The sequence below is a fragment of the Capricornis sumatraensis genome, chromosome 2 (assembly GCF_032405125.1).
Source record: "Capricornis sumatraensis isolate serow.1 chromosome 2, serow.2, whole genome shotgun sequence".
In the NCBI taxonomy this organism is placed as follows: domain Eukaryota; kingdom Metazoa; phylum Chordata; class Mammalia; order Artiodactyla; family Bovidae; genus Capricornis; species Capricornis sumatraensis.
Genome location: NC_091070.1, coordinates 142631763 through 142703851, shown reverse-complemented (window position 1 = coordinate 142703851; position 72089 = coordinate 142631763). Strand labels below are relative to the sequence as shown.

The following is a 72089-nucleotide window of genomic DNA, read 5'->3' as shown; positions in this document are numbered from 1 at the left end:
TTGCTTTTATATTTTTATACTGACCTGGTGTCCCATGATCATGTTAAATTTAAAATTAATTGCAGTAATTTTATAGATTTATTAGGACTTTCTACATAACAATCATAGTATCTTGGAATAAGGGCAGTTTTACTTTAGAAAATCATCAGGCATATTTCTTTTTATTGCCTTCTTGCATTGCTATGACCTCCATTACAATGTTAAAAAAAAAAATAAAATAAAGAGCAAAAAAGAAAAAAAAAAGAAAAAAATTTACAAAGTAAAAAAAAATGTTAAAAAGAAAAAGTGAAAGCTGACATTCTTAATTCATTGATGTCTCATTACAGAACTTAGCTAAAAGTTTTGCATAAACATCCTTTATCAAATTGAGACATTTCCCTCTGTTCCTAATTTGCTGAGATTTTTATTGTGCTTGCTGAATTTTATTGGTTAGCTTTTTTGGTAATTATTGAAAGGATCATGAACGTTTTCTCTTTAATGCTGCCAATAACGTGAGTTGCATTGCTTAATTTTCAAATATTTATCAAATCTTTTATCCCTGGCATAAAGTTCTCCAGTTTTTGGGAGATGATCTTGTAGACAACTGACAATTAAACTGAGGAAGGAAAGATATATTTAAACTTTTTTTTCAGGAAAAGTGACATCTAGGCTTGTGAACTCTTTGGAAGATAAGAGCTGTCCATAGGCTGGAGAACTGGATTTAGCAAAGTGTAGGCAAGTCTGGAAATGATCTAGACTTGGAGTATTGACTTGGGAAACAGTGGCTAACCAAGTGCTTGTGATCTAAGAGAATGTAAACTTTGAGCACATGATACCAATGGGAAAATGGTCCTCAAAGGATTCTCCAAAAAACTGAACAAAAATCTGTTAAATTGTGCCATGAAAGTGCTAAAAATTGACAGGAGAAGGCAAGGATAGTTGTAGCTCGTTCATATTTCAGTTCAATTTTATATATATATGTCTTTAGTAGAGATGGTTTCTCTTGGACTTTTAAAACCCTGGGATTCTTCTTCAGCTCCTGGAAATTCTCAAGAGGGAAACTGCACTTCCTGCAAAGGGGTAAGTGGAATAATCTAGTAGTCATGACAAAGACTCAGAAGTAGACCTTCTGGGTTCAAATCCTCAGTCTACTGCTCATTAGCCATCTCTTCTTGATGTGTTTCTAAAATTCTCTGTGGACAAACTTATGGTTGCCGGGGAGAAAAATGAGGGGAAGGGATAGTTAGGGAGTTTTAGATCAACATGTACACACTGCTTTGTTTAAAATGGATAGCCAGCAAGGTCCTACTATATACCTTTGAGCAGGGAACTGGTTAGTGTTACGTGGCAGCCTGGATAGTAGGGGAGTTTGGGGGATAATGGATACATGCATATGTATGGCTGAGTCCCTTTGCTGCTCACCTGAAGCTATCATAACATTGTTACTGGGTTATACTCCAATACAAAATAAAAGTTTTAATAATTTAAAAGAATTCTCTATGGCTCAGTCCTTGATGATGATGATAATGATGGCAATGACATCACTGCCTACAAATAGGACCTACTCCATGGAGTTGTTTTGAGGACACATTTAATATGATGATGAGTGCTCAGCATTAGAAGTATTCAATGAATATTTTCTACAATTAAGAAATGATGTGACCACAAAGTGAGCACAACAAGAGCAGGGACTTTTTTATGTTTGTTTACTGACTAATCTACAGTACCTAGAATAGTGCTTGGGACGTGGAAGTGCCCCATGAAAATACATTGATTGAATTAATCTGACATTTTTGCATGTAGAACTGATGAATTATATGTTACTGCTAAGAATGAATCCCATAATCTAACAATTTAATGGATTGGGCCTTGCTGATGTAATAGCCTACTGGACTAGACAGATGGTTGGGGTGAATGCCAGTACTTGCTATCCTGTAGGCATTTTCTGACCTACAAATCTCATGCTTTGGTACAAGGTGATTCTGCATAGAGAAAAAATATAGTTGTAATAAAAACAGAACACTTTTGAGAATGAAAGGGATGCTACTAATGATACCAGGAAAACAGGTATAAAACAGGACTATCTGGGACAAACAGCTACCCTAATTTAGTACCCTCACTACCACTGAATATATTAAGGATTGGTGGAATTCCCCAAAGCTGTAGTGTTCTGAGTGGACAGCAGGCCTGAAGGGGAATTCAGTGCATTAGATGTAGACTGTCTAAAACAATAACATTCTTTCACTTGAGCATTGTTAATGCAAAATAAGCATGAGTCAAGCAGTGATAAGAGAAGTTTCAAGAGGCAATGTAGAGAATAGCTGAGTCACCTAAAAGCAGAGCACTGCTGCAGAGGGCATAAAGCCAACCAGACCTCTGCAGCTGCTGCTCGGCCTGGAGACTCAGTGGTGCTGATTGTTCCATTCTCAGGTTCACTTCAGACTTCTTTTATAACTTCAACTCTCTGATGATTGGGACTTTTTTCCTTTCTTTCTTACTTCCCTGACAATCCATATAATGACTTTTCATTATTTGAGTGGAACCAGATATATCTTTTTTCCTTATAATCTGAAAAGCCTAACTCACATATACAAAACATCAGTTATGTGTTTTTTCTCTAGCAGGACTTGCTTTTCATTAATGCTTGATTTTCCTCTGTTGTCAGCCCATCACCTCCTGGAGCCCAGAATACTGAGATGCTGTCTAACTCCTGTCCACCTTGAAATCCATATAGGCTGGTGGATTAATTGAGAAATAATTCATTAATATTATCTGTGTTACATTTAACTATGGGTTAAATGAGCTTTGGGACTTGCCTGGGAGTCTTACCAGCATTTATAATATTATTTCCGTGAGAAAAAGGCATTTTGAATTCCAACCAAGAGTGCCAAAGCATTATTTTAGAAACTGAAATTCAGGACAGATGGTTTGATAAGTATGAGTGCATTTATGAGGACAATAGGGCAGAATATTTGAAACTGGGACTCTCTGGGAGAAGCAGAGCTAAATGGGAACCATAAATATCAGAGGCACAGGGCTGTGTTCCAAGTCATCATAATAGGGGTATTATGGTAGAAAATATAATTAAAGACTAACTAAATTAAACTAATGTCAAATGGACCAGAAAAGAAAATATGCATGTGTAGACAATAAGGGGTGGTTAGAGGAGAGCAGAACTCTCCAGAAAGGGGTGGAGAGTTCTGAAAGTCTGGACGGAAGGGAGGACTGCAGGTCTCAGGAAATTGGTAGTGGAGAATCATAGCATCTTGTACCACAGGATGGGTTTTTAGCAGTAATAGCCAGGTTTGTTACTTGTTCCAGGGCATCAGGAGTCCATGTATTCCAAGGATATCCCTTCTTACTCCATTCTTCCTATACTTATCACAGAAGGGTTAAATTAGATTTAGTAGTTGCTGAAGCCTGAAATTACCTCAATAGGAGAAAAATATAAATATTCTGATATAAAATGCAAACATCTATATATATATCAGTTACATTCTCTTTTGAAATAAAAAGCAGCTGATTTCATATCAGCAAATGTGAGCCATTAATAAGAAAGACTTCCCTGTTTTATAAAGTGAGATGCAGACAGATCAGATCAAGGTCACTGAGAGGCAAAGGACAAGGTAGATTGGTATCCAAGTTTAATAGGGCTCTGAAAAGGGCTCTCTGTAAAGAGAAAAGTTTCAAACTTCACAGCATAATGCCCTGTCCTTCACCATTTGGTGTACCAATAAAATGTGCACTGAGAGGAATTTTAGTCTAATTCTGCAATATATGTATGCATATGACTAAGAAGTGTGCTGATGGAACATATGATGCTGTCAACATCATCTCATGTGGTATAATAATTTTCCTTTTAAAACTCAATTACCTTTTTTATATAGGAGGGTCATTTTGGAAGTTTCAGTGATCTATTCTGCTTATATCTTTTACACTTTTTTTCTAAGGAAAAATAACTAAAGTAAAATAAAAAAAATCGAACTTCTACTTTGAGATCTTCTTTGAAGTTCCGACTAAAACCACATCTATTAGTCCTAAAGCCATTGTAACTAATCTATCATTATTCACATGCTTATTGAAGATGAGAAAAGGTCATTTACTCTTTGAAATTTTTGAATCTATTTTAAAGATTCATATCTAATCCATCCCAATCATTTGAATAGATGAATAACTACTAAATATTTGAAAAGTTTATTTTTCTCAATAGCTTTAAAAAAATCGTTGACAGTCCAGTAAAGGTCAAATGCAGCAAAATGTGCAATCTTAAAGTTAGAAGGCAGTAATTAGAAAAATTACACTCATTACAGTAATAATGAGGCTTCCCAGGTGGTGCCAGTGGTAAAAAACCCACCTGCCCATGTAGGATAGACCTAAATGACGCAGGTTCAATCCCTGGGTTGGGAAGATGCCCTGGAGAACATGGCAACCCACTCCAGTTTTCTTGCCTGGAGAATCCCAGGACAGAGGAACCTTGGTGGGCTACAGTTCATGGGTTGCACAGAGTTAGACATGACTGAAGTGACTTAGCATGCATGCACAATAATAATGAACTGAGAGCATTTTAGAATCCTGTAAGTCTGCTTATCATTTAAACAGAGAATACCACATGATATCCTTACATATTTCTTTGATTCTTTAGTTGCTTTTCAATTTTCTTCTGTGATAGGAAAGAACAGAATCTGACTCCATGTTGGATCTGTTTCTTTTACTTTAATCTTTGCTTTTCATTGCTTTTGTTACTATAATCACTAAAAGGATGCTATCTATAGCTATAAGTATACATAATGGCTTGCGGCAAGGAACCCTGCCCCTCTGCCTGAATGTTAAAGTGCCTTTATTAGGTTCACAGGGAGACATTCTGACCTTGCCCACCTGTGAATGGTTGCCGAGAAAAAAGAAATGAACATATCTCTTCCCCAGTACTGGCCAAGAGAGATGTTTCCGAAATTGATTAAAGGGTGGTTGCCAAAAGAATTAATTTGTTGTTAATGAATTAATTAACAAATAAAAACCAAATAAGTCTTACTGAGGTCATCTATATTCACGTAGGTGACAGGAGTCTAGTTTTTAAAATTTTAATAGCTAGGTCAATATTGACTAAAATCTGTGTGGTGTTTGAAAACAAATGACAATGTCTAATGTCTGGGCAAGTATAAGTGACATCTGAATGAGTTCACATATCTTGAGGTGTCAATTTGAAAAGACCCTGATGCTGAGAAAGATTGAGGGCAGGAGGAGAAGGGGACGACAGAGGATGAGATGGTTGGATGGCATCCCTGACTCAATGGACATGAGTTTGGGTAGGCTCCAGGAGTTGGTGATGGACAGGGAGGCCTGGAGTGCTGTAGTCCATGGGGTCGCAAAGAGTCAGACATGACTGAGGGACTGAACTGAACTGAACTGAACTGAGGTGTCAATAATTCTTCAATTTAGGAATCCAATCCAATAATTTACATTATCCCTCCATTCATGGTCTCATACTGGGTTATGTATGGAAATAATGTGGTGAAACTTATGAGCTGATGATACCACCTAGCAAGAGAGTGAAGGTGAGAACCCTGGGAATCACCAACACAGCATGAGAAAGCAGCGAATATACTATTCAATATAGTATGTGAGCTTCTCTGGTGGCTCAGATGGTAATGCTTCTGCCTCCAATGCGGGTGACCTGGGTTCGATCCCTGGGTCAGGAAGATCTCCTGGAGAGGAAAATGGCAACCCACTCCAGTACTGTTGACTGGAAAATTTCATGGATAGAGGAGCCTGGTAGGCTATCGTTTCAAAGAGTCAGACACAACTAAGTGACTCACTTTCACTTATAGTATATGAGCAAGGAATGGCCTAAGAAATAGAAGAAACCCCAGTCTGCATCTGGAGAAGATGTAGAGTGTAAGTCAAGCCCTGGCACAAAGAAGGCCTGAGGACCACTTGAGAGGAAAACTTGTTTTTCGTACCTGGTGTTTCCTTCCATGGCAGAAGACATCAAATATTGCGACACCCCTGGCCTGTCTCTGTCGTTTTAAAAGATTCATGCCTTCAGAGAAGAGGGGATTTGGTAGGAGACCCTTGTCCTTAGATCTTTCTTCCTCTCTACTCTCCTCTTCTTCTTTTCCATCCCTTTCCTCTTTCTCTACTTCACACTGTTTCTACTGCCTTTTCTATGCTGTTTTTTTTTTTTTTTAATTTGTTTACATTTGGCTGCACTAAGTCTTTGTTGCTATGCCTAGGCTTTCTCTAGTTTTTGTGAGTGGGGGCTCTTCTCTAATTGTGGTGAGTGGGCTTCTCATTGCAGTGGCTTCTCTTGTTACAGCACAGGTTTTAGGTGTGTGGACCTTAGTAGTTGTGGCACAATGCTTAGTTGCTCTGTGGCATGTGAAATCTTCCCAGACCAGGGATCAAACCTATGTTCCCTGCATTTGTAGGTGGATTCTTAACCATTGGACCACTGGGGAAGTCCTATACTATGAGTTTTATAGGCAGGTAGTTTGTGGAATGATGGGAGCTACCTTGATCCAGCTTCAACTGGCAAGTAACAGTATTTCTATGAGAATTTATAATTTTAGCATGTCGCACACATTTTTTAGTTTGTCTACTGAGAATAATGAGTGAAGTGAAAGTTGTACAGTCATGTCTGACTCCTTGTGACCTCATGGACTATACAGTCCATGGAATTCTCCAGGTCAGAATAGTGAAGTGGGTAGCCTTTCCCTTCTCCAGGGGATCTTCCCAACCCAGGGATCAAGCCCACGTCTTCTGCATTGCAGGTGGATTCTTTACCAGTTGAGCCATAAAAATAAATGACTTTTGTAAAAAGTTGAACAAGATTTCCAATACTCAAAATTTTCAAGAATGCCTTTTTGAAAGAGCATTATGGTTAAGCCTGAATTTTGAAGCTTAACTAATGAGAATATTTGGAGTGTCTAATTTTTTCTTATATTCACATGACTGACTTTCTTTATTATGCACAGTTTAAAGAATTTATTATTCTTACACCTATGCATGATTGTAGAGGATTTTTTCCTTCAAGAAAAATTTGAGGGGACAAGCAGATAATCCACTTTGAATTTTCCTTGAAAGATATGTTAGGTAGTTAGAATAGGAAAAAGGAGTCCAAAATGGCTGTGGTTAAAAGACAAAGCAGGGAAAAGCCCACGAAAATAGAATAAAGGAATATCTGAGGACCGGAGTGAGGGCCTCAAGTAAAACAAACAGCCCTTCTGGCTAGCTCAATTTACATAGGACAGGCCCACTGGGAGGAGAAAAAAACATAAAAAGAGGAGCCAAAATTGAGTTGGGGGCTCCTCTTCTCTTTGTGTCTTTTGGTTTGGCCTGCCTTCATGCCTTGAAGATGTATTTTCCTTTGCTTGCCAAAAAAACTGAGTTGTAACACTGGTCCGTCCATCACTTTAAATTTTTGCTGCAACATGACAGAACTGAGGAAATTACCCACTCCCCCAACAGATATATACAAATTTTTAATAAGACTTTTATTTGAAGTTCTTAGAATATAAATTGAATTAAACTAAATATCAAATTCAGTTTTATGTTATTTATGTTAAAAGTACTATCACAACAAAGTTTATAAATACTAGGATTAAATGTAGTGTAAGTTTCATTTTTCTGCTTTGCATTATCTAAATTTTTATACATATTTTTAGGTTCAAAAGAATATAATAATCTTTAAAGCTGTCTAGCTAGCTAATTCCATATTTGCGTTAACTGTCAATCTTTTTCACAATTTAACTATTGTTTTGCATGTAAAATTAACAGCTTTCATAGCCAATTAATTATTGGAGCAGTTCTCTTATCCAAACATAAATATTGTTATATTTCAACTTACTGACAGAATTTCAAAAATTTGAGGCTTTAAGGAAACTTTTTACTTCAAGTTACATCCAGAATGCTTCTTATTGAAAAATGAATGTGAAAATATGATGGAAAAGTCCAAATAACATGGGTACTTTATATTAGAAAAGTTATCTTGTTAGTTATCATGGAAATCTTTGAGATCCCTAATCATGCATAAACATGATTTGCATTCTTTTTTATTCCTAATTACATGAGGTGGGGGAGTATCAATTTTGTTGGTGTTATCAAAGAATAAGGTCTTGGCTATGCTAATTTTCTCTATTGTTTGCCTGTTTCTGGGTTCATTGGTTTCTGCTTACTTTGGGTTTTCTTTGCCCTTCTTCTTCCAGCTTTTTAAGGTCACTGATTTTAACACCTTTTACTTCTTTTCTATTATAAGTATTAAAAACTACATTTCTTTACAAGTACTACTCTAGCTCTATATTTAAGTCTTAATATTAAATAAATATTAATATTACAGTTATATTGTTTTCTTTTTAAATGATATTTTTTCCTAGATGTTATTTATTCCCAATTTGATTCTATTTTGGTCAGAGAACAATGCTACACAATTTTGGTTCTTTTAAGCTTTTTGACACTTGTTTTTGTCCCAGAAAATTTTGTATATTGTTGAAAGTGCTATGCACACTTGAAAAGGAAATGTATTCTGTAGTTGTAGGTTGTAATGCTTTATAAAAGTCAGTTAGATTAAGATGGTTGATAGTGTTGTACAGAACTTCTACATCTTTGCTGATTTAACATTGGTTCTATCAATTGGTGAGAAAAGGGCATGAAAACTGCTGGCTATGTAGCCTTTTCTGTTTTAAATTCTGTCTATTTTTGCTTCATGTGTCTTGAAACTCTCTTATGAGTGTATGCGCACATTTACAGTTTTTATGGTTTTGATATGAATGACCTTTTTTCATTATTATATCACTATGAACATCTTATTTCTTTGGGTGCTCTTGGTCTTAAGGGTTACTGTTTCTGATATTAATGTTTTATATCATGTATAAAGTTCATATATAGCATTATTATACATTAATTTTATAATTAATATAATACATTATGAATATGTAATAGAGAAAAAACAGAACAAAATAAATTAAAAACATAACTGAAAGAAATTAGAGTCAATGTTTAGGCATCGGTGTTGCTTTCAGTTTGCTACATGGTATTCCTTTTGCACTGATATTACAATGAAAGAGTTGAAAACATTGGACTTGAATATGGGAAAATCAGCAAGAAAAGATGGCAAATAAAGAATGTGAAATGAGTAGAAATTTTACCTATTTTATTGCTATCCCAAGGTAAAGAACAGTCTTTTTTAAATCTTTTTACTGTTCATTGTAGAATTTACTTTTAAGTGAGCTCTTTAACTGGAAGGAGGAAGGGACTGGGACAAAAGCAGGTAAAGAAAAGACTTGGTTTAATGGCAAAGTTCACAAGTGGAACAGAAATCCTGAAGCATAACATTTAATAGGTTCTGCTCACATAAGATGCAGAGAGAAAGCCTAGGGATATCTAAAATAATAATTAGTCTTCAGAAAAGACCACAGAGTGGCAAGATGCACTTCTTGAGGCAGCTGGCCTGCAGTTTCTCAGTTCCCACTCTGACGGCAGTACTGTGAAAGAATCAAAAGCAGTCATCCCCAACATCCTTCAGTCTGCAAATCACTTAAAACCCCCAAGGCAAAGATAGATAATAGTGAAATATACTTAGTGCTTGGAACCAGGCACAAATCAAGCTCTTGGCATAGGCATAGCATGAAGTAAGTTTAAGAAATACTATATTACTTTATAGCTCCTTGTTGACCTGTATAGTGGTATTTCCTTCAAAATTTTTGCTCATTAATATTGTTTGTTTTTGTGTTTGTAGTAGCTTGGCATGATGAGAGCCCATATCTGGTCCGGGGAACAATTTTGCTTTATGATTTTTCTGGATTCAAAAAATAGAGAACAGAGTCAACTGGCCATAAAGTGAGTGAAGTCGCTCAGTCATATCCAACTCTTTGCGACCCCACGGACTGCAGGCTACCAGGCTTCTCTGTCCATGGGATTTTCCAGGTAAGAGTACCAGAGTGGGTTGCCATTTCCTTCTCCCAGGGATCTTTCTGACCCAGGGATCTATCCCAGGTCTCCCGCACTGCAGGCAGACGCTTTACTGTCTGAGCTACTAGGGAAGCCAACTGGCCATAGTTTAGGACAAAATAAAATACTTCCCTGAAATATATATGCTGTGCTGTTGTGCCGTGTTTAGTCACTCAGTCATGTCTGATTCTTTGTGAGCCCAGGGACTGTAGCCTGCCAGGCATCTCTGTCCATGGAGATTCTCCAGGCAATAATGCTGGAGTGGGTTGCCATGCCCTCCTCCAGAGGATCTTCCCAACTCAGGGACTGAAGCCAGGTCTCTCACATTGTAGGTGGATTCTTTACCATATGAGCCACCAGGGAAATATTTGACTGATGCAGAACATTTTTTTCTTTATCCACCATTTCAGGTTCAATTATAAAGTGAATCACCTGGGTATAGATTACAAACTGCTGGAGAGCTATAGTCACCTAAAATAAGTTCCAAGAACTCAGAGATGTTGCTTGAAGGCTATAGTTTTAAGTGTGACTGCAACTGACCAGGATAGGGGGTGTGTGTGTGTGTGTGTGTGTGTGTGTGTGTGTGAATCTTTCAGTCATGTCTGAATCTTTGCAACCCATGAACTATAGCCCACCAGGCTCTTCTGTCCATGGAATGCTCCAGGCAAGAATACTGGAGTGGGTGGCCATTCTCTTCTCCAGAGGATCTTCCTCACCCAGGGACTGAACCTAGGTCTTCCGCACTGCAGGTAGATTCTTTACCTTCTAAACCATCAGGGAAGCCCCAACAGGATGGGGTAGGAATTGGATTTTCCATTTCCTGAATGCAGAGCTGGCTTTCTATGTAAGAAGAGTAAGCCAACTGCTTTTATATAAGGATTTGATAAGTACTAAATGTTTCCCCATTACTAAAGCTGAAGTACATATTTCATCTATCTGAATATTCACAGTTATAGAAAGAAAGCATCTTAGAAGTTTTGTAATATTACTTTCAGGTTTTAGATGAGAAAACTGAGATCCAAACAAATCAAGTAGTTTATCCAATCTTGATTTTTTTTCCAGAAATTTAAGACATGGCATAAAATAAACATAACAGGGAATCTATAAAACCTGGTGCAAAAAGAAAACCCACAAGAAAAAAGTTAACATGCACATAGTAATTAACTATTTAAGTTTTTCTATGTAACCTAAAATATCTTGGGATTTTTTAACAGCTTATAAAAATGAGAGTAAAGTCACTCAGTCATGTCTGACTCTTTGCAACCCCATGGACTGTAGGCTACCAGCCTCCTCCGTCTATGGGATTTTCCAGGCAAAACACTGGACTGGGTTGCCATTTCCTTCTCCAAGGGATCTTCCTGACCCAGGAATCGAACCCTAGTCTCCCACATTGCAGGCAGATGCTTTACTATCTGAGACACCAGGAAAGCCCTTAATAGCTTATACAAAGAGGAAAATTGAATCAGAGAATAATTTGTATCAATTACAAAAAAAATATTTTGCAAAGGCATAATTAGCAGTCAATTTTAATATTCCAATCAGATAGGAATATCTCCTGGGAACTATTTCATAAAAAGGAATGCTTGTGATATAATAAACTAACTCCTTCATAAATCCTGAAAATATATATAACTATGAATTTCAGAGAACTGTTTCTTATAACCACCTTCAATGTGGATTAATGGCTATTCACCAAAGTACAATTAAGTGAAAGCAATCCTGTTGGGGATCAGGATGATGGTACCCTGCCCTCAACTGGTTTGTCTGGTTTGAGGAAACATAGTAAGATGTGTGTTTAGCACAGCTGAAAATGACTTTCACCAGATCAATAAAATATTAGCAGTAGTTGACATGTTTGACAAGCTGTGACCTTCTCATATCCTGATGCAAGTCAAATACTTTACTGAAAATAGCCAATTTTAAAATCCATTTCTAACAGTTGTATGCATTGTGTACCAAAAAATCATAGGAACTCAACTGCAAAATGAAGATTCAAAATTTTAATTGGCTAAGAACCTAGAGATTAGATTTTATGATGAAACCAGTGAAGAATTAGGCATTGAAAATACAATATGTTCCCACATATGTTCTGAGTTTTATATTTTCATTTAATGCCATCAGAGTGAAGCAGATGAAAACTTCCAGTAAATTTCATGTAGAAGAGTTTGAAAGCTATCACTTAAACAGCTTAGCCTATACTCTGCTCATACAGAAATCTCTAATTATAATTTTTCTTTACGCTTAGAAATACAAAACAAAGCTAGAACTCACACCACCACATTCCTGTCTTACATCCATGGCTGAGCACTTTTTCTTGCTAGAAGTCGATTTTTTCTTATCTTGCTCTAATTAGCTCAGTGACCAGTTCAATGAGTACTTTTAATGGCCCAGAGCAGGTGCTAATGCTGTATGATGCAGTTTCTCTAATACACCATACATAATCCATTAGGAAGTGATTTTGGTGCTGTCTCAAATGACTTTCAAACCTGAGTACTTCTCAACATCTTTACTGCTCTGGTGAAGTCAACATGATCTCTCACTTTACTACATCAGAAAACTCCTAACTGATCTTTCAACTACCATACTTTCCCCCTTCCAAACTCTAAGTTCATTGTCCAATCAGTAGCCATAGGGATTTCCCTAAAATGTTTACCAAATCATATTATTCCATTGTGTAAAACCTTCCTAAGATTTTTTATTGTCGTTGGAATATAATCCCTAATTCTTATCATGTCCCTCAAGGCTCTACACAGTGAAAGAGACATTTCCAACAGGTCTTTGCTTCTCTCGTTCTGTGCCAGCTACACTGTCCATCTCACTGCTCCTGACAGGTCAACCATGTACTTTTGTCAGAGTCTTTGTATTTTAATTATGATTTTTCATGTCTGAAACTTTCTTCTCTCTGATGTGTCAGACTCACTTTCACCATTTAGGTCTCAGTCAAATTGCCAGCTCTTTAGAGAGGCTTCTGAAAACCCTACTTAAAGTATCAGCAGGTTTCAACATTTTCTTATGACCCTATTTTATTTTCCTCTGATGTTCTGTCATTTGTGTAAATATGATTGCTGTCTGCCTCCCCCTTTTAGAATATGAAACTCATGACTGAAGAGACTTTATTTTGCTCACTTCTATATATATCTTAGAAAAGTGTTTTGAATCATTCAGATAATTGTTAAACAAATGCATAAATAAGAAATGAAGTTCTTGTTATATAACCAAAAATAGCTAATTTAGAATTAGCAAGACACATGCAAGATAGAATCACAGGCAACGATCATGACAACTGTAACTTTTGTCTCCATTTTGTGATCACAAAAGGAAAATATTTCATAGTTGTTTGATTAGTGTTTCAGCACAATGTAATCTTGGAAATAAAAAGTAGATTCCTTTAAGCGTTTAGCCTATGGACTTGATATCACATAAGTTATTCTCTGCTCAATGGACAAATCAATGATGAGTGAACCTAAAATTAGCAAATGTGTATCTTTATATTTCTGGCCACATCATCTGGTTATAGAAAAAATTATGCATGAAGAGTAAAAATACAACTTTCTCAACATTGGCTCCTATCAGAGTTCATGACCACCAAGACCTGTGTTTATGAGGACTAAACACTTGCCAAGAATGTAGTTGACTCCTGGTCTCCTTTCTGATGATCTTCACTCCATTTTCTGAGAGAGGTTTTTTGAGTCATAGAATATGTAATATGGCAAGTTTCTGATGTCGATTTACTCCTAGACTTATAAACCACTAAGGAATGCTCGATAAAGGACAGAAATGGTATGGACCTAACAGAAGCAGAAGATATTAAGAAGAGGTGGCAAGAATGCACAGAAGAACTATACAAAAAAGATCTTCATGACCCAGATAATCACAATGGTGTGATCTCTCACCTAGAGCCAGACATCCTGGAATGTGAAGTCAAGTGGGCCTTAGAAAGCATCACTATGAACAAAGCTAGTGGAGGTGATGGAATTGCAGTTGAGCTATTTCAAATCCTGAAAGATGATGCTGTGAAAGTGTTGCTCTCAATATGCCAACAAACTTGGAAAACTCAGCAGTGGCCACAGGACTGGAAAAGGTCAGTTTTCATTCCAATCCCAAAGAAAGGCAATGCCAAAGAATGCTCAAACTACTGCACAATTGCACTCATCTCACATGCTAGTAAAGTAATGCTCAAAATTCTCCAAGCCAGGCTTAAGCAATATGTAAACTGTCAAATTCCAGATGTTCAAGCTGGTTTTAGAAAAGGCAGAGGAACCAGAAATCAAATTGCCAGCATCCACTGGATCATGGAAAAAGCAAGAGAGTTCCAGAAAAACATCTATTTCTGCTTTATTGACTATGCCAAAGCCTTTGACTGTGTGGATCACAATAAATTGTGGAAAATTCTGAAAGAGATGGGAATGCCAGAGCACTTGACTTGCCTCTTAAGAAATCTATATGCAGGGCAGGAAGCAAGAGTTAGAACTGGACATGAACAACAGACTGGTTCCAATTAGGAAAAGGAGTACATCAAGGCTGTATATTGTCACCCTGCTTATTTAACTTATATGCAGAGTACATCATGAGAAACGCTGGACTGGAAGAAACACAAGCTGGAATCAAGATTGCTGGGGGAAATATCAATAACCTCAGATATGCAGATGACACCACCCTTATGGCAGAAAGTGAAGAGGAACTAAAGAGCCTCTTGATGAAAATGAAAGTGGAGAGTGAAAAAGTTGGCTTAAAGCTCAACATTCAGGAAATGAAGATCATAGCATCTGGTCCCATCACTTCATGGGAAATAGATGGGCAAACAGTGGAAACAGTGTCAGACTTTATTTTTGGGGACTCCGAAATCACTGCAGATGGTGACTGCAGCCATGAAATTAAAAGACGCTTACTCCTTGGAAGAAAAGTTATGACCAGCCTAGAAAGCATATTAAAAAGCAGAGACATTACTTTGTCAACAAAGGTCCATCTAGTCAAGGCTATGGTTTTTCTAGTGGTCATGTATGGATGTGAGAGTTGGACTGTGAAGAAAGCTGAGCACCAAAGAATTGATGCTTTTGAAGTGTGGTGTTGGAGAAGACTCTTGAGAGTCCCTTGGACTGCAGGGAGATCCAACCAGTCCATTCTGAAGAAGATCAGCCCTGGAATTTCTTTGGGGGGAATGATGCTGAAGCTGAAACTCCAGTACTTTGGTCACCTCATGTGAACAGTTGACTTATTGGAAAAGACTCTGATGGTGGGAGGGATTGGGGGCAGGAGGAGAAGGGGATGACAGAGGATGAGATGGCTGGATGGCATCACTGACTCGATGGACGTTAGTCTGAGTGAACTCTGGGAGTTGGTGATGGACAGGGAGGCCTGGTGTTCTGTGATTCATGGGGTCGCAAAGAGTTGGACACGACTGAGCAACTGAACTGAACTGAAGGAATGCTATGCTGCTCATTAGAATCCACCTCTAAATAACTCTTGTTTGTTTAAATGAAGAGAAAATACTATTTTTTTTCTCTGCATCGCTTATTGATGCTTCCAAATTCTGGTGTTGGAGATGACTCTTGAGAATCCCTTGGAAGGCCAGGGGATCAAACCAGTCAATCCTAAAGAAAATCAATCTTGAATATTCATTGGAAGGACTAATGCTGAAACTCCAATCCTTTGACTACCTGATGTGAAGAGTTGACTCACTGGAAAAGACTGATGTTGGGTAGGATTGAAGGCAAAAGAAGAAGGGGGCAGCAAAGAATGAGATGGTTAAATAGCATCACCAACTCAATAGACATGAATTTGGGCAAACTCCAGAGATAATGGAGGACAGAGGAACCTGGCATGATACATTCCATGGCGTTGCAAAGAATCGGACAGGACTTAGTGACTGAACAACAATAGCTTATTTCTAACAAAACATTTGTCAACAACCTGGCATTTACCTTAGGAAAAACTGGATATTTGCATAGTACTTAAAATTTACATATGGGAAGATGTCAGGGTATAATAAATGTTCATTAACTCTGACTACAGTGTTTAACGGCAGTAAGAGAAAATTTATTTAAAAAGTATTATGCTGTATTTATTTAGCACTTTCTAAAATGGATTATGTTACAGATGAGTAAATTATCAGTAAAGGATGCTGTTAGTTAGCCTAAAATGCAGTTTTAAATATAACTCTAGCTCAGTGCTGATGGGGAAGAAATCCTGAGGAAGGATCCTTGGTGGTATGTTTTGGACATTCTACTTTCATGAGTAAGTTCCCAAGGAATGAAATAAGTCTACCAGAATGACTCCAAGAAAACTAGAACAGCCCCCTGACAAAACTGAGAAGACACTGTGTATTTACTTGGTATCTCTAGCCTTTTTTACTGTGTCATTTTCTCCCTTCCATGGCATTCACTGTGATATGTTTCAGGAATTTGTGTCTCCTTCCTCTTTCTCCAGTGTATTTCCTCCTGTCCATCAACAAAATCCGAGAAACAACTCTCTGTTCATCTTTGTTCTTTATTTTGTAAAGTAATTAAAAATAGAGATTTGAAACTAAACTGTCTGGATTCAAATCCCAGGTCCACCACTTACCGTGTTGTAATGTTGCGGTTGTGACTTCTACTCTCTATGCCTGTTTCCTCCTGAGTAAAATGAAAAGAATAGTTTCTATCTCAAGTTCGTGCTCTTGTTTAAATGAGTTTAAATATGAAAAGCATGCAAGTCTTTACCACAATACTCAGTTCTCAATAAGCATTAGCTCTTGCAGGGTATTTGGCCTTTATTGTTAATTACAGAAGTAATAATTTTGTTTCTTGTTAAAGAAATCTGGGGGCTTTCCTGGTAGCTCATTGGTAAAGAATGTGCCTGCCAATGCAGGCAACACAGGTTCGATCCTTGGCTCAGGAAGATCCCTTGGGGAAGGAAATAGCAACCCACTCCAATATTCTTGCCTGGGAAATCCCATGGACAGAGGAGTCTGGTGGGCTATAGTCCTTGGGGCTTACAGAAGAGTCAGACACAACTTAGCGATTAACTACTAACAAAAGAAATTTTAGACATCCATAATCAGTGGGGGTCAAGTAGGTAATCTTTTGGACTGAAACTTTTTCATGTTAGTCCTAAAATCATAGGAATTAGTCAGTTCTTAGCCTGGAGGTCAGTCGAGCTTGCTTCAGAATTTCAAGGGTTAACTGACCACTGCAGCCCAAACTGCTGAGACCTCAGTAATTTACAGTATGCACCTGGTATTTTTCATGGGTAATAGTTTAGCAGCTATATATTTCTTATTTTGGCAAGTGGGATGTTACTGAAGTGCCACCAGATTTAAAAGACATCCTCTATAAGATAGTTTAAGAAAAAAGAAGATTGAGCTGAGAGCTTTAAGATTTTTAAAGTCTTTGTAAATTGAGTGGCATATATTGTCAATTTCATTCAACTGGATTTATTAAATGATATTTTATTGTGCAATACCATGCATATTTTTTCTACATGAGATATGGAGAAAAGCAGAAAGTAATGTAACAGCTTAATGCTATATTCATCCATATGTATGGAATTTCTTTACGGAGCACAATCCTATAAGCCAGGCAGCCTTCTAAGCATTTTCAAATTTCCTCATTTTGTCCTCAAAACCAGTATACGGAACAGAATTAATTCTTCCGATTTCACTGTGAAAAACTGTGATGGCAGAGGTTAAAATGTCAGGACCATGCCACTCTGTCTAGCTTCAGAGCCAGGATTCACACCAGGACTCTCCACGTCTAATTAGAATTTGTGCTCTTCATTGCTGCATTTCATCATAGACAAAAACATGTGGCAGTAATGGAAGATTTACTCTGACAGCAAATGCACAGGTTTACCATTCTTGGGGGTTTCCCAAATTTCTGGTGTTGTTTTTATAACTGGTTGAATCAGAACTTCTAGATTAATGTCTGCTCAGTGTTTTTTTTATCCATTCCTCTGTTGATGGACATTTAGGTTATTTCTGTCTTCGGGCCATGTTTTTCTCTGGATATATGCCCAGGAGCGGGATTGCAGGGTCATATGGTAGCTCTATTTTTAGTTTTATTTTAAGGAATTTCCATACTGTGTGAGGTCTTTCCTAACATCCAGTGTTGGTTGTTACATACACAGCACTTTGCCCCTCTTCTAAAGGACTTATAACATTGAACTGAAATTGTTTATTTACAAGTTTTATGCAAATGAGCCCCCAAGCTGTAGGAATTGTGTGTTAGTTTCCTTTGTATTTGCTGTGATCAACCAATTTTGTTGTAGAAAATGCTATGTTGATTGTTGTTATTGTTTAGTCACTAAGTTGTGTCCAACTCCTTGTGACCCCATGGACTAGCCTACCATTTCCCAGGTAAGAATACTGTAGTGGGGTGCCACTCCCTTCTCCAGGGATCTTCCTGACTCAGGGATCAAACCTGCATCTCCTGCATTGTTTATTTTTTTAAACACTGAGCCACCAGGGAAGCTCCACTATGTTGATGCTGCTGCTGCTGCTAAGTCACTTCAGTTGTGTCTGACTCTGTGCGGCCCCATAGATGGCAGCCTACCAGGCTTCCCTGTCCTTGGGATTCTCCAGACAAGAACACTGGAGTGGGTTGCCATTTCCTTCTCCAATGCATGAAAGTGAAAAGTGAAAGTGAAAATGAAGTCGTGTCCAACTCTTAGCGACCCCGTGGACTGCATCCTACCAGGCTCCTCCATCCATGGGATTTTCCAGGCAAGAGTACTGAAGTGGGTTGCCATTGCCTTCTCCACCACTATGTTGATAGATGACACTAATATTCTAGGGTTCACTTTTAGCTGGGCCCTTACGGCAGCTCAGTTCAGTTCAGTTCAGTTCAGTCGCTCAGTCATGTCCGACTCTCTGTGAGCCCATGAATCACAGCACGCCAGGCCTCCCTGTCCATCACCATCTCCCGGAGTTCACTCAAACTCACGTCCATTGAGTCAGTGATGCCATCCAGCCATCTCATCCTCTGTCGTCCCCTTTTCCTCCTGCCCCTAATCCCTCCCAGCTCAGCTGTCCTTTATTCATTCTTATTTATCCTAGGATTTATTGATACTAAGATTCTCGAGTTCCTGAGCCCTTCTGATTTCCTCCTAGCCTCTTCACTCCCAGCTGCTTACTCTTTGCCATCTTTCTAGAAATAATATATAGTGGAATTCATCAAATTCACTTCTTCATTCCTCATTAGAGTGTTCATTCCAGCTTTGTTTATTTGTTCCTTTATGGTGCTTCACTTCAAAACCAAGTCTTTTACTTTGTCTGACATTCTCACAATTCAACCCTCACAGACCACTCAACTATCTTTTTCATCTGTTTTTCTCTTCATTTCCATCTTCAATAATTCTTTCCTCATCTCCCAAACAAAACAAAAACATATCTTCATGATAAAAATGAAGATCAAATGAAAAACCAAACCATTCCTTTAACTGAACATCACCTTCAAAGTTCTTCCCTATATCCTTCCTTCTTTTCAGCACTGTTTCTCCAAAAACATAGCCTGTACCTTTTGTCTTCACTTTGTCAGATTCTCCATTTTCTTCTGAAACTATGGAATCTGACTTCTGTCTCTCCCATTCCCATGAAACTCTCTTGATCAGGTCAACAACAACCTTCCTATATCCAACATTCATCCCAAATAATATTTGATTCTGGTGACCTTGAACTTCTTGCCCTAATTTCTATCAGCACTCATTTCTACTCATCTCTGAATGAATTAGCAGAAAGAGAGACCATTGTCTCTATTTTTGTGTTCTTTGCTTGGTCCCCAAATGTGAAAGAACTGAGGACTCTCTCTGTCTTTCTTACTCTTTGTCTCACCTACTCTTAGGGCTTCAGTTTATCATCTGTCTGATAATGGCTCCCAAACTGGACTCTCTGGCCCAGACTTTTCTTCTTAGTCCTAGATCTACATTTCTGTTACTTAAATTTTATAATCAAAAACATGTCTTATTTTTCTCTAATGAAACTTAATAGCTAGTAGTAGAAAATTTCAGTTTAGTTTTGATTGATTCACAGTCTCCCCCTCTCCTACTTCTCTTTGAGATCACATTTAAGTTTCAGGGCCATAAATAAGCATGGTGGGTTGGAGGAGGTTGTAGAGTGCTATCTGATCTATGCCTGTTCTTATTGATGTCTGCTTTGCAGCCTCACTAATAGAGAAGGAAATGGCAGCCCACTCCAGTGTTCTTGCCTGGAGAATCCCAGGGACGGTGGAGCCTGGTGGGCTGCCATCTATGGGGTCGCACAGAGTCGGACACGACTGAAGCGACTTAGCAGCAGCAGCAGCAATGTTGATTCTGGACTTCCCAGGTGGTGTTAGTGGTAGAGAACCTACCTGCCAATGCAGGAGACATAAGAGATGGGTTTGATCCCTGGGTCAGGACGATCCCCTGGAGGAAGGCATGGAAACTCCCTCCAGTATTCTTGCTTGGAGAATCCCATGGACAGAGGGCCCTGGTGGGCTACAGTCCGTAGGGTCTCAAAGAATCGGACACCACTAAAGTGACTTAGCACAGTACAATGTAGATTCTCCTGGGCACCTACTGAGATGGCTGTATTTCTATCTGGTCTTCAGTACTCATCCAGCAGATCACTCTTTGGTCATATATGTCATGGCCCTTTGTCATTTACCCAAAGTAGGCATGAAAGTTTTCTGATTCTCTTTCATGCCAATATGGGGACATGGGAGATTGATGACTTAATTTGTATTCTGCTAATACTAATCCAAATTTGTATAGGTCTTCAGATTTCACTTCTCTTAAATCCTCAATTTGGGTGATTTATTGTCCTTCACCAGTCTTCCCCCAATGGTTTTAATGTAGGGTAGAGACAGGGGTCTCCTGGGGAAGGAAAAGGTAACTTACTCCAGTATTCTTGCCTGGAGAATTGCATGGACAGAGGAGCCTGGCAGTCCACAGTCAATGGGGTCACTAAGAGTCGGACATGACTGACTATCACTCAGGGACAGGGGTCTACTTCTCAGAGTCCCATCTGGATTTACAAAGATTAATCTTTTCTCTGATTCTTCTTCACAAGCCAAGAAAATTTTACTTCTTCCCCAGTAGATAGAGAAGATAGACTGTCTGAGCTCAGATTTTACTATGCTTATAATTTAAGATTTTAACTTTATGTCCTTCATGCTGCTTTTGATCCTCAGAACTCAGGATTTCACTCTTTAAAAGCTTTTCCATCAACAACTTTATTTGTACTGTGTATTTTAAAGTATATTTCAGAATGAAAAGCTAATCCTTTTTTTTTTCTTTTGCATTTTTGCTATAACCATCCAGCTCTGAGTGGATTAGTATACAATACCCTCACTAGAATCTGAATGCAGGCAAGAAGCATGCTTACTATTTCAAAATATTATCCCACTTCTGAAATTACTGATTGTTTCAGGCTCCTGTGTTGTCAATAAGACCATCACCATTTGTCTTGTTTTATCGTTTCATTGACTCCTCTTTCTTGACTCCTCCATTTTTCCCCCCTGTCTTATTGGAAATGAAATGTGACAATTCTCTATGAAAATTTTGCTCTGGTTGTCCCTTTCCTCCGGATCATTTTCCCACTGGTTCAATAAAGCTCTCAGTATCTCTCACTTGATTACTGCAGCAGAATCTTAATAGGTATGGCATTTACTAATTTCTATTCACTCCAACCCAGCCTCCTGCTTACTGTCAGTGATGTTTCTATAACACAAAATTGACAGTTTCATTTCTGTATAAAAACAATCTGTTTTGGACACACTAGATATTGAAAAAATGCAAGTTTCTTATTTTGGCTTAAACATTCTTTCATAACATACCTTCAGTGCACATATACACACCTACCTTTCTTTGTTCTTCATGTCACAGTTCTCTCACTACTGAACTTCATTCTAGAACATGGGGCTCCTTGATGCCTTCGTGCTGTGGGAAATAGTTATCTCTTTATTAGAAATGTCTTATTTTCTGTCTCTATACTCTGTCCCCTTATTTTTGTGAAAAATTCTCTTAATTCCCCAGAATTCTAATTCATCTAATCTAATTCATCTATCATTGTACTTATACCCTATTTAAATGCCTGATCATTCTACTCTAAATCTGAATAGGCTGTTAAGTTCATCAGGGCAGGTAGTTTTTCTGTCTTTTTGACTATTATGCTTTTAATACTGATTACAGTGTCTGCTCCAAGAGTATGTATTGAATTAATAAACATAAGCCCACCATGGTCTTATATCACTGTTTCTATTTCTCTTTGATCATTGTCTTGTATCACTCTCTCTTTACCAATATGTCCTAATGAGTTTATTATCCTCACCATTTCCATAGCATTTATCCTACTTGGCCACTCATTCTTTTTGAGGCATTCCCTTCCTTTAACTTTCAAACCTCATACTGTTCTCTTTGTTTCCGGCTGCTGCTTATTTGGCTGCTGTGAAGGTTTTTCCCTCTGTAAAAGTTCCCCTCCTCTTCCCCCTCCTTCTAAATTTGAACAGTCAGTGGGCTAAATCCTCTTCCATTGTCCATCTTTCTACATTTTTGGTGAATTCATCTCACTCCTGACTTCATTTCTCAGTGATATATAGATTTATTTACATTAATCATATACATTAATGTAAAGTCCTGGCCAAGACCTTTCCTTTGAACCTTAGATCTATATATCCTGCCTATATATTATTTTCATGTGTTTTCTCACACGTATCCTCAAACATAAACTATTACTGCTTTAACTGTGTCCCCATCAAATTCATATGTTAAAGCCCTAAGCCCCAGTGTTTTAGAAGGTGATTGTATTTGGAGATAGGGTCTTTAAGGAGGCAATTAAGTTAAAATAAGATCGTTAGGGTGGGCCTTAACTCAATATGACTGGTGTCCTTTTAAGAAGAAGAGATTAGAACACAGATGCACAGACTGAGGAAAATCATGTGTAGACACGGTTAGAGGGTGACGATTTGTAAGCCAAGGAAAGAGTCCTCGAAAGAATCCAAAGCTGCCAATATTTCTTCCTTGGAATTCTAGCCTTCAGATCTATAAGAAAACTAACTTCTGTAAGGCATTCAGTTTGTGGTATTTCATTTCACAGCGCTAGCATATTAGTTTGTCATTGTATGGTCGCTAAATCATGTCCAACTCCTTGCAACCCCTTAGACTAGCCCTCCAGGCTTCTCTGTCCATGAGATTTCCCAGGCAAGAATACTGGAGTGGGTTGCCATTTCCTTCTCCAGGGAATCTTCCTGACCCAGGGATCGAACCTGAATCTCCTGCATTGGCAAGCGAGTTCTGTACTTCTGAGCGACCAGGGAAGCCCAGCATACTAATACACATGCCCAAATATTGAATTCATTTATTTTACTCCAAACCAAATCTTCTTATCTTCCTTAATTTCAGTGGATGGCACCATTGGGCACCCAGCTTTAGTAATCTGGTTAAACATAGTAATTAATGTAGATTTACTCATATTCAACTTTTAGTTGTATCTTCATCATAAATATCTCTTTATCTATAACCACCGCATCTCAATTTTAAGCAATTATCATCTGTCACTGATATTGTAGCTATAGCTTCCTAAGTTTTCTTCCACTATTTCGCACTTATAAAACATTCTTTGTATTGGAGATTGTTTCATTTCAAATGAAAATTTAAACATGTTACTCTTCTACTTAAAACTCTTTATAACATCCAGTTAGATTAATAGCTACAACTCTTGAGGGCCTGCCTATCTCTCCAGGTTATTTTTGCATATTTTTCTTTTCAATTCCTTTCATTTCTCAAGTGTATCTTTCTCAGGACTTTTGCACATGAAGGTTTTTTGCTGTATGGAATTATCTTTCCTTCTCTTTCCTTTTCCCACGTGTATGCCACAGCTTTTTGATAAAAGTAATTTAGCTAGTATTTTTATGAGCTTTATTATGTTCCAGGTACTATCCTAAGCACTTTGCAATATAAACTTTTTTATCTCATCATAAACCTACAAAGGATGTTCTATTATTAATCTCAATTTCATCAAATAAGAAATTGGGGTGCAGAGCAGTGAGAGAAGTTAAGTGACTCATTCAGGGTTACAAAGCTAGAAGTAGTGGAGCTTGGATTTAAACTTGGGGGAATATCGTCAAAGGTTAGACCATTATTAGGAAAAAATATTTAATTTTCAAAATTAGGTCAAAGTAGTCAGTATGAGTGCTGTTAAGTCTCATCACAGTTGTAATGGGTTATGAATAAATTGTAAAAATGAATATGTTGTTGAATGCAATCTCTATGAGATCAGGGACAATGTCTACCTTGGTAGCCATTGTATGTTTAAGTACTTTGTATGCTGTTGTGATAAGGATGACCATAAGTATTTTTTTTCTTCTTTTTTTTCTCTCTTTTTCTTCTTCTCTTTCTTCTTTTTTTTCTCTCCTAGTCAAGAATTAAAGATTTTAAAATTAAAAAATAAAAATTAAAAAAAATAAAAATAAAAAGTCATAAGTATTTGTTAATGAAGGAACTGGGAGTGTTCTTAGAATAGAAACACTGACAGTGTAGCTTTGGCTCTTAGCAGAGACCTGGCCTATAGAAGATGTTCAATAAATCCACATTTGATTAATTATCAACTAGCTAGTGGTACAGCTGTGCTAAAATGTAATTCTATGTTATGCTGTCCACACCAAAAAAGTAGGAAAACATTTACTCTGATAAAGGGATAATGAGGCAAGGGGTGTCTATGGGTGAGGCATGGTGAGGTTTTAGAGGGTGACTATCTGAGCTATTTATCCCTTTTTTATTTTCCAAATGAATTCCCCATCTTAATTTGTTATAATGCATTACATTTGAAAATCTTGAGGCATGTATTGAAAACCTCCGTGCTTTTCTGATTCTCTCTCTCATTTATAATAGTCCCTAGTTTGCGTCTCTTTTTTCTAGCTCTTGTTTTCTTCAAGTTCAGTATTTTACATTTTTATGAAGTATAAGTATTATGCGGTCAGGGGCTGTCTTGGAATCTCTTTTACTTGTTATCTCTTCAAAGTTTTGGACTTTCGTCAGGGCTGAGGGCTTTGTAAACCATGGTTGTTTTAGTACACAGCTTAAAGGAATGGCGGTGCTACTTTCCGGTTAATATTTCCTTTCTTTCTCCTGCACCTATCTCATCTTCCCAAAACAATTAAGAAATGGCCCGGACATCCTATTCATAGATCCTCTCCATTCAAATAGGAGAGAGAAATAGCAAGGAATAGCTAGAGTGGTTCCACAACTCTGCGCTTAATGACTGCCTCTAAGAAATATTTAATATGTAAAGACTTTTAAAGTTTTTGGTAGAAAAGTTCAGAATCTTCCTTTAATTAGCACATGTATATTTAGAATAATGCATTTAGAGGATTTTGGCATGGTTAAAGTTTTTATTTCGTAAAGGAGATCGATCATTTTTAGTATGTTATTCAAATCATTTTACCTGTGCTCTGCAATGAGAGAAGCCACTGCAATGAGAAGCCCAAGCACCTTAACTAGAGAGTAGCTCTTGCTCCCCACAACTAGAGAAAAGCTCGCACAGCAACAAAGACCCAGCACAGCCCAGAGTAAATGATAAAATAAATAAAATCGTAAAAAAGTATTTACTGTTTTCTCTCCCCATTGCTAGGTTAATACTAATAATAGAAAAGACCCTTAAGCTATCTTATTAGAAGGATTTAAATAAGACCATTTAAATACTTTCAGTTCTATTCTACCTGTGTAACCTCAGGATTATGATAGCTTCCTTTTTAGTTGGATCATAAGAGAAAGAATGCTGTGGCTATATCTTCCGAAGTTCAGGTTTAGTAGTCATTTTGTTTCTCATAGTCAACTAATAAGCTACATTCTGGTGTCTTAATTCTTTTTAAAATTATTTTTCATTGTAGGATAGTTGCTTTATAATGTTCTATTGGCCTCTGCTGTACAGCAATGTGAATCAGCCATAAGTATACATATATACCCTCCTTCTTGAATCTCCTACCCTACTCCCATCCCACCCCTAAGCCATCACAGACACCAGGCTGAACTCCCTGGGTTATTTAGCAACTTTTCACTAGCTATCTAGTTTACACACAGTAATGTATATGTTTAATGCTACTCTTTCAATTCATCCCACCCTCCCCTTCCCACACCTGTGCCTACAAGCCCATTCTTTATATCTGCCTGTCTATTCCTACCCTGCGAATAGGTTCGTCTTACTTCTTAATCCATTTAATTGGCTTGATAATCCCAGAGACTAACAAAAATTATAGGAATTTTAAAGCAGAGAGCTAGTTTTAGAATTAGACAGCCAAAGTATCGTGCTTCTTGATTTCAATCAGGTTTCTCTTGGCTCTGTCATTTGTTTCATTTTTGTGGTTAAGGTTTTGACTTTGACAATCTGTTGAAGACTATGGGACTTCTCCCTAAGCACACACACACACACAGACGCAACATACTCCTGTATACTCCATTTTGTATACAGTTTCAAAGGGATATTAAGACCTTGAAGCTCATTCACAGATTTGAGAATTAATAACTTCTTTCAGGCAGTGGTTCTTACCTAAACCTCCAAGTGACACTCAAGATTTGATTGGGAATGACCCACCATCCCACAAAAGAGGAGAGGTGTTCATCCTCTTTGGTCTACAGTCCTTGGGGGTGATTTTCCATGGTGATTGAAAGGTTAAGCACAGTTGAGTGGATTAGTTCCCTTAGTCTTTTACTCACATGCAGCTGGAGTAGGAAGAGCATCTCCTGTCTTTCTGTGGTCAGAATTTGTCCCTTTTTAACTGGAGTCTGGGAAAGATAGGGATTGTTCCATTCTCACTGTGAATTTGTCATTGCACATACAGTCTTCAGCTGTCTTTTGTTCTCTTCCTCTGGCTTTTTACTGGTAGGGTTGTTCTATGTGTACTCTTCTAATCTGTTTTTCTACTTTTCCCACACACATTTATAACCACAAATAATACCATCAGATATAGTGCTTCTACTATGACAGTCATTATTCTGGCTGGCAGACACACACACACACACACACACACACACACACACACACACACACACACCACATAATTTGATCTTCTCAACAGCCCTTTGAGGTAGATACTGTCATTGTCTACAAATTACTTGTGTGAAAAAACAAGTAGTTTATTGGGTATAGGTTTTTCCCTACCAGCACTTTAAAGATGTTGCTTCCCTCTCTTCTTACGTGCATTGATTCTGATGAGAACTCTGATGTAATTCTTAGGTCTATTCCTCCATATGTCACGTACCCCTTTTCTCTAGTTTCTTATAAGAATTTCTCTTTATCACCGCTTTTTAGCAATTTGATTATGATATCCCTGGGTGCAATTTTCCTCTGGTTTCTTGTCCTTGTGCTCTGGTTTCTTTCTTGAGCTTCTTGGATGTGTGGGTGAGTATTGTTCTTAAAGTTTGGAAAAATCTTGGCCATTATTTATGCAAATATTATTTTGGTTGTTCTCCTTTCTCTCCTAGTGATGTGAGAGAGACTCCAAGTGATGTTGTCACATAGCTCTCTGGTTCTCTTTTCGTTAAAACAAACAAACAAACAAACAAACAAAAAACACCAAAAACCCACCCCTTTTCTCTTTGTGCTTAATTTTGGATAGTTTCTATTGCTTAACCTTAAAGCTCAGTTATCTTTTCTTCCACTACGTCTAACCTTCCACTAATTCAGGCTAGTATATTTTTCACTTCAGATGGGTGGTTTTCATCTCTAGAAGTTCTATATAGATCTTTTAAAAATATCTTCTGTATCTTTAACTTTTCAAACACATTGAATCTAGTTATAAGCGATGTTTCAATATCCTCATCTGCTAATTCTAGCTTCTGTGTCAATTCTAGATTTGTTATTCTCATTGTGGACTGTGCTTTCCTGTCTCTTAACAGACATGGTATTTTTTTATTAGCTTCCAGACTTTATGGATTTTATCCTTTCTGGTGCTGGATAATTCTGCATTTCTATAAATCTTTTTCAGCTTTGTTTTTAAGTATTTGGGAATAGTTTCTTTTCATTTGGATATGGGAAATTATAAAAATGATTTGTCAGGTAAATCTTATTCTTCACTAACGAGGCAACAACTTCCTGGGTACTCTTTCCACTGTCCTGTCAATTAAGAGATTTTACAGTCTTGCTGATCAGAGCCCACACTGGTCTTAGCCCTATGTGAGTGCTGGGTATATGCCCTCTAATCCTTTCCAACAGTTTTTCCTAGCCATGGATAATTTTCTCACCTATTTGCACTGAACAGTGCTCTGCTGAATGCTTGTGGGGACAGGGTGAGGTGGTAGAATGTGATCCTCTGCAGATCTTCAGGGTCTTCTCCCCGTGCAGCTCTGTCCTCTCCGGGGCATTGTCCTATGAAATCGCTGCCTAATCTCCCAGGAACCTCATCTATGTCTCTTTACCTCATGGAGTCATCTTAGTTCCTCTCTGTTACAGACTGAAATTTCTTTCAAGTCAGTAATCTGTGGCTCACCTCATTTGTGTCTTTTCTTGATTTTTTTTTTTTTTCAAACTGTTTTAAGAGGGTGGGTAAAGGATAAATCTGATCACTGTCACTCCATCTTGGCTGGATGTAAATGAACTGGATGTTATTTTTGCTTTTTAATTAAAAATGTTGCATATATATTTTTCTGCTATGTAGATGCTTTTGAAATTTGCTTTTTCTACTCAATAATATATGTCAAGGTATAACTCTGCTGATTCATGTAGAATTAGCACACTCTTTTTAACAGTTGTTTAGTAAAAATATCACGATAATATTTATTTCCTTATTAGTGATTAGAATCATTTTAGAATCAGTTAGAGATGGCAATGGCACCCCACTCCAGTACTCTTGCCTGGAAAATCCCATGGATGGAGGAGCCTGGAAGGCTGCAGTCCTTGGGGTTGCTGGGGGTCGGGTACGACTGAGCGACTACACTTTCACTTTACTGCACTGGAGAAGGAAATGGCGACCCACTTCAGTGTTCTTGCCTGGAGAATCCCAGGGACGGGGGAGCCTGGTGGGCTGCCGTCTGTGGGGTCGCAGAGTCGGACACGACTGAAATGACTTAGACTTAGCAGCATTAGTATAGTTGGGCAAGTCAAATCTCTAAGTAGTTAGTGTTTCTTACCTCTAAAATGTTGGCAACAATAGCAGGGTTTTTATGAGGATTATATAATATTTGTCATGTTGTTCACATGGAGCAAAAAGTATGCAAATAGGTGCTTAGTAATTCTTAAATTATTTTAAGAGTTCTTTCTCTTCTTTTTCTTATTATGTTTTCATTCCTCTCCTCTTTTTCCTTCTTTACCTTGCCTTTTTGAATTCATTAAGTCAGGTTAACTGATTTGTTTTAAAAATCAAGTAAGTACCAATAAGTCAGGTAGTAGTCATTTTATGAGCATTTTATAAGATAAGCTGGAAAGAAAATCCAAATGAGGATAAATGGTTGGTTTAATTGAACTTTTTAGTTTTTATAAAGTTCTGGCCTTCTAAGACTCAACTTTTGTCCTAGTAGCAGAAAAATGTGAGGAAGACCCAGGGGAAAGGCCACAAATAATAGATCAAAGCAGTTTGGTTCCTTGGGGAGGTGGAAAAGCAGGACTCTAAATCATATTGCCAAGCTGAGCAGAGACTGCCTTTCTCTGCCTAATTTGCTCCTAGAGGAGCTAATTCTTTTTACATGTAGAAACCAAAGCTCCATAGACAAACACTGTGCTCTTTTGCCCCTCCCCTCATTTTTTCTTAGGCTTCATTAAAATTTTCTTATATCAGATCAAAGGGGAAAATGAAGGTATACATTAAATTATGCAGTTGCAATAACTTTCTACATAGTTTCTTTACTGTCTGCATTTTCCTCCTTTTACTCACTCCTCGTTTTGTTGCTAGACTCATCTTCTTTAAGTGAACCTCACAGACACGGATTGAACACAAAAGTCTCAACTGTCTTTTAAGACTCTCTATGATGTGATCTATAAGATTTCTTACCATATTTATGTACTAGTACTATCCTTTCTGTAACCTGCATTTCAACTAAATTAGACTGCTAGTGCATAGCTTCCCAGATGGCTAAGTGGGAAAGAATCCACCTGCAATGCTGGAGGTGCAAGAAATGTGGATTCAATCCTTGGTTTGGGAAGATCCCCTGGAGTAGGAAATGGCAACCCACTCCAGTATTTTTGCCTGAAAAATTCCATGGACATAGGAGCCTGGTGGGCTACAGTCCATGGAGTCACAAAAGAGTTGAACATGACTGAGCACGTTGAACACATGAGCACGTAGCTGTTGCATATCATTGCAAAGTCTATGTGTCCCACAAAAGCATAGGGACAAGCCTACACTCCTGCCTAGCTGAGCAAACGCCCAAGTGGATGTTTCTTTTTCTAATTTGCACAAAAATGAGATAAGCCAGACACACTACACTATTTCCTTTTCCTGTGTCTTTGCTCAAGCTTATTATCTTCTGTAGATCCCTTACCTCTTTTTTTTTGCCCAGTGAATTCCTTTTCATCTATTCCACTGAAACTTTCCAAGCATTAATAGTGAACTCCCACTATTCTTCATGTATTTAATCTTTTCTGTGATAATTTATTTATTGACCTTCCCTTTTAAGTCTCTCTTTATTTGGTTTTATACATTATGTCACTTTATTTTTCTTCCAAAAATCTAGCCTATATCTAGTCTCTCTAGACTAGTCATATTTGGACTTTTTCTGGGTTCTTTCCACCCTACCTTATAGCTTGATTCTTAAATTTATTATTTCTTAGATTCTCAGTCTTTGTCTTTTTCTGCTACTAGTCTAATTGATTCTGCCTGGTTGAGCTCATTTTTCAGCATGGCGTCAACTCTTACATATATATGTCTTGGCTCTAAAATCTAAATGAACAATTCTGACATATAGACTTATGTCTCCTTCTGTTTACTTAGACATCTCTTATCAACAAGCATATCCTAAATCAATAAACCTAAAATAGTAGAATGTTGCTGTTGTTTAGTCACTAAGTCATGTCCAACTCTTGTGACCCAATGGACTGTAACCCTCCACTCTCTGCTGTCTGTGGGATTTCGAGGCAAGAATACTGGAGTGGGTTGCCATTTCCTTCTCCAAGGGATCTTCCTGACCTAGGGATTGAACCCACATCTTTCTCTTCAAATCGTTTCCCATCTATATTCCCTAATTTAGGCCCTGGTAGTATGATAGGCTAAATTCCCTGATTATTAATTGTCAGGTTATCTTGTCCCTCCTCTCTACACCTGACAGCCAACCAAGCATCAAGGCAATTCTACTTCTGAGTGTTTCTCTTAATTCTTCTCTCTTTTCTATTCCAATGGTTATTTCCTTAGTTCTAACATCATCATCTAGACCATTGAAAAACACTTGTAATTATCATACATTTCTTGTGCTGCTTGATACTTCATTCCAGATTCCACATTGCCACACTAGTTGTCTTTCTAGAACATTATTCGATCATATCATCATCCTATATCCTAGCATCTGATCAGGAACAAAAAACACTGACTAGTTGAATGCCCACTCTCCTAAACACAGTGCTAGATATTTCACATATATTTGTTATACCATGTAAAGGGCACAATGATTCTGACAAGAAGATCATTTTATGTTGTAGATCAGGAAAGCGAGGTTCAGGAAGGTTAAATAGTTTTCTCACACAGTTGTCACAAAGTAGTATTTCAAAAACAGGTTACTCATATTACAAAGCCCGTTTCCTCTAAAACTTACTGATACTTAAGAGTTCTGAACATCAATCCTAATATTTCATATTCTGAATGGCCTTGGCAAATCACTTAAGTTATGACAATATAAAACTCAGAGGGATTTTTTTTTCTTGAGGAAAAATGAAACATGCTTGTAAATAAATGCCTCACAGGTGTAAATTATTCTTACAAATCCTTCAAGGCCCTGATTATATCTATTTTCTAAAGTTTTCTTGATTCACTAAATTGAATTCATTCCTATTTCCTCAGTGTATTCATTGCACTTGGTGTGTATCTCAGAGTTTATTGTATTTATTTTTATGTTTTTTCTTCATATACTGACACTGAGTCTTTTGAAGATGAAGTCATTGCAATATATACAGCACTTAACAAAGTGCTTGATACAATAAAATGAACACCATCTGCCCTCTAAATAAATAAATAAAAACCTTGTATTAAAATTAATGCATTGGCATAAAAGATATAAAAATCAGAAAACTATCTTGATTACCTGAAAAACTAGTAAAAGAAAATAACTCAATAAACAGAAGATCATATTTGCAGCTCAAATATAAAGCATTTAAAATGTTTCTATTGCAGACATCTTAAGCTGTTCAATAAGAAATCATTTATTAAGGACAATTAAGAAAAAGGCTCTTCCCTTCTTAATCTAAGCTACAATAGAAATAGAGCTTCCCCAGTGGGGTGTCTCAGTGGTAAAGAATCTGCATGCAAAGAAGGAGATGCAGAAAATGTGGATTCAATCCATGGGTCGGGAAGATCCCCTAGAGGAGGGCATGGCAACCCACCCCAGTATTCTTGCCTGGAAAATCCAGTGGATTTTTGCCAGAACAGCCTGGCATCCATAGAGTTGGGACATGAGTGAAGTGACTTAACACACACAATAGAAATAATGTGCTATTGGTTCTCAGGTCGCTAAAGGTCCATGATTACAAGCATGGAAATCTAGGGTATTTTCAATACTTCAACAATTTTTTGAAACTGTTGAATTCCCTGGGTTAGAATAACTGGCAAATAAAACTCTCCTTTTGTTTTTTGCTCTGGGCCAAAAATAAAGAAGCACATTTTGAAGTTAAGAAGTAATGAATGGCAACATCATGGAAATTGTTGGACCAAGTTAATGTATCAAATACTTTGACTAGACCTACTAGTCAGATGGTCACTATAATGAAATAAACTTGTCCTTTGGATGATCAACTTTGGATAAAATGCTGAGTGATGGTCAAAACTGGTAACCACTAGCACTGAAAAATGCTTATTGTCTGGATTTAATTTAATTATTATTAGTAAAACTTATGCAGTATTGTAAATAATATTATGAACTCAAGAGTATAAGAAAAATTTTGAAAGAGTGTAAGAAAAGTCAAGTGGGCCTTAGGAAGCATCAGTATGAACAAAGTCAGTGGAGGTGATGGAATTCTAGTTGAGCTATTTCAAATACTAAAAGATGATGCTGTGAAAGTGCTGTGCTCAATATGCCAGCAAATTTGGAAAACTCAGCAGTGGCCACAGGACTGGAAAAGGTCAGTTTTCATTCCAATCCCAAAGAAAGGCAATCCCAAAGAATGCTCAAACTACTGCACAGTTACACTTATCTCACACACTAGCAAAGTAATGCTCAAAATTCTCCAAGCCAGGTTTCAACAGTATGCGAACGGTGAACTTCCCAATGTTCAAGCTGGATTTAGAAAAGCCAGAGCAGCCAGAGATCAAATTATCAACATCTGTTAGACTATCGAAAAAGCAAGAGAATTCCAGAAAAACATCTATTTCTGCTTTATTGACTATGCCAAAGCCTTTGACTATGTGGATCATAACAAACTGGTGAAAAATTCTTCAAGAGATGGGAATACCAAACCACTTTACTTGCTTCCTGAGAGATTTGTATGCAGGTCAAGAAGCAACAGTTAGAACTGAACATGGAAGAACAGACTGGTTCCAAATCGGGAAAGGAGTATGTCAAGGCTGTATACTGTCAGCCTGCTTATTTAATTTATATGCAGAGTATATCATGCAGAATGCCAGGCTGGATGAAGCACAAGCTGGAATCAAGATTGCTGGGAGAAATATCAATAACCTCAGATATGCATATGACACCACCCTTATGGTAGAAAGCAAAGAAGAACTAAAGAGCCTCTTGATGAAAATGAAAAAAGAGAGTGAAAAATTTGGCTTAAAACTCAACATTCAGAAAACTAAGATTATGGCATCTGGTCCCATCACTTCATTGCAAATAGATAGGGAAACAATGGAAACAGTGAGAAATGTTATTTTATTGGGCTCCAAAATCACTGCAGATGGTGACTACAGCCATGAAATTTAAAAAAAACAAACAAACAACACTTCTTCCTTGGAAGAAAGGTATGACCAACCTAGACAGCATATTAAGAAGCAGAGACATTAGTTTGCTAACAAAGGTCCATCTAGTTAAAGCTGTGTTTTTTTTCCAGTAGTCATGTATGGATGTGAGAGTTGGACTATAAAGAAAACTGAGCACCAAAGAATTGATGCTCTTGGACTGTGGTGTTGGAGAACACACTTGAGAGTCCCTTGAACTGCAAGGAGATCCAACCAGTCTATTCTAAAGGAAATCAGTCCTGAAATCAGTTCAGGACTGCTGCTGAAGCTGAAACGCCAATACTTCAGCCACCTGTTATGAAGAACTTACTCATTGGAAAAGACTCTGATGCTGGAAAAGACTGAAGGGGACAAGAGAAGATGAGATGGTCAGATGGTATCACTGACTTGAGGGACATGACTCTGAGTAAACTCTGGGAGTTGATGATGGACAGGGAGGCCTGGCATGCTGCAGTCCCTGCAGTTGCAGAGTCGGACACGACTGAGCAACTGAACTGAACTGAACTGATAAGAAAAACAGTGTTAACAGTCAATAAATGTAGTTTTGTTGGTAGACTAATTCCTTTCAGATAATGTTGTCCACAGCTAAAAAGAAATAATGGAAATTTAGTAATGAAAATATTGATAACTTTTCTCTGAAAGTACATAGAGGGCCTAACAAATTCATTTTCACTAAGTGAATACAGTCAAGTGTAAGTATGCAGATGAAGATATTTAACATTGCCAGCGTCTTAGAAACCTCCCTTAATGCACTCATCTACTACTTGTCTATGTACGAGGTCCAGAAGCTGTGTGTTCTATCCCTGGGTCAGGAAGATTCCCTGCAGAAGGGCATGGCAACCCACTCCAGTATTCTTGCCTGGAGAATCCCACGGGCAGAGGAGCCTTGAAGGCTGCAGTCCATAGTGTCGCACAGACTCGGATACAACTGAAGCGACTTAGTAGAGCACAGTATTACTTACCTACTGACCCTGCCTCCACTGCAGCCAAAATGTAACCATTATTCTAATTTTACTCTAATTTTAATACCACAGGTTAGATTTTCCTCTTTGTGCGCTTTATTAAAGCAAGTAATACAGTATGTATTTTTGTGTCTGGCTCTTTACACTCCATTTTATGTTGTGACATTCATCCGCTTGATGGCATATAGTAGTAGTGTGCCCTTAATCATTATTTTATAGTATTTCATTGCTTGAAAATACACTTTAGAAATTTTATTTCATTATTGATGGAATTTGGGCTGCTTCTGTTTCTGTTACTGGCAATGCTTCTAGGAACATTCTCATATGTGTTTGTTATTGCATATTTATACACAGTTTGGCTGAATACAAAATTAACAATGGACTGTTAGGCAATAGGAAGGCATGTGGTCAGAACTGGTAGACTTTGTCACTTTTTAAAGTGGTTTTACCAATTATCACTTCAATTAGCAGAGTGTGTGTTTTAGTTGCTCAGTTGTATCTAACTCTTAGCAACTCCATGGACTATAGACCACCAGGCTCATCTATCAGTAGGATTTTCCAGGCAAAAATACTGAAGTGGGTAGCCATTCCCTTCTCCGGGGGATCTTCCTAACCCAGTGATTGAACCTGGGTCTCCAGAATCACAGGCAGATTCTTTACTGTCTGAGCCACCAGAGAAGCCTAATTAGCAGAGTATAAGAGTTTAAAGTATTCTACATCCTAACACTTGATATTTTCAGATCAATTACTATAATTTCAGCCATCCTGGTGAGTGTATGGTAGAATCTTACTGCTAATTCAGCCACCATTTCTTTACTCACCTCCTCTCAATTCCTTGTGGTTTAGTATTTATAAGAATCTCATGATTCTGTGTCACTGTTTGTTTCTCTCACTTCTACATTTTTTAGCTTAATGCCTGTAACCAAGTATCATGTATTTTTGTTGTTATTCATTAATTGCTTTTTACAATAATTTAAATATCAGCTTTGAATTACTGTGCAATAGTTTGTCCTGCTTTATTTGGTGATATTGATCTGCTAAAAATTTTATAGTCAAGTTTTGTGTTTGTGAAGTATGTGCTAATTTTTAATAAATATTTTCCATGTACCTTTCCAAACTAATTCAGGAATTGTCATTTACTTGCCTCTAGCATTTTCTTCTCTTTCGGAGAAGGCAATGGCAGCCCACTCCAGTACTCTTGCCTGGAGAATCCCATGGATGGAGGAGCCTGGTAGGCTGAAGTTCATGGGGTTGCGGAGTCGGACATGACTGAGTGACTTCACTTTCACTTTTCACTTGCATGCATTGGAGAAGGAAATGGCAACCCACTCCAGTGTTCTTGCCTGGAGAATCCCAGGGATGGGGGATCCTGGTGGACTGCCATCTCTGGGGTCGCACAGAGTCAGACATGACTGAAGCGACACAGCAGCAGCAGCATTTTCTAATGATGTGTGAGACACAGAAAGCTAACCAAACCCTTCGTCCAAGAAGATGCTGCCATTTCTACATACCCCATGAAACATGAGTAGAAAGGTTATGAGTTTTTAAGATGTGGTTTCTTCCCCATTGTGTCTTCCCTTTCCAGTAATATCAAAACTTAACAAGATGACATTAGAAGATGGTGGTGCCATAGATGGTGCAGCTTAGTTCTCTGGAGAAGGAGAGACATCCACAGATCAGGAAAATTCACTCTGAACTTTATAGAAGTGAGTAATAAACTTCTAATGTGATTAGGCCACTTAAAATTTGTGAGTTCTTGCCATATGACCCAGGAATCCCACTGCTGGGGATACACACTGAGGAAACCAGAATTGAAAGAGACACGTGTACCCTAATGTTCATCGCAGCACTGTTTATAATAGCCAGGACATGGAAGCAACCTAGATGTCCATCAGCAGATGAATGGATAAGAAAGCTGTGGTACATATACACAATGGAGTATTACTCAGCCATTAAAAATAATACATTTGAATCAGTTCTAATGAGGTGGATGAAACTGGAGCTGATTATACAGAGTGAAGTAAGCCAGAAAGAAAAACACCAATACGGTATACTAATGCATGCATATGGAATTTAGAAAGATGGTAACGATAACTCTGTATGTGAGACAGCAAGAGACACAGATGTACAGAACAGTCTTTTGGACTCTGTGGGAGAATGCGAGGGTGGGATGATTTGGGAGAAGGCATTGAAATGTGTAAATTATCATATATGAAATGAATCACCAGTCCAGGTTTGATGCATGATACAGGGTTCTCGGGGCTGGTGCACTGGGATGACCCAGAGGGATGGGATGGGGAGGGAGGTGGGCGGGGGGTTCAGGATGGGGAACACATGTACACCCATGGCTGATTCATGTCAATGTATGGCAAAACCAATACAATATTGTAAAGTAAAAAAAAAAAAAACTAAGTAAAAAATAAAAATAGCAACCACCTCCCCCCTGCAAAAAATAGAATTTTTGAGTTCTTGTTACATCAGCTAGCTTGTCTTTAATTAATGTGAAAATTGGACCCTTGAAAATTGCTTCTACAATAATAATTAAAACATGTGTCATTGGCTTAATAATCATGAGATGGTAAGAAAATGTATGTTGGAGGCTGGCAAAATGGAGTGGGAAAACATCTGGTGAAGTTATAACTGCTTAGAAGTCAATCAATCATGGACAAAATCTGAAGCTCTAGAGGTACAGACATCTAATTGTGCTTTGGTTGCATCTTACTGCATTTGGCATTGTATTACAAAGCAACATAAAATAGGAAGAACTGGCAGTTTGAAAGCATAAATAAAAGGAGATAGAAAGATTCCAGAAATCCTGGTGGCTCAGTGGTAAGGAATCCACTTGCCAAGAGGAGATGCAGTTTCAATTCCTGGGTTGGAAAGATTCCCTAGAGAAGGAAATGGCAACTCACTCCAGTATGCCTGGAAAATCCCAAGGATAGTGGAGCCTGGTGGTCCATGAGGTTGCGAAGAGCTGGACACTGCTTAGCGACTTAACGACCAGGAGTTGGAAAAACTGCTGGAAAACTGGAAACACTACTTCTATACCCACAAACAGTAAGAAACGAGACTTTAAAAAGCTTAGGGGAACAAAGAGTTATTAAGATTTTTCAGGTAAACAAGCCTGTGACAAAGATCAGACAATAGAAATTTTCTTCTCAATCAAGTATAATATATCAGATGGCTTCAAGGTAGATACTATTGAGGTGTGAGAAAATGGCATGGGAGTGAGGAAGTAAAGAAATAAGGTAGTCTACAAAATTATACCCAGGAAAATAATTTGGTTACTATCACATGGAACTGTCTGGAAACAGATAAATCAGAATCTGCTAAGATTTTGAGGGATAGATCTGGAGCCAGTAATAAAAGACAGCAATGGGCAAGAAAGTTCCCACTAGACATTATAGTCTAATCTGGGGACATCATCTCTTACCTGAAAAAGGTGTTAATAGTGCCTACTCATCTGCAGCTAATTGTGACTATCTTGTTTTCCACTCTTTTGTCCTATTTAAGATTTTTATTAGTTTTTCTATCCCTGCTCCGCTATTGTCTATTGAGAGAGATGTGGCATGGTAGAAGAGGAGAAAAAGAAGAAAGAGAAGAGACAGAGAGTGAAAGAAAGAATATGGAAGTATGATGACTAGAAGCTATTTTATTAATTTATAGAAGGACTATGAGGAGCCACATTTAGATTTGGTGAAGAATGTTAAAGAATGTTGCATTCCACCAAGATGTTCAGAACTTTGACCGGGGTAATTTCTGAGTGGACTTCAGATGATGTCCCTTAGGGCAAGTTTGATTTGAAGAAAAGATGGCCAGAGGGGTGGACTATTTTAAAGAAAAGTAGTACTCTCTGTCTAAAATTGTACTCCTCATTCCATGGTATGGGGTTGTCGCTGGAATGTGGTTTCACAGCTAGCAAGTACTTCCATCAACTTTTAAAGTTTACTTATAAGTCAGGTTTTCAAAAAACCAGGCATGCTTTCATCACTTGCTTTTTCATCTTCTGCCAACTTGATATAGGGGAATGAGACAAAATTGAAGCCATATATGGAAGATGGCAGGGCTTCCCTGGTGGCTCAGAGGTTAAAGCGTCTGCCTGGAATGCAGGAGACCCAGGTTTGATCCCTGGGTCGGGAAGATCCCCCTGGAGAAGGAAATGGCAACCCACTCCAGTACTCTTGCCTGGAGAATCCCATGGAGGGAGGAGCCTGGTAGGCTACAGTCCATGGGGTCGCAGAGTAGGACACGACTGAGCGACTTCACTTTCACTTACTACTTGGAGGTAAAGTTATGACCAACCTAGATAGCATATTGAAAAGCAGAGATATTACTTTGCCAACATAGGTCCGTCTAGGCAAGGCTATGGTTTTTCCAGTGGTCATGTATGGATGTGAGATTTGGGCTATGAAGAAAGCTGAGTGCCAAAGAATTAATGCTTTTGAACTGTGGTGTTGGAGAAGACTCTTGAGAGTCCCTTGGACCTCTAGGAGACCCAACCAGTCAATCCTAAAGGAGATCAGTCCTGGCTGTTCATTGGAAGGACTGATGCTGAAGCTGAAACTCCAATGCTTTGGCCACCTCATGCGAAAAGGATTAACTCCTTGGAAAAGACTCTGATGTTGGGAGGGATTGGGGGCAGGAGGAGTTGGGGATGACAGAGGATGAGATGGCTGGATGGTATCACTGTCTTGATGGACATGAGTTTGAGTGAACTCTGGGAGTTGGTGATGGATAGGGAGGCCTGGTGTGCTGCGGTTCATGGGGTTGAAAGAGTTAGACACGACTGAGCGACTGAACTGAACTGAACTGATGAAGACAATAAAAAGATCAGTGGTTACCAGACATTAAGGGAGAGGGTGGGATGAACAGGTAGACAGCAGAGGATTTTCAGTTCAGTGAAAGTATTTTGTACAATGATATCAATGTACAATATCATTGTACAATAATACAATGGCAGATACATGTTATTATACATGTGTCAAAACTCATAAAATATACATCAAGAATGAGCTGTCATGTAGACTATAGACTTAGGGTAGCAATGATGCTTTAAGGTGGATTCATCATTGCAACAAATGCAGCACTCTGGTCAATAATGGAGGAGGTGTCAATAATGGAGGAGGCTGTGTGTATGTTGAGAGAGAAGGTATGTGGGAACTCTATGTACTTTCTGCTCGAATTCATGGTGAACCTAAAATCTCTATAATAATCAAGTTTATTAATTTAAAAAATGAAAAAGTACAGAAGAAGAAGATATGTTTCGACTTGATAGCAGTTTGTATAAAATATCCTGAGGTTTCCCCACTGACCACAAATTCAATGTGAACGAAAAACAGTGATGTTATTAAAGGAAAAAACAAGATCCCATTCAGTTCAGTCGCTCAGTCGTGTCCGACTCTTTGCGACTCCATGAATCGCAGCATGCCAGGCCTCCCTGTCCATCACCATCTCCCGGAGTTCACTCAGACTCACGTCCATCGAGTCTGTGATGCCATCCAGCCATCTCATCCTCCTTCTGCCCCCAATCCCTCCCAGCATTAGAGTCTTTTCCAATGAGTCAACTCTTCGCATGAGGTGGCCAAAGTACTGGAGCTTCAGCTTTAGCATCATTCCTTCCAAAGAAATCCCAGGGTTGATCTCCTTCAGAGTGGACTGGTTGGATCTCCTTGCAGTCCAAGGGACTCTCAAGAGTCTTCTCCAACACCACAGTTCAAAAGCATCAATTCTTCGGGGCTCAGCCTTCTTCACAGTCCAACTCTCACATCCATACATGACCACAGGAAAAACCATAGCCTTGACAAGACGGACCTTAGTCAGCAAAGTAATGTCTCTGCTTTTGAATATATTATCTAGGTTGGTCATAACTTTTCTTCCAAGGAGTACACGTCTTTTAATTTCATGGCTTCAATCACCATCTGCAGTGATTTTGGAGCCCCAAAAAATAAAGTCTGACACTGTTTCCACTGTTTCCCCATCTATTTCCCATGAAATGATGGGACTGGATGCCATGATCTTCGTTTTCTGAATGTTGAGCTTTAAGCCCACTTTTTCACTCTCCTCTTTCACTTTCATCAAGAGGCTTTTTCACTCCTCTTCACTTTCTGCCATAAGGGTGGTGTCATCTGCATATCTGAGGTTATTGATATTTCTCCTGGCAATCTTGATTCCAGCTTGTGTTTCTTCCAGTCCAGCATTTCTTATGATGTACTCTGCATAGAAGTTAAATAAGCAGGGTGGCAGTATACAGCCTTGATGTACTCCTTTTCCTATTTGGAACCAGTCTATTATTCCACGTCCAGTTCTAACTGTTGCTTCCTGACCTGCATACAGATTTCTCAAGAGACAGGTTAGGTGGTCTGGTATTCCCATCTCTTTCAGAATTTTCCACAGTTTATTGAGATCCACACAGTCAAAGGCTTTGGCATAGTCAATAAAGCAGAAATAGATGTTTTTCTGGAACTCTCTTGCTTTTTCCATGATCCAGCGGATGTTGGCAATTTGATCTCTGGTTCCTCTGCCTTTCTAAAACCAGCTTGAATATCAGGGAGTTCACAGTTCACGTATTACTGAAGCCTGGCTTGGAGAATTTTGAGCATTACTTTACTGGCATGTGAGATGAGTGCAATTGTGCAGTAGTTTAAGCATTCTTTGGCATTGCCTTTCTTTGGGATTGGAATGAAAACTGACCTTTTCCAGTCCTGTGGCCACTGCTGAGTTTTCCAAATTTGCTGGAAAAAAATGCAAAAAAGATCCCATTGTAGTTTTGATAAATAAAAAATGAGGAAATAATAGACATATTTTAATAATGTTTTTATCCAATTACATTTAGTATTTAGTACTAGACTGTATTTTTAAAAGAAACTTTGTTTTATAAATGATATTGTTGATTGTTTATTGTTTAATTGTGGGAGATTATTCAGCCTTGTCACTTGAGAAATATTTGAGTGAATTGAAAATTTATGTGTTGGAAAATTGATAACACAAAAATATAATATTTGAATTCTAAGATTCAAAATTATCATAGAAACTGTATTCACTGTAGCTTCAAATGTCAGAATTTGCTTCAGTTCATAGACATTAGAATAATTTTTTAAACCTGTCTCTGGAAGGTCTTTCAGGAAGACTTGTTTTACAAAGTATTGAGAAATCAGTCATGGAAAACCCACAAATAGATCTCAAATAATTCTGCACCAGAATGGTTGCAGTGAGCATTTATTTTTGAGTAAGTTAGACTAGGTGAGCTCCAAGGTAGTGGTTCTCAAACTTCACTATATTCATGGCATCTTTAGTACGTCAGGATGAACATTTGTGTCATACAGTGTGATGAACTGGTAAGACAGGTTATGGCTGGAGACAGCTTGCTGGAACTCAGTTCACTATATCCCTGTTGGTGGAGAAACACTGTCTCCACCTTTCTCTAACTGAATGGTGGGCACCATGATGCTGTGGCACATGAGTTGAAAGAAGATTGCTCAAAAATTGTATCCAAGTGTAAGAATGAATGATTCTTCACAAGAAGATGGAAGTATTTGAGAAAACGTTTTGTTTCCTCAGCAAGAAATGACATCCATATCAGAGACTATGTAATAGAAAATAGAACAAATACAGATTAAGCACTTCTTTGTGCTTCCAGTTCTTATATCACTGAGACTCTCCTGCGATCCTTAAATTTGGCATTGAGCAAACTATTCTGTATTCTGGTCATTCTGGGAACTTGCCTTATAAATCAGGGTACTTCATAAAATGTCAGTTGGCTTTTAAAATCTGTGTAAAGAAGTAAACAGAAGCAAATCAGAATATTTGGTCTACAGCAAAGATTTCAGGGCTTTTGCAAATGAAAACATTTTGAACATAATGCCAGAATAAAAGAAAATGATAATATTCTTTCCTGAGGGAGTAAGCTGAGGATCAAGATCTTGGTCTCTGTCCATTTCAGTCTGTCTCTCATTTCAGTCTCTATTTCCATTATGAATTTTTAGCTGCTAAGGTCTAAGTTTTACTTCAGCTAGAAGAGTTATGACTGCTTATGGAGAATCTTTCATTATCACATTATCACAATGTTGCATTGTGATAACTGGTTTGTGGGTACACATCAAGGGAAATTGCATAATACATTCGACTGTGAGCTCAGTATTAATCCACTAAGAAAGTCTTCCTTGTTAAAGGACTTCTTATCTTTTCCAAAAACATAATTTCTTGGATTTCAACGATTTCATGACATCTTTTACAGTGAGCGAAGGAGATGTAGACTCCTGTCAGAAAGAAAAACTCCTATTCCATACCCAATGCAATGTAAAGTTTGTTACATTAAAATTCATTTACTCATTCATTTAGTCATCAGTCATTTATTTAGAACTTATTCTGTGCCCATTTGTGTAAGTTGTTGGGAAGGAGAGGTGAACAAGAAATAATCCTTGCCCTGAAAGAATCTAACTATGCTCTAATTGAGGAGATAGATATGCTATACATTCTGATGTTTTCCATATAATGTAAGAATTATTCTGAATCTGTGTCTTTGAGATTGTGCACATGATGATAAGAGTCCATATGGGGGGAGGATGATTCTGAGGAACACTGTCACAAATCACATTGAGCCTGAGCTATGTGCTAAATTTTATTCAATAACTCATTGAACTATTCTTTCATATCACACTTTCTGATTATTCCCAGATATCCAGGCAAGTCTGATCTCAGCCCTCATTATTTTATGTGTGTTTCTGTTTAAAGATATTTTATTTTATATATATTGTTGATTCATTAAGATTGAATTCATGGTCAATAGTACAGTAACTCATGCCTCATGAAACTCATCTAACACCTTTATTTTCTTTGTAAGGAAAACCAAAGCATTCTACTGCTTATGAAAACTTTATAGAACTATAAATATATTTGAGGGCCATTTTAAGTCAGTGAAACCACCAACAGAGAGCATAAAAATAAGAATAATATGACACTAAACAGGCCCTGAAAAAGAAACTGTTTACAATATGAAAGCTGAAAGAAGAAGGCAGAGTATCACCTTGTTCAGTTTCAGCTGGGAAATTCAAATTTTTCTTCTCTATATGTGTCTCTGGACGACCACAAAAGCACTGAGAGTGTTGCTTTGAAGTTACAAATAAGTTTTATCCAGTGGTTAATTTCTCAAATATAGACTCCATGAATGATGAAGATTGACTCTGTTTGAAACTATTATTGTGTTCATGAAAGTTTAGAATTATTACATGAAAGAAAAAGTGAAAGTGAAAGTGAAAGTGAAGTCGTTCAGTCGTGTCCGACTCTTTGCGACCCCGTGGACTGTAGCCTACCAGGCTCCTTCCTCCATGGGATTTTCCAGGCAAGAATACTGGAGTGGGTTGCCATTTCCTTCTCCAGGGGATCTTCCCAACCCAGGGATCGAACCAGGGTCTCCCGCATTGCGGGCAGACGCTTTAACCTCTGACCCACCAGGGAAGCCCTAATTATTACATCTTTCTAGTGAATTTTACTTTTTAGAAATAAGGGTGACTCTATTTCTTATAGTTTTGTCCTAAAGTTTGTTATATTTGATATTGTTGATGCTATATCAGCTGCCTTTAATTCAGTCAGTTCAGTTCAGTCACTCAGTTGTGTCCGACTCTTTGTGACACCACGGACTGCAGCATGCCAGGTTCCCTGTCCATGACTAACTCCCAGAGCCTACTCAAACTCATGTCCATTAAGTCGGTGATGCCATCCAACCTTCTCATCCTCTATCACCCCCTTCTCCTCTTGCCTTCAATCTTTCCCAGAATCAGGGTCTTTTCCAATGAGTCAGTTATTTGCATCAGCTGGGTAAAGTATTGGAGCTTCAGCTTCATTATCAGTCCTTCCAATGAATATTCAGGGCTGATTTCCTTTAGGATTGACTAGTTGGATCTCCTTATAGTCCAAGGGACTCTTAAGAGTCTTCTCCGACACTACAGTTCAAAAGCATCAATTCTTCAGCACTCAGGTTTCTTTATAGTCCAACTCTCACATTCATACATGACTATTGGAAAAACCATAGCTTTGACTAGATGGACCTTTGTTGGCAAAGTAATGTCTGTGCTTTTTAATATGCTGTCTAGGCTGGTCATAGCTTTTCTTCCAAGGAGGAAGTGTCCTTTAATTTCATGGCTTCAGTCACCATCTGCCGTGATTTTGGAGCTCAAGAAAATAATATCTCTCACTGTTTTCATTGTTTCCCCATCTATTTTCCATGAAGTGATGGGATCAGATGCCACAATCTTAGTTTTTTGAATGCTGAGTTTTAAGCCTGCTTTTTCACTCTCCTCTTTCACTTTAATTGACTTATACTAATCTTTTTTACATTCAACTTTTCTATGTCCTTGGGTTTTAAATTTGTTTTTTATAGATAGCTTTTGGTTGTATTTTCTAAAATAGCAATCTGAAAAAAAAGTCTCAGTCCTTTAACTGGAAATTTTATCTGCTTTAAATTGCTGTAGTTATTAAATATTTGGATTCATTTCTATCCTCTTATTTTGTACTTTTTGTTTTTCCAATTTTTAAATTTATATTTTCCCTCTATATATTTTTTATTTCATTTTGTATCTTCATTTGTACTGATGAAACTTTTTTCTTTGTATTCTCCTCATTCTATTTTTCTTCTTTTAATTGTATATAGAAATAATTTTAGCTATTTAGTCAAGTTATTTAGTGTTTATAAGATCAATCAGATTTTTTGTTTTATCTTGGATCAGTTTAGAGATGCATCCATTTCTTTTCTTGAAATTGTTCCCAGGCTATTTTACCATGTTTGTTCTATTTAGGGAAGATAAAATGGGACCAGCCATCAACATTTGGACACTATCCTTATTAGAATTCTTAGATCAAAAAAATTTTACTTTATTATTTTTGGAGAGGAGTCTAATAATGATTTTTCTCTTTGGGGTAAATGCTGAGCTGTTTTTTATGCTCCATGACTGGGAAAGTGGGTAGTGAGTTGAGGATTACAGTTATTCCATGTGCAGACTTTGTAGGAATTCATGTTTTCACCTATTCTTCCATTCACATATAGACTGAGCTCAGAGATTTTTCTGAATTCTGATGGGTAAAATGGCTCCCTCTTCCATTTGCAGTTGCTTCATTCCACATGCTGAATTACAATTTCTCCAACCTGTTTTGGATGTCAATATATTTCTATCGTTGACTTCTCTTCACTTTTTTTTTCACTACTAGAATATATTGATTCTTTTTTTTCTTTTGGTAATTCTTTGTTTTAACAAAGCTAAATACATTTTCTTTGTCTGAAATTTTGAAGGCTCAATATTTACTGAAAATAAACTCTATTGTTTTTATCTCAGTCGTGTCTGACTCTTTACAACCCCATGGACTAAAGCCCACCAGGTAATGTACATTTAAGTAAACTTGGAATACAGAGAAAATTAAAAAATATACATACAAAATTGTAATCTAGAGATAATCATGGTTAATATTTGTGCATTCCTCTTATATCTCTACAGTGTACATTTCAAGAATTCTGGGGTAAGCCAGAGCTCAGATTCAAAGGGTAGATTGACATGTAGATTGACAATTTTAAAAATCCACATTTACCAGTAACTAGATGAATGGTCTTAGGCAAGTTTCTAAATTATTCTAGTCTTTGTTTCTTTTCTGTACAATGGAAATAATAATATCTCATTGAATTATTGGGAGCAAAATACTTGGAAGACTGCCAAGCACAAAATAAACACTAGATAAATTTTATTTATTTTTTTATCCCTTCTACCTATGAGATTTAAAATAGGAGCTACTATCTTTATATGGATCATAGTCAAGTGGTTACTGACATGGAAGGATAAACTGACTAGAAGAGATGAAGAAGAACCATTCTGTGGTGTGTAAAACTCTGACTCCAACTGTTTTTTACATGTGTTATATTCTTTGTGCTTCTGTGGCTCATTCTATTCTTCCTGGGTCTGTGTTAGGTGAGCTGAATTCTTTTTGCTTGTGCTACTCTAATTTACAGGTTTCTTCCAAAGAGTCAAACCAGAGTCTTGACAAATACATTCATTACCTGCATATTAATGTAACAGAGCCACACAATTAGTTTTTGTTTTTGGATTGTCTGCTTCATTGTAATATTCACTTTATTGTGGTGATCTGGAACCTAAAAACTAACCCACAATATCTCTATGTTATGTCTGAATAAAGATGAAATATTTGTTACTTATTATCCTTAGGATATATATATACACACACACATACATATCGCTATTTTGGTTACTTGGAAATTGAAAAAAAGTGAGATTATTCCAAAAGAATACTTTAGGGATACCTAATACTAGTTGAGACTAGGGGAGAAAAGAAACCTAGGGGAATCAAAAGAACAAAGCCAGATCTTCATTATAATAAGACAGCTAGGGAGGATGAATTCTTTCAAAAGTAAATTATTAATAACTTATCACTATCTTTTGAATGGAGGATGGAAGTGTGAAATTTTATCAGCTAAAAGTTGAGTTACAGTCATATGATGTAAATATAAAAGAAAATTTTCTCATATATTGATGCTCTCTCTTATCAGGATCAGACAATTAAACAGTTAAGGGAATAGACAGAGATGAACAAAAGAAGAAGAAATTGATAACTACAAGAAAGATCTTAAAGACTTAAAAGAAAAAGTTATACTATTGCAAGGCAGCCTATCAGAGAAAGAAGTTAAGATGACCAAAATTGAATTATTTGGTCTGCCTAGTCAGTACACTCTGTGTATTTGTTTTTGACATTTACATAATCCTTAAAGAAGTATTTGATGAAATTGTCTTAATATTTTTATAGCACACCTCTTGGGAAGATCTCAAAGAATATTTAAGGAAGCTGTGCAGAGACATAGTATACTGGACTATTTGATTCCTAAGTCTTAGCTCTTTCATTGCATTATGAGTTGCTTTCTTACTTGATAATAACATTTTTATAGATCCTAAAATAACTGAAGCCCAGTTACATTTGGACATATATTGTGTTAACAGTTAAAAAAAATAGTGATAGAAAAAGGAATAAGCAAAAAGAGGACAGTTGTTCTCAACAATTCTTAATGTGCACCTCAGCACTGACAGAGAAATCTTAAATGATCCTTGACCAATAGAACCACACACTAAGCACTTTTTGCATGTGTGCTAAGTTGCTTCAGTCGTGTCTAATTCTTTGTGACCCCTTGGACTGTAGCCTGCCAGGCTCCTCTATCCATGGGATTCTCTAGGCAAGAATACTGGAGTGGATTGCCATGCCCTCCCCCAGTTAAGCACTTTACACATAGGTATATAAACTTTTAATAATTTTCACAAGCCTACATAATAGGTATTATTACTCTCCTCGTTTACTATATGAGGGTTCTGTGACACAGAGGTTAAACTTTATTCAAAACCAAGCAGTATGTCTCTAGAAACTATGTCCTTAAAGGCTATATTAGGTTGACAAGCCCTAGTCCATTGGACTGTACTCCAATTTGCAGTGTGCAAAAATAAGATAGATTGCTTTGATAGAATTTATACACTGAAGAAGCTTTTGAACAGTGGTGTTGGAGAAGACTCTTGAGAGTTCCTTGGACTGTAAGGAGATCCAACCAGTCAATCCTAAAGGAAATCAGCCCTGAATATTCATTGGAAGGATGGATGCTGAAGCTAAAGCTCCAATACTTTACCCACCTGATGAGAAGAACTGACTCATTGGAAAAGACCCTGATTCTGGAAAGAATTGAGGGCAGGAGGAGAAGGGGGCAACAGAGGATGAAATGGTTAGATAGCATCACCAACTCAATGAACATGAATCTGAGAAAACTGTAGGAGATAGTGAAGAACAGGGAAGCCAGGCATGCTGCAGTCCATAGGGTCACAAAGAGTCAGACACCATCTAGGGACTGAACAATGACAAGAAATACACTTAAAAAATCTTCCTGTCACACACACACACATGCTGAATATAGATAAATAACTAAACTTAGTCTAATCTAGTAAAATTACTTATATTTTAATTAGTGTCTTTGAAATCTCAATGTCTTTTGGCTTGCTTAGAAGCTTAATGTTTTAGATTTTTTTCCCTTGCCCAACTCCTCATCCAGGTGGCATCAGATTATTAATGGGAGTTTTTCCCATGTGAGATTTTGTTTCAGAAGTGTATTTAGAAAGGAAGAAACTCTGCAAGGGATCTCCTTTTCTGCCTGTGTGGGTGAAAGTAGCATAATCGTAGGTAGTAGCAACTCTCCTCTCAGACCAGTTTTGTGATGTGATTTCAAATCTGATCAGTGATTTATCTGATCTATTTTTAACTTTCTTCTACTTGCATGAGGAAATAGTTTTCATATGCTAAGAACATGATTTACAAAAGAAAAGATAACATTTTGTAAAATATGGTGTCATCTTGAAAGTGAAAGTGCTAGTCACTCAGTCGTTTCTGACTCTTTGAGACCCATAGACTGTAGCTCACCAGGCTCCTCTGTTCATGGAATTCTCCAGGCAAGGCTACTGGAATGGGTTGCCATTCCCTTCTCCAGGGTATCTTCCCAATGCAGAGATCAAACCTGGGTCTCCTGCATTGCAGGCAGAATTCTTTACTGTCTGAGCCACCAGTGAAGCCCTACAGTCTTGTCCGGTTCTTTGCAATCCTATGAACCATAACCTGCCAGACTCCTCTGTCCATGGGATTCTCCAGGTGAGAGTAATGGAGTCAGTTGCCATGCCCTTCTCCAGGGGATCTTTGTGACCCAGGGATAGAACCTTTGTCTCTAACATCTCCAGCATTGGCAGGCAGATTCTTTACCACTAGCACCACCAAAGAATGGGATCTTAGTTTCATTTATCGTCTCTATCATCATTTTAGTCTCCATTTTATTGCTTTGATATAATTATTCTTGTTTTCTTTCAGCATACTTTTACCTGGAAGTGTTTTGCTCCTTTAAGTTTTCCAATTAGCTGTCAGTTTGTTTTAATAATTTTCTCATAAAAACATATAGCTTTATTTTATTTTACAAGTTTAGGCTTTTGATTTTTAACTGGTGTGCTTAATAGCCAAGGAGTGTAGGTATGTATGTGTTCTCTACTACTTTTGCCTTTGATTTGGTGAGATCTTTTGAAATGTAGTTTTAGGTATTTTTAAGCTCAGAAAGGTTATTTTGTTGTACATTTGATTCTTCATTCTGTTTATATTTCTCTCACTTTTTCCTTGAGGAAACTCTATCTATATTTGTTAGACAAGCTCTCTTTATCAGTTTCTATGTGCATCCTATTCTTATTCATTTTAATATCTTCACTTTTACATTGTGAGAGGGTTCCCCAAAATTTTCTTCCACAGGATTCACTTGACAATTTGTGGTGACTCTTCTACTTTCTTAGTTATATCAATGAGCTTTAATTATATATTGTGGTTGAGAATTTTTGAGGCATTTTTCTAAGTGCTGCCAGATCCTTTCGTATCTCTGCTATCATAGCAAGTCATTCCCTTTTGTTAAATATGGACTATGCACGTTTAAGCATCTTTCAAAATCAGTTCTTTTGAAGAAATCGATTTTCAGTGCTATGCTTTTCTTCTAAGTCTTCAAAGAAATGGCTCCTTTTCTTTAATTGCATTTATCTTTTAAGAAATCGCCTGGCCTTTGTCCACCCCATCTTCTCATCCTTGAACAGAAATTTTTCATTTTTCAACAGGTGGACAGGTGAAGGATGAGGTGTCCTGACCTCTTGCAGTGTTGCTTACATGCAGGCATCTAGCCCTGAATGGCACTTTTGTGTTCTCAGCCCTTATACCCTTAGACTCTGTTGAGCACCATGGGTACTCATCCACTGAGTCTGTTCTGGAGGGCTCATTTTCACTTGGGTAGTTGGTATCTTTGTGTTGGTGAATCATATTCCATTGGCATTCCTTCACTGTAAGTGAGGGATGTAAAAGTCGCCCCTCAAACTCAGTGCGTCCCAGTCCATCCTCTCTCTGTCCCTCCATCTGGACCTGCACTTTTCCCCCTTCATACCCAAAGCCCCTGCTCCAACTGTGCTTTGTTTGCCTTTCTGGAAAACTTACACTCTATCCTCCTGAACTAGGCCCCAATGGCGTCCCCCGTGGTGTTCAAAAGAGGAGAATGTTTCCTGATGGAGAGGTTTGGAGGAGAGGCCAGTTCCCTCATCACAGGTGATGGCAGTCAGGCTGGGTCAGAATAAGGAGAGCAACGTTCAGAGGCTCTTCTTCAGGGAAGAGTTTCCAGGATGAATTTCAGGTACCACTACTGCCAGAAGAAATAACTTGGTTTTGAGGATAAGGAAACAGTATATTTTGACATGGATTTTGGCAGAGAAGAGATTGGGGCCCTGGAAGCTTGCACCAGGATCCCGCATCACTGCCCTGGGGCCTCCTGCCTCCCTCCTAGACTGTAATAGGCTTCAGAGGTCTGAGCATGCGCAGTTTAACACGGTGGACGTGGGGCCCTTGCACAGACTGTGGACAAGAGGCATGTCCCCGACACTTGGCTGGGCCCCTGGCCAAGGGTGCTGCAGTACTGTGACTGTGACTAGGGCATTGGGGAGGAATCCTGGAGGACTGGTGGTGAGAGCTAGAGTCCTTTCGGATTAGCACCTGGGGCTTCCAGGTGTTTCTCATCTCAGGACTCATCCCACCCGCCCCCAGAGAACTGCCGAGATCTTGCGAGAATGGACTTCTTATGGAAAGAAGGGCCTCGGCCAGCAAAGACTACCGCCAGTCTCCATAATTCTCCGGGCTGCCCTCAGGCTCAGTGTGTCCCAGGTCATCCTCTTCTCTCTCGCTCCATGTGAACCTGCACTTTCCACATGTATCTGAAGCCATAGAGCATATTCTGCAGGCTCCAACTCTGCCCTGTTTGTCTCCCTGGGAAACCCTGAACACCACCCACCAGACTAAACCGTGGCCGGTGGCATCCTCCTTAAAAAATGGTAAGTTATGCGTGCTTCCATCTCTGATACTTTTCCTTACATTGTTCATTACGCAGCACACACAACTCTACAGCTTTCCTTCCTGTCGCATTGTATACTGAGAGCTTTAGCTTTGTGTGGCTTTGTAAACAAAGGATCCGATGGGATTATAGCTTAGAGAAGGACACAGTTCTGAGTTGAATGGCGCATAATTCTAATGCAATTGAGCCAGGTCCCATTTTTTTCTTTAAGTGTAGTCTCTGCATCCCAGAATTAGCAGTATGTGGCTGAAGTCAGTCAAAAGATTTTCTCCAACTGTTTTCAGGCCTTCTATATCCAGTGAAGTATGTGGAATATATTCAAGGCCTTTGATTCCTAACCAGTGTCCACCGAATGTTAGCATTAGTAAAAATGTGGTTTGAGCAGAATATGACATGTCAAAAGCATTGATTTATGAGGCCATTACAAGCTTTTATCTACCTTTGTGGATTTGCAGGGGCAGTGTATTACTTCGAATCTGATAGATACCCTGTTAAACTGGGAAACCTGGAATCTCATCTCTATTACCAGTCTGAGCTTCTGTTACCAGTATTTAGGTAATTTCCTTCCTAAAGGACACGAGACACAACGTGTGAGACAATGTTTGAACAGCTGGATGTATGTAGTTGAAAAAAGCTATCACTAACTTATCTATTATCAGTCCAACGATCTGTCATATAGTATCAGAATTTTCTGTGGCCTTTAAGTTGAGGAGGATAGTGAGTGCAAAACACAGGGAAACCAGCCATCACTTTATGTTAGAAGAAAGAATAGGCATTTAATGTTACTGTAAGTGTAGAGAATGTTGGGAGCTAAGTTTGCCAAGGCAGAATGAAATCAGACTTGGTAAGCTACTGTTTGAACTTAACCTGTTGTTTCTGTAGAAGAGTGAGGGGTCATTAAGCCTCAGAATGACTTGGTTTAGATATGTGTTTTAGGGATTCAGTAACTGAGGCAGCTACAGGTGAGCTGGGAAGTAGAGGGAGCATAGAAGAGATATCAGCTTGGGAACATTTTGATACCTTAGGTGAGAGTTTCTAAAAGATCACATTAGGACAGTCTTGTCATGGAGGTTGGAGGACAGGGAAGGTGAAAGATCTGAGAAATACTAGGTGATAGATCAGAATGTGGATCTGCTATGGTAAGGGACTGAGAAAGAGAAAGAACAGGAGAGTATATGAGGTTATTGGCTACATGTTAATCTCTTATGGCATTAAGGCATGTGAAAAAGAGCAGCAGGTATTTTGGAATTTGCCTTGTGATGTTTAAGGTTTCTGAAGGGCAACTGAAGAGAAGGGAACTAACATTTATTAACTGCTTGCTGTGTGATCACTCACCCAGAGCCAGACATCCTAGAATGTGAAGTCAAGTGGGCCTTAGAAAGCATCACTATGAACAAAGCTAGTGGAGGTGATGGCATTCCAGTTGAGCTATTTCAAATCCTGAAAGATGATGCTGTGAAAGTGCTGCACTCAATATGCCAGCAAATTTGGAAAACTCAGCAGTGGCCACAGGACTGGAAAAGGGCAGTTTTCATTCCAATCCCAAAGAAAGGCAATGCCAAAGAATGTTCAAACTACCACAAAACTGTACTTATCTCACACGCTAGCAAAGTGATGCTCAGAATTCTCCAAGCCAGGCTTCAGCAATACGTGAACCGTGAAATTCCAGATGTTCAAGATGGTTTTAGAAAAGGCAGAGGAACCAGAGATCAAATTGCCAGCATCCTCTAGATCATCGAAGAAGCAAGAGAGTTCCAGAAAAACATCTATTTCTTCTTTATTCAGTTCAGTTCAGTCGCTCAGTTGTGTCTGACTCTTTGCGACCCCATGAATCGCAGCATGCCAGGCCTCCCTGTCCATCACCAACTCCCGGATTTCACTCAGACTCGTGTCCATGGAGGCAGTGATGCCATCCAGCCATCTCATCCTCGGTCATCCTCTTCTTCTCCTGTCCCCAATCCCTCCCAGCATCAAAGTCTTTTCCAGTGAGTCAACTTTTCTCATGAGATAGCCAAAGTACTGGAGTTTCAGCTTTAGCATCATTCCTTCCAAAGAAATCCCAGGGTTGATCTCCTTCAGAATGGACTGGTTGGATCTCCTTGCAGTCCAAGGGACTCTCAAGAGTCTTCTCCAACACCACAGTTCAAAAGCATCAATTCTTCGGCCCTCAGCCTTCTTCACAGTCCAACTCTCACATCCATACATGACCACAGGAAAAACCATAGCCTTGACTAGACAGACCATAGTTGGCAAAGTAATGTCTCTGCTTTTGAATATACTATCTAGATTGGTCATAACTTTTCTTCCAAGGAGTATGCGTCTTTTAATTTTATGGCTGCAGTCACCATCTACAGTGATTTTGGAGCCCCCAAAAATGAAGTCTGACACTGTTTCCACTGTTTTCCCATCTATTTCCCATGAAGTGATGGGACCAGATCCCATGATCTTCGTTTTCTGAATGTTGAGCTTTAAGCCAACTTTTTCACTCTCCTCTTTCACTTTCATCAAGAGGATTTGAGTTCCTCTTTACTTTCTGCCATAAGGATGGTGTCATCTGCATATCTGAGGTTATTGATATTTCTCCTGGCAATCTTGATTCCAGCTTGTGTTTCTTCCAGTCCAGCATTTCTCATGATGTCCTCTGCATAGAAGTTAATTAAGCGGGGTGACAATATACAGCCTTGACATGCTCCTTTTCCTATTTGGAAACAGTCTGTTGTTCCGTGTCCAGTTCTAACTGTTGCTTCTTGGCCTGCATACAGAGGTCTCAAGAGGCAGGTGAGGTGGTCTGGTATTCCCATCTCTTTCAGAATTTTCCAGTTTATTGTGATCCACACAGTCAAAGGCTTTGGCATAGTCAATAAAGCAGAAATAGATGTTTTTCTGGAACTCTCTTGCTTTTTCCGTGATCCAGTGGATGTTGGCAATTTAATCTCTCATTCCTCTGCCTTTTCTAAAAGCAGCTTGAACATCAGGAAGTTCACGGTTCATGTATTGCTGAAGCCTGGCTTGGAGAATTTTGAGCATTACTTTACTAGCGTGTGAGATGAGTGCAATTGTGCGGTAGTTTGAGCATTCTTTGGCATTGCCTTTCTTTGGGATTGGCATGAACACTGACTTTTTCCAGTCCTGTGGCCACTGCTGAGTTTTCCAAATTTGCTGGCATATTGAGTGCAGCACTTTCACAGCATCATGTTTCAGTATTTGAAACAGCTCAACTGGAATTCCATCACCTCCACTAGCTTTGTTCGTAGTGATGCTTTCTAAGGCCCACTTGACTTCACTTTCCAGGATGTCTGGCTCTAGATGAGTGATCACACCATGGTGATTATCCGGGTCATGAAGATCTTTTTTGTACAGTTCTTCTGTGTATTCTTGCCATCTCTTCTTGTCTTCTGCTTCTGTTAGGTCCATACCTTTTCTGTCCTTTATCGAGACCATCTTTGCATGAAATGTTCCCTTGGTATCTCTAATTTTCTTGAAGAGATCTCTAGTCTTTCCCATTCTGTTCTTTTCCTCTATTTCTTTGCATTGACCGCTGAAGAAAGCTTTCTTATCTCTTCTTGCTATTCTTTGGAACTCTGCATTCAGATGCTTATATCTTTCCTTTTCTCCTTGGCTTTTCGCTTTTCTTCTTTTCACAGCTATTTGTAAGGCTTCCCTAGACAGCCATTTTGCTTTTTTTGCTTTTCCATGGGGATGGTCTTGATCCCTGTCTCCTGTAGATTGTCATGAACCTCACTCCATAGTTCATCAGGCACTCTATCTATTAGATCTAGGCCCTTAAATCTATTTCTCACTTCCACTGTATAATCATAAGGGATTTGATTTAGGTCATACATGAATGGTCTAGCGGTTTTCCCTACTTTCTTCAATTTAAGTCTGAATTTGGTAATAAGGAGTTCATGATCTGAGCCACAGTCAGCTCCTAGTCTTGTTTTTGTTGACTGCATAGAGCTTCTCCATCTTTGGCTGCAAAGAATATAATCAATCTGATTTCGGTGTTGACCGTCTGGTGATGTCCATGTGTAGAGTCTTCTCTTGTGTTGTTGGAAGAGGGTGTTTGCCATGACCAGTGCATTTTCTTGGCAAAACTCTATTAGTCTTTGCCCTGCTTCATTCCCCATTCCAAGGCCAAATTTGCCTGTTACTTCAGGTGTTTCTTGACTTCCTACTTTTGCATTCCATTCCCCTATAATGAAAAGGACATCTTTTTTGGGTGTTAGTTCTAGTAGGTCTTGTAGGTCTTCATAGAACCGTTCAACTTCAGCTTCTTCAGCATTACTGGTTGGGGCATAGACTTGGATTACGGTGATATTGAATGGTTTGCCTTGGAAATGAACAGAGATCATTCTGTTGTTTTTGAGATTGCATCCATGTACTGCATTTCAGACTCTTTTGTTGACCATCATGGCTATTCCATTTCTTTTGAGGGATTCCTGCCCACAGTAGTAGATGTAATGGTCATCTGAGTTAAATTCACCCATTCCAGTCCATTTTAGTTTGCTGATTCCTAGAATATTGACGTTCACTCTTGCCATCTCCTGTTTGACCACTTCCAATTTGCCTTGATTCATGGACCTGACATTCCAGGTTCCTATGCAATATTGCTCTTTACAGCATCAGATCTTGCTTCTATCACCAGTCCCATCCATAGCTGGGTATTGTTTTTGCTTTGGCTCCATCCCTTCATTCTTTCTGGAGTTATTTCTCCACTGACCTCCAGCAAAGCCTTTGACTGTGTGGATCACAACAAACTGTGGAAAATTCTGAAAGAGATGGGAATCCCAGACCACCTCACCTGCCTCTTGAGAAATCTATATGCAGGTCAGGAAGCAACAGTTTGAACTGGACGTGGAACCACAGACTGGTTCCAAATAGGAAAAGAAGTATGTCAAGGCTGTATATTGTCACCATGCTTATTTAACTTATATGCAGAGTACATCATGAGAAACACTAGGCTAGAGGAAGCACAAGATGGAATCAAATTTGCTGGGAGAAATTTCAATAACTTCAGATATGCAGGTGATACCACCCCTATGGCAGAAAGTGAAGAAGAACTAAAGTGCCTCTGTATGAAAGTGAAAGAGGAGAGTGAAATAGTTGGCTTAAAGCTCAACATTCAGAAAACTAAGATCATGGCAGCTGGTTCTATCACTTCATGGCAAATAGATGGGGAAACTATGGAAACATTGAGAAATTTTATTTTTTTGAGCTCCAAAATCAATGCATATGGTGACTGGGCCAACCTAGACAGCATATTAAAAAGCAGAGACATTACTTTGCTAACAAAGGTCCATCTGGTTAAAGCTGTATTTTTTTCCAGTAGTCGTGTGTGGATGTGAGAGTTGGACTGTGAAGAAGGCTGAGTGCCAAAGAACTGATGCTTCTGAACTGTGGTATTGGAGAAGACTCTTGAGAGATCCTTGGACAGCAAGGAGATCCAACCTAAAGTCCATTTTCAAAGGAAATCAGCCCTGAATATTCCTTGGAAGGACTGATGATGAAGTTGAAGTTCCAGTACTTTGGCCACCTGTTACGAAGAGCTGACTCATTTGAAAAGACCCTGATGCTGGGAAAGATTGAAGGTGGGAGGAGAAGGGGATGATAGAAGATAAGATAGTTGGATGACATCCCCGACTTAATTGACATAAGTTTCAGTAAGTCCTGGGAGTTGGTGATGGACAGGGAAGCGTGGCTAGCTGTAGTCCATGAGGTCACAAAGACCAGGACATGACTGAGTGACTGAACTAACTAACTAACAATACCATCTAAAAACATTGCTTCAAATGAATTAAACTAAGTGCTGCTAAATCCGTCTATGGAACAAAACAGACGAACCTTTTGGCCAACCCAATATTTACCTTTTCTTGTCATCTAAGCTAAGTGGTTTGTGTAGAATGATGTGTAGGATGACTATACATTTCAATAATATCAACTATGGGGTGTGTTAGCTATGAAATATCTAATATATGTAAGGTGACACAGAATGTTTAAGTACCTATTATTTTTCAAGGACAGTAATATTCCTGTCCTAGGACCAGAGGTGGTGCTGGTTGTGTGTTTTTTTTGTTTTTTTTTTTAAGCAAAGTTGTCTATATTAAAACAGGAGAGAGAAATAAAAAAAAGGTTACTAAAGGGAATAGCAGGGGCTGAAGTGAGATAAATTAAGAGTTTCGGATTAACACATACACACTATTAAAACAGAGCAACAATAAGGATGCCTGAATAGCACAGGGAACTATATTCAGTGTCTTGTAATAACATATAATGGAAAAGAATTTGCAAAAGAATATATGCAGGTATACTTTGCTGTATATTTGAAGCTAACACAACATTGTAAATTAACTATACCTCAATTTCAATTAAAAAAATGGATTCAAAAGCCAAGAAGGTAATGTCTTTTATAGATACAACACCTCTTAAAAACTGTTGTCAACGGACTTTTGAAATTTCCAAAATATACGTTTAAACTTTGTTTTTATTTTTGCAGAGGTATTTTTATTTTGCCTCATCTGATACCTAGACAAATTCACTCATATGAATAACCCAGAAGAGGGTGAGGTGGGCACTCTCTATTTAAACCTTAAGCATGGTTCAGAAGAAATGAGCAGCTCCCTCCTTTATGGTTTTCTAAAAGACTGAAAGTAATTTGTTCTGTATAGGAGTCAACTTCATAGACAGGGCAGTAAACTGGATTTTTCACAGCAAGGATAACTGGTCAGAGCTTTATATCTAATTATTTACTTTAATTTCCTTTTTAAGGTATTAGATTCACTTTAATAAAGGAGATGAAATAGAAAAGTATATAAAAGGAAATGAAACACCATTTCCTTTTGTACATGTATAAATTTTCAGTATCTTCTTGTTCCCATAGGGAATTGAGTCCCCAGATGCTATAAGAGAATATAGATTGGGTTTGTAAACTGAAAGATCTATGAAAATAAGTTTGACTGTAGTTTGTGAGTTTAAGTTAGTTGTGAACTTTCTAAGCTAGAATCAATTCCATTTTTATTTTTTACACAAACAACATAAACACATATTTGAAGTTTTATTTGCATGCCATACTTTAGATAGGTTTGATGGAAGTGGTCAAATTCCTATGTAAAAATTAGGGTTTGTGATTAAAATAGAAAAAAAATAAAACAACAAAAAACAAGATATACACCCTTATTAACATTCTCAGCCAGATGCTGCTTAAAATTTCAGGAGGATGTCTTCAGCATACTTTTATACATTGCTGAAAGAAAGTACTACAACTAAAATAGGTACAAAAGAGAAACAGTTATTCTTAGATGTGATTTATTTGCTGGAGCTGAACTGGGTAAGGATTCAGACGTTGTTCATTTAATTATGGTTCCCATCAGTGTTCTAACCAGGATATTGCTTTTTTGGCTGCTCAAGAGAGCTGAAATAAGATTGGCCTGTGTGCAAGAAAGACTTCAAAGAAAGAAAGGGAAGGTTATTGGATTGAAAAACTACTGTCAGTCCTTTTTATATTTTGTGTTGTTTGAATGAATCGAAATATGAAGTTTTTTTTTTTCTGAATTCAGAAAGCAAAGCTAAGAATCATAAAATTGACATTAAATCCAAAATGAGCCTGAAATGTTACCTTTTGTGGATTTCAAAACAACACTCTAGTTTTATGATAAATTTATGTGTTCTATATTAGCAGTATAGAAAAATGCATCAGTTAAGACGGAGGAGCCTGGTGGGCTGCAGTCCATGGGGTCGCTAGGAGTCGGACAGGACTGAGCGACTTCACTTTCACTTTTCACTTTCATGCCTTGGAGAAGGAAATGGCAACCCACTCCAGTGTTCTTGCCTGGAGAATCTCAGGGATGGGGGAGCCTGGTGGGCTGCCATCTCTGGGGTCACACAGAGTCGGACACGACTGAAGCAACTTAGCAGCAGCAGAGTTAGGTAAATATACTTTTCATTATTATGCCCATTTTCTCTTTATAAATCAAATATTTATAAAGATGCTTCATATATTAAAGCTATTTTACTGTATTTAAAATAGTATGCTGTGTTACTGGAAAATAAACTCCTAAGGGCTCATGTTTATTCTTGTAGTAAGTCTTTTCTAGTATGGTTCTAGCAATGTAGTAAGTTTTCAGTAAATTTGTACTGAACTGGAAAAATTTGAAACCTTTCTGACTTTAAACATACAGTCATATGTTAAATTTAAAATTAGCACAGTAAAATTTTCTTGAACATCATTTGCAACTTTAAAAAGTTACCTGTGTTGTGCAGAAGGCTCTCCTAATACTTTGCATTCAGGCTGAAGAGGAAAATTGAAATCTCTAATGAAGCCACTGTGGGTGTTTATGAATATTAATAAATAAAAGCTGCTTGGATGGTTTACCTTAAAAAATGATCTATTAGCAAATTATTGGCTGTTGATTTGTTGAACTCACACAGACAATTATTTGGTACATTTTTTCCCTAATATACTGAAATAATTTTGAAAAAAAAAATTATCTATCTATGAACCTAGAATTGTAGTTAGAATATATGTCATCAAGTGATCTCACTGTTGGTCCTATGTTATATTTGATTCATTAAATCACATTGGAGTTATTGTATTGGTCTCTTTCAAGACTGTGCCAGTGTACACAAAAAGTGTATTTTGAAGAAAGCTGAACCTCTTTGTAATGAGAAAATACCTCTTATGAGTCATTTCCTATTATATTCTCCTGTAGTGAGTTTTAGAATTTCATAATTTTAATGGAGCTGTTTAGAGAAGACTATTTCCTCAGAGGGTCATTAGTAATACATAAAAATTCTACTACCTTTGACAAATGAGTTTAAAAAGCAAATTGGAGTAAAATGTGGCATTATATAAAGCTGTTTTTTTTTTCTGTCTGCTTATTTTTATTGGGGTGCCTTTATTCAATAATGAGTTCCTTCATACCTGAAGAATATAAATTTGAAGCTTGCTCTCATTGTATTGTACATCTGATGGATTGCAGATAGAATTGTATCCACTAAAAATAAAACAAAAATGGACTCAGTAAAATTCCTTACAAATCGCAGATGACTATTAAATGAGTATTAATCTTTCCTTCTCAACAGCTGTTTAATCAAGATTTTTCTCTAGGTGGGGGATTAGGTAAAAAGACTGATACATGACTGGTTATACTCTCTCTATCAGGTTCTCTGGAAATATTCTGTTGGTCTATTACCAGCCCTATAGGAATCCACTGATGCTTTGCCTTGTTGTCTCAAATTAACCAACCCATCATTGATTGTTTTGACTTATAATTTCCTAATATTCCATAAGTGTATTGTATTAACTCACTTTAATAGAGTAGAAGATAGCAGGCTCTGTATATCTGAGCAAGCTAATGAGGATTCATAATAAGCCTGTATAGTGCCCCAAGGAAGCCAGCTTTAGGAGCAACCAGGGAGTTGCTTCAACCCTTTAAGGTCACTGACCTAGAATCTGGTGCTATATATATATAAATTTTATATATTTATTTTTGGCTGTGCTGGGTCTTCGTGGCTATGCAGGCTTTTTCTCTAGTTGTTGTGAGTGGGAGCTACTCTCGAGTTGTGGTACGTGGGCTTCTCGTTGCTGTGGCTTCTCTTGTGGAGAAAGGGCTCTAGGATCTGTGAGTTCCAGTTGCTGCAGCTCCAAGCCTCTAGAGCACAAGCTCAATAGTTGTGGCTCACAGGCTTAGTCACTCTATGGCATGTTGAATCCTCCTGGATCATGGATCCAACCTGTGTCTCCTGAATTGCCAGGCAGATTCTTCACCACTGAGCCAGCAGGGAAGCCCAAATTTGATGTAATATATTAAGTAAAAATTTAAAGTCTTGATTAATTCTGCAGCTTTCCAGGGGCTCCTAAGATGCTCATAGAATGAACATGCTGCTGCTGCTAAGTCACTTCAGTCGTGTCTCACTCTGTGGGACCCCATAGATGGCAGCCCACCAGGCTCCCCCGTCCCTGGGATTCTCCAGGCAAGAACGCTGGAGTGGGTTGCCATTTCCTTCTCCAATGCATGAAAGTGAAAAGTGAAAGTAAAGTTGCTCAGTCGTGTCTGACTCCTAGCTACCCCATGGACTGCAGCCTACTGGGCTCTTCTGTCCATGGGATTTTCCAGGCAGAGTACTGGAGTGGGTTGCCATTGCCTTCTCCAAGAATGAACATAAGCCTATATTAATAAGCACAGTGATTCTATATTTGTGACTGTATCATATAAGACATGCTTGCAAATATTTGATTCTTACAAGTATTTTCCAAATGTGTTCCCTAGTAATCATGTCAAATAGGCTTCTGAAGTCAAATAATTTTGTTGTTGGTGCTGGTGGTTATTTGAATATTTCATCAAGAATCTCAGAGCTTTATTATGCTCATATACATTGTGATTCTCTCAGCCTTATTTTACTATCAACTTTTACTTCCAATTTTATTTATATTTTTATTAAAATCATTCATTTACCAAGAAAAAAGCATCCATTTCCTTGGGAGGTTCATCTGTAAATATTATTTTCTACTTTTGGTTGTGCATAATAGGGTGGCTATATACACAGCACATTTTTCTTAACTGCAGATTTCCAAGACATTGAAAATAAAGAATTCATGATTCCACATATTGATGAAGCAAATTTTGTATAACTGTGATTAAGCAGCATAAACCACAATGTTAGCAACAAATTTTCCATATTAAAGAGTGTTCTTATATTGTGTGGGACAAAATATTGGTACAAAGTTGTCTTTGTCATTCCCTCTTACAACTTTGGCTTCTATCCTTTCTTAAGGCCATACATTCAGCTTGAGATTTGGAGTGTCCTCATTTTGCTAGGATGTAATTGTTCCTTTCAGTTATACAAAGAGACAATAAATATTGCCAAAGATCAAGATAACTATTTTGAAGTATTTTGTAAGCCCAGCAGAGATCATTTGAAGTTCATAAAACAATTCCTGTAGGAACAGAGACCTTTGACTTAAGCAATGAGAATAGCTCTAATTTCTCTAGAGAATTGACTCACTCAGTAAAGCTGTTTAAAATCAAAAGCATTTCTCTAGTAATGAGGAACGTTGAGCATCTTTTCATGTGTTTGTTAGCCATCTGTATGTCTTCTTTGGAGAAATGTCTATTTAGTTCTTTGGCCCATTTTTTGATTGGGTCGTTTATTTTTCTGGAATTGAGCTGCATAAGTTGCTTGTATATTTTTGAGATTAGTTGTTTGTCAGTTGCTCCATTTGCTATTATTTTCTCCCATTCAGAGGCTGTCTTTTCACCTTGCTTATATTTTCCTTTGTTGTGCAGAAGCTTTTAATTTTAATTAGATCCCATTTGTTTATTTTTGCTTTTATTTCCAGTATTCTGGGAGGTGATTCATAGAGGATCCTGCGTGATTTATGTCTGAGAGTGTTTTGCCTATGTTCTCCTCTAGGAGTTTTATAGTTTCTGGTCTTACATTTAGATCTTTAATCCATTTTGAGTTTATTTTTGTGTGCGGTGTTAGAAAGTGATCTAGTTTCATTCTTTTACAAGTGGCTGACCAGTTTTCCAAGCACCACTTGTTAAAGAGATTGTATTTACTCCATTGTATATTCTTGCCTCCTTTGTCAAAGATAAGGTGTCCATAAGTGTGTGGATTTATCTCTGGGCTTTCTATTTTGTTCCATTGATCTATATTTCTGTCTTTCTGCCAGTACCATACTGTCTTGATGACTGTGGCTTTGTAGTAGAGCCTGAAGTCAGGCAAGTTGATTCCTCCAGTTCCATTCTTCTTTCTCAAGATTGCTTTGGCTATTTGAGGTGTTTTGTATTATACAAATCTTGAAATTATTTGTTCTAGTTCTGTGAAAAATACCGCTGGTAGCTTGATAGGGATTGCATTGAATTTGTAAATTGCTTTGGGTAGTATATTCATTTTCACTATATTGATTCTTCCGATCCATGAGCATGGTATACTTCTCCATCTATTAGTGTCCTCTTTGATTTCTTTCATCAGTGTTTTATAGTTTTCTATGTATAGGTCTTTAGTTTCTTTAGGTAGATATATTCCTAAGTATTTTATTCTTTACGTTGCAATGGTGAATGGAAATGCAAATCAAGACCACAATGAGGTACCACTTCACACCAGTCAGAATGGCTGCGATCCAAAAGTCTACAAGCAATAAATGCTGGAGAGGGTGTGGAGAAAAGGGAACCCTCTTACACTGTTGGTGGGAATGCAAACTAGTACAGCCACTATGGAGAACAGTGTGGAGATTCCTTAAAAAATTGCAAATAGAACTGCCTTATGACCCAGCAATCCCACTGCTGGGCATACACACCGAGGAAACCAGCATTGAAAGAGACACATGTACCCCAATGTTCATCGCAGCACTGTTTATAATAGCCAGGACATGGAAACCACCTAGATGTCCATCAGCAGATGAATGGATAAGAAAGCAGTGGTACATATACACAATGGAGTATTACTCAGCCATTAAAAAGAATACATTTGAATCAGTTCTAATGAGGTGGATGAAACTGGAGCTGATTATACAGAGTGAAGTAAGCCAGAAAGAATAATACCAATACAGTATACTAACACATATATATGGAATTTAGAAAGATGGCAATGATGACCCTGTATGCAAGACAGCAAAAGAGACACAGATGTGTATAGTGGACTTTTGGACTCTGAGGGAGAGGGAGAGGGAGAGGGTGGGATGATTTGGGAGAATGGCATTGAAATATATATACTATCATGTAAGAAATGAATCGCCAGTCTATGTTCGATGCAGGATACAGGATGCTTGGGGCTGGTGCACGGGGACAATGTGGGGTGGGAAGTGGGAAGGGGGTTCTTGTTTGGGAACGCATGTACACCCGTGGTGGATTCATGTCAATGTATGGCAAAACCAATACAGTATTGTAAAGTAAAGTAAAAAAAAAAAAATCAAAAGCATATATTTCTGGTTGGAATAACCTTTCATACAAAATACTGCCTTAAAATTTTAAATGAGCTTAGACCAAAAACCTCATGAAACAAATGAATTTGTAATACTTTTGACTCACAGGCTTGTATAGTTCACCTTTGTAGAAACTGCTGAAAAAGCTCATTTATTGCATCTGCAACAAAGATGGGGTTGCTGTTTGCCAGATTGCAAGGGAAATTGCTTCTCTCCCATCTCTGAGAGTCCCTACCTCTTATTCTAGATCATTCTGGTAAAACCCTAATAATGATAGTATTTCAGGCACATTATAATGTAGGGATAAAGATACTTGAGAGCTGAAGGCGTGACCAGTATTTTAAATAACACATCACTGAAGCCAGCACCTCTTCAGTCTATCAGGAGGTGGGCCTGAGCAAAGAGTCTGTCTAGCTCACTGGGAATGGAAGGTCAGACCACTGTCTACAAGCACCATTTTAGCAGCACCCTTCATGTTAAAAAAAACTCTTGTGCTAATGATAGCTAATTCAGTTTGGTTTATTAAAGCACTACTGAAACATTTAAGGTGTTCCAAATGCATTCTGATAGTCAAATAAACTGGTCTGCTAGGTGAAGTGAATATGTATGGTGAAAGGAGATAAAGAAAACCAAGAAATGCAAAAAATATTTTTATGTTAGAAATAAACCCAGAAGAAAAAGCAACTACACTTCCCAGTAAATCTACCCCTCATCTCTCAGGTACACAGTTAAACCATTATACTTACAGGGGCTCTGGATCTCTCTGTGCTGATTCTCTCTTTTCTACATAAACAAACATGAATTTCTGGAGAAGGAAATGGCAACCCACTCCAGAATTCCCCCACTTCTTGTCTGGAGAATCCCAGGGATGGGGGAGCCTGCTGGGCTGCCATCTATGGGGTCTCACAGAGTTGGACACGACTGAAGTGACTTAGAAGCAGCAACATGAATTTCAGAGAATAGCTTGCTAAGGTGACCAACTGTCTCAGTCTGTCCAGTATTGAGGAATTTCCTGTGATGCAGGAAACTTGGGTGCTAAATCAGAACAGTCTGGGGCAACCAGGGATGGTTGGCCCCCCTAGTTAATAAGCAGCTAAATATTCTTTGAACCCAACCCCTCTTTTCCTTCCAGCTTAGAGCTATGGTAGTTATCCTAGCTCAGTGGAATGGAGACAGCATAGCTTTCAAAGTCAAAAGGTTACCACTTAACTGTGTTTGTGACTAGATAGGATAGAAAACATTTCTGATCCTCAGTTTTTACATTTGTAAAATGAGGATGATAAAGTTTATTTCATTGCATCAAGGGAGCTGATACTTGGAAAAAGCTTGACGAAGGGAGCGCTAAATGTCAACATCTCAATTTCAGGGATGTTTTGAACCTTGAAGCTGAAACACATTGTTGTTGTTTTTTTTTTTTCTTGTAAAGTAAAGTAAGTAAGTAAGTAAACATGTAAGTCCAGATTTTGACTATGATGCTGATTTCTCTTAACCCTTGAAATTTGGAACAAGAAATGGGGGTCTTGTATTTAGCACTTATTTTGCAATCCTTGAATATTTACTTGCAGTGGATTTTGTACTATTACATTAGGTGAACTTTTTTTTCCAGTGAAGTTGTATACATAGCATCAGATAACTTTGGTTTTGTTAGCTCGGTAGGAAAAGTTAACTATTGCTTAAACTGACTGACCTACTGCTTTCCCAATTTAATTTGAAATTTTCATTAGAATAGTAAATCTGGCTACTCTAGGTTGAATCCGTATGAATCATAGAAAGCAGCTCTGAATTAGATATGGCACATTTCAGCTAAACCACACATTTTATCTCATTTCCATCCTCCTCTGATGCCTAGGAATGGACTAGACTCAACTAAGTCTGAAAATACAGCACCTTTCTGGTATGAAAAATGGAAACACATCTTCTCTACGACTCTTAATGATATTTGGTCACTTATTTATATCTCTGAAACCTGTGAAATCTATGAAATCACCCCATACGTCTGTTGGTCATGGACTTTGAGGCAACTTTTGCACATAATTGAAATCAAATCTTAAGCTAAGAGGAAAAAATAGAGTTTGCACTTATATCACTAAAATGGAGGTAATTTTTTAAGCATCTCTCTCTCTCTCTCTTTTTTTTTTTTTTGCCTTTTTGGTTCTATTCACTTCAGTTCAGTTGCTCAGTCATGTCCAACTCTTTGCGACCACGTGAATCGCAGCACGCCAGGCCTCCCTGTCCATCACCATCTCCCGGAGTTCACTCAGACTCACGTCCATCGAGTCTGTGATGCCATCCAGCAATCTCATCCTCTGTCGTCCCCTTCTCCCCCTACCCCCAATCCCTCCCAGCATCAGAGTTTTTTCCAATGAGTCAACCTTTTGCATGAGGTGGCCAAAGTACTGGAGTTTCAGCATTAGCATCATTCCTTCCAAAGAAATCCCAGGGTTGATCTCCTTCAGAATGGGCTGGTTGGATCTCCTTGCAGTCCAAGGGACTCTCAAGAGTCTTATCCAACACCACAGTTTAAAAGCATCAATTCTTCAGTGCTCAGCCTTCTGCATGGTCCAACTCTCACATCCATGCATGACCACAGGAAAAACCATAGCCTTGACTAGACGGACCTTAGTCGGCAAAGTAATGTCTCTGCTTTTGAATATATTATCTAGGTTGGTCATAACTTTTCTTCCAAGGAGTAGGCATCTTTTAATTTCATGGCTGCAGTCACCATCTGCAGTGATTTTGGAGCCCCAAAAATGAAGTCTGACACTGTTTCCACTGTTTCCCCATCTATTTGCCATGAAGTGATGGGACCGGATGTCATGATCTTCATTTTATAAGGAGCCATTATGGGGATCCCTGCTCTGCAGGGAAAACATTGTTCTGTTTTCAACTGCTCTTAAACTCTTTAATTGTTCTCATGCTCATCACTGCCTATATGCTTTTGATATGATGGCCTTCCTTCCTTGTGGAATAACTGTATTACACGTTTTTAAAAATATAAATTTATTTATTTTAATTGGAGGCTAATTACTTTACAATATTGTATTGGTTTTGCCATACATCAGCATGAATCCGCCACGGGTGTACACGTGTTCCCCATCCTGAACCCCCCTCCCACCTCCCTCCCCGTACCATCCCTCTGGGTCATCCCAGTGCATCAGCCCCAAGCATCCTGTATCATGCATTGAACCTGGACTGGCGATTCATTTCATATATGATATTATACATGTTTCAATGCCATTCTCCCAAATCATCCCACCCTCTCCCTCTCTCACAGAGTCCAAAAGACTGTCCTATACATCTGTGTCTCTTTTGCTGTCTCGCATATAGGGTTATCATTACCATCTTTCTAAATTCCATATATATGCTTTAGTATACTGTATTGGTGCTTTTCTTTCTGGCTTACTTCACTCTGTATAATTGGCTCCAGTTTCATCCACCTCATTAGAACTGATTCAAATGTATTATTTTTAATGGCTGAGTAATATTCCATTGTGTATATGTAGCACAGCTTTCTTATCCATCCATCTGCTGATGGACGTCTGGGTTGGTTCCATGTTCTGGCTATTATAAGCAGTGCTGCGATGAACATTGGGGTACATGTGTCTCTTTCAATTCTGGTTTCCTCGGTATGTGTGCCCAGCAGTGGGATTGCTGGGTCATATGGCAGTTCTATTTCCAGTTTTTTAAGGAATCTCCACACTGTTCTCCCTAGTGGCTGTACTAGTTTGCATTCCCACCAAGAGGGTTCCCTTTTCTCCACACCCTCTCCAGCATTTATTGCATGTAGACTTTGGATTGCAGCCATTCTAACTGGCATGAAATGGTACCTCATTGTGGTTTTGATTTGCATTTCTCTGATAATGAGTGATGTTGAACATCTTTTCATGTGTTTGTTAGCCATCTTTATGTCTTCTTTGGAGAAATGTCTGTTTAGTTCTTTGGCCCATTTTTTGATTGGATCATTTATTTTTCTGGAATTGAGCTGCAGGAGTTGCTTGTATATTTTTGAGATTAGTTGTTTGTCAGTTGCTTCGTTTGCTATTATTTTCTCCCATTCTGAAGATTGTCTTTTCACCTTGCTTATAGTTTCATTTGTTGTGCAGAAGCTTTTAATTTTAATTAGGTCTCATTTGTTTATTTTTGCTTTTATTTCCAATATTCTGGGAGGTGGGTCATAGAGGATCCTGCTGTGATTTATGTCAGAGAATGTTTTGCCTATGTACACTCTTTTAATTACTTGGCATATGGTTTAGCAGGCACCCTAAGTTTCCAAGAGTGCTTTTGGTTCATTCCACTATCTCCAGAGTGGAATGTTTCAAATTAGTGCAGTTGCTTGTCTAGATCTGGGCACAAAAGCACATGGAGCACATCCGGAGCCCGAATTAGAACCATAACTGACCTGCAACCTACATGTATTATGAATGTGTATTAAACACTTGCTATTGTAAAGCATTTGACTGATTCACTCCTTAAGTTTTTGCTGTATTTTCCCATATTATTACTAGCATTCACTAAAATCTCTCTACTGCTACTACTTAACTACCACTCAGGTATTTTTAGTATATGTAGATGCGATGAACTTAAGACCTCTGTGAGGCAACCTTAGTTCATAAAGTATGTCTTTCGGCCAGTTTTTCAGTGAGTTTTTAGATTAGCCTGAGCCACCCACATACATGTAATTGATGACCAACAGATACTCATCATAGATGTGCTAGCACAAATCTGGTGGTAGGGCAGTCTCTAAGTTGACCTCCAATCATCCCCACCTCCTGGAATTCATGGCCTTGCATAATTTCCTTCCCTTCAGTAATTCACCTCTAACTAACACTCTACCTCAGTATTAAGGGAATACCGCTTCTGTTACTGGATTTCAAAAGATTCTCCCTTTGGACTTAGTAGCAGATTCTTTCCTTTGCAGGCTTTGATGAAGCGACCTATATTCTAACAGTCTGCCAGGAAGGGAATCTTGCCAACAACTGTGTGATCTTAGATCCTTCCTAGTCAGGCTTCTATATGAGATGGCAGCCTTGATTATACTATGTGAGTGAGAGATCCTGAAGAGTCAGATCTAGTGAAACATGCCTGGGCTCTTGACCCAGAGAAGCTATGAGATGATAAATCTGTGTTGTGTTAATCCTCTAAATTTGTGGTAAGCAGATATGGATGACTTATATACCTCTATGTGGCAGAAGAACCTGATTAATATTATTGGCATTAAGAGGGTTTACCTAAGAATAAATATGAAAAATTAGATATTTATCAGATGAAAGATGAAGGGAATTCCCCTGGGAAGAAGACATGTTTGATGACCTAGAGGTGAGAGTTTGAGGAAAATGTAGAAATTTTCTACCTTTGGTTCTGAGAGAGAGAAGCCTATTTAAAATTGGTTGAGGTCAGATCATGAAGATGTTTGATGACTTAGAGATGAGAGTTTGAGGAAAGTGTAGAAATTTTCTACCTTTGGTTCTGAGAGAGATAAGCCTATTTAAAATTGGTTGAGGTCAGATCATGAAGGCCTGGTAAAGTCTATTTTTCAAAATTAGGACTTTATCCTGAAGGAATTGGGGGCCTCATTGACTGCTTTAAACAGAAAAAGAATTTGATCACACATTTTATCTTTGGAAAAACAATTTGACTGCACTGTGAGAAATGCTTTGTGTATTGGTCAGAGTTCAGTTGAGGAAGCATAGATATGATTATTTTATGAACTTAGAGATTTACTATAGGAAATGAGCCTTACACAAATTGGAGGGCCAGGGACAGAAAGATCTGGAAAGGGAGTTTTAAATCTAGGAAGCCAAGCACACCTAGCCACTGAAGGGAATCTCAAGGGGTTGTTCACAGAAATGTCTGAGGCAAGGATTGGCCTCTATGTGGCTACTTCCTCTGGAATAAATGGGTAAGAATCTTATGGTGAGCCTGGAGTTGGGAAGATGAGCTGGACATTCTCCTACTCTGTTCTACATTTTCTTTTGTTCACAGTGCTCCACACTGCTAATATACCGTAAGATTTCTTTATGATGTTTATTGTCTGTCTGTCTCCCAGTTAGAAATATAAGCTCCATAAGCCCAGAGATATTTGACTGTCTTGTTTATTCATATCTTCTTAGTAGCCTAGATCTAGCCTAAAATGGTATCTAGCTCATGAGGTGTGTGTGTATGTGTGTGCACATGTGTTCAGTTGCTTCAGTCATGTCTGATCCTTTGGGAACCTATGGACTGTACCCTGCCAGGCTCCTCAGTATGGGATTCTCTGGGCAAGAACAGTGGAGTGGGTTTCTGTGCCCTCATTCAGGGAATATTCTCAACCAAGGGATTGGACCAATATCTCTGTCTACTGCAAGGTAGGTGGATTCTTTACTGCTGAGCCACTGGGAAAGCATGAACAGACACGTGTATGTGTGTGTGTTGCTCAGTTATGTCTGCCTCTTTGCAACCCCATTGACTGTAGCCAACCAGGCTCCTCTGTCCATGGAAATCTCCAGGCAAGAATACTGAATTGGGTAGTCATTCCCTTCTCCAGGGCATCATTCAGACTGAGGGAAGAGACACATAGCAAATAGTAAATTTATGTAATTTGTTATAAAGGTGCATGTGGGAGTTTTAGGGTGATAATTCTCCAAATTCAGTAATTGACTCTATTAAATATTTTGCTTATGTTAAAATAGTGAAAAGTTATCTCAAATGTAATTATAAAATTAAAAATGTATAAAATAATTTGAGGCACTTAATTTGTACTTTACTTGTCTTATTTTGCAGTTGAAAATCAACCTAATTTGTAAAAAGGAAAACATTTTTAATTTCACAAAATCAGATGATTTATGGTCTATATTTAATAATACATGGGAATATAGTTCATTTCTTTTTCTTTAATATTTATCTTCAGTTCATATCTGAACAGTTTATTTTGGATGATTCACTTTCCCAAATATGAAATTCTCTCTGTGGTTCTGCATTTTCATATTATTAAACTGTTCTAGCAATCATAATTTTCCTAACCTCTAATCCCTGTAAAATTCTTATGCCTGTTCTGCTTACTGGGCCCTTAGATCAGGAAGTAGATATCAATAACTTTATCTCTTGAGAGAAAGGCATTTTGAAGTTTCTTGAATAACTTTCCATTGCATTTCTCATTATTGATACTCAACAATTTCTTCTGCCTTGGAAATCTTTATGTCACATATTAATGTCACAAAGATTTGCCTGGTTTTGATTCATAGATTCAACTGTGGTGGTTCATTCTTTGCCTCCTGGGAAGCCCAGTGAAAAGATCATTTGAGACATGAGCTTGTTTTTGTCATGTATAGTGGCTT

At 38.2% G+C, this 72089-nt stretch overlaps 1 non-coding gene across 1 annotated transcript; it reads left to right on the top strand.

Moving 5' to 3' along the window:
- Positions 1-38989: 38989 nt before the first annotated feature.
- TRNAS-GGA (transfer RNA serine (anticodon GGA)) lies at positions 38990-39061 on the top strand. The gene has a single exon. It is a non-coding gene; the product is annotated as a tRNA-Ser (tRNA).
- Positions 39062-72089: the final 33028 nt, after the last annotated feature.